Genomic DNA, 72,089 nt, shown 5'->3' on the forward strand with positions numbered 1-72,089 from the left:
GCTATTGTTTTCAATTCGCCTGCTTCCTCGACCCTGGATAGTGCGTCCGCTCCCCGGTTTAATTTACCCGGTTTCTAGGTGATGTCAAAATTGTATCCCAGGAGTTTGGCAGCCCAATTTTCCTGCCCTCCGGTAACAATTTTCTGATGCAAGAGTTCCTTCAAGTTCTTATGATCAGTGGAGACAAGAAATTTGCGACCCAAGAGGTATGGTCTCCAATGCTGGATCGCAAGTGCTACCACCATCAATTCTTTCTCATAAGCAGACTTTGTCATGTTCTTAGTTCCCAGGGCCTTACTGTAATATGCGATGGGGTGTTTGTCTTGTAAGAAAATGGCTCCAATTCCACTACCGGAAGCATCACACTCCAACACAAACTCTTTGTCAAAATTGGGTAAGGCCAACACAGGAGCTTCAGTCAACTTCCCTTTGAGAGTGTCAAAAGCGTATTGAGCTTCAGGGTTCCAGCGAAAAGCATCCTTCTTGGTCAAATCTGTGAGGGGTTTGGCTACCCTTCCATAATCGCGAATAAACTTCCGATAATAACCCGTTAACCCAAGAAATCCACGCACTCCTTTGAAGTTTTTTGGTGTGGGCCAATTGATCACACTTGTTATCTTGTTTGGATCCACCGCAACCTTCTAAAATGAAATGCCCCAAGTACTCTACTGTTCGTTGGGCAAAATTGCATTTCAAGTTTGTCGTCAAGCTATGTTGCTCTAGTTGCTGTAGCACTTTCTCCAATTGTTCAAGATGGGAATCCCAGTCACGACTATACACGAATACATCGTTCATGAGGCTCTGGAAAGTAGAGGGTGCGTTCATGAGGCCAAACGGCATCACCATGAACTCGTAGGGACCCTCGTGCGTTCGAAACGCCGTTTTGTGCACATCCTCAGGTTTCACAAGCACTTGGTGATAGCCCGATTTCAAATCGAGCTTGGAGAAATAGCGTGATCCATGTAACTCATCCAAGAGCTCTTCAATCACAGGTATCAGAAATTTATCAGGAACAATGACTTTGTTTAGTGCGCGATAATCGACACACATTCGCCAGGTATGGTCCTTCTTCTTGACCAAGATGACCGGGCTTGAGTAAGCGCTAGTACTATGTCTTGTAATGCCTGCAACAAGCATCTCCTTTACCTGCCTCTCAATCTCATTTTTGTGGAGATGAGGATAGCGGTAAGGACGGACATTCACGGGTCCTTGTCCCTCTTGGATGTTGATCCCATGTTCCCTTCCTCGGCTTGGTGGCAACCCCTGTTTCTCCTTGAACACTTCACTGAATCGTTGTAGGAGCTTGTCCAAGGCTTCCTTTTGTGACTGAGTAATACCCTGGGAATTCCCTTATTTGAGTCTGGATCCCTCAATAGCCCAGAACACTCCGGCGTCCCCTCCCCAAACTGGTTGCAAAATACTCTGTAAAGCTACCAATGAATTTGTTCCTGCTCCCAACCCTTGGAGTTTAACCCACTTCTGATTACTCCATAAACCCATACTCTGTGTACGCCAATTTGCAATGGTGTCACCCAATGTTTTGAGCCACTCGATGCCTAGGACAACATCGGGACCTCCCAAGTCAAACAATTGGGGGGAACAGCTAAGCTGGTAGTCTCCAATGTCCATAAAAATATTCTTGCAGCGGCCACGAACCTGAGTTTGGTACCCATCGCCTAATTTGACTGTCATCCTGGGAGTATCCTCAATCTCCCATCCCATGCGCTGGACTAATTGATGGTCGATGAAGTTATGAGTGGCGCCGCTATCGACCAGAATTAGCACTGGAACACCGACAATTTCCCCTCGGAGTCTCATCGTCTGTGGTTGCTCGCGGGAGCTACCACTGACGTTGTTAAAACTCATCAGACTCAGCTCTCCAACATTTTCATCTTCCTGTTCGTGTACCTCCATGGCCAACACATTTCCCTCCTCTGTTTCCTCATCATCGTCCTCGACTATCAAGACCCGCAATTGCCTATCAGGGCATTGATGCATTGGGTGGAATGGGGCCCCACACTTGAAGCACAAGCCTATTTGTTTTCTTTCCATAAGCTGAGGATAAGTTAAGTGATTGAACCCTCTATCACGCGGCCCAGGCCTTCTTGAGTCCAAAACTGTTTTTTGTTGCTCTCCCTTTGGGCCATTAAAACAGGTTTACTTGTGGGCCCATCGTCCTTATTCCCTTTTATCCAAACCCAATCAGTCCCACCCGGGCGACTCGACCCAACCGACCCGGGTTTGAAACCCGACCCACTGAAACGGTTACTCCGAGAGTAACCCGATCAACTCTCCTTCTCCCCCTTCACTTCCTTCTCTACTGCGCGAGCTAACACTAGCAGTTTTGCTCGATTCGCTCCTCCCATCGCGGCCAAGCTCCTAACCTTCCCACAGATCTCCTCCTTCAACTCGTGTAGGAAATAGCCCTGAGATTGTTTATATGGTAGTTTAGGAATTTGAGCGGTGAGATATTCGAACTCTGTGATATACTCCTCTACCGAGCCTCGTTGACGGAGCTCCGTCAATTTTTCATACACGTCGTCGTCGTCGTGTCCGCCATATCCTTCCAGAAGTGCCTCGCGTAGCTTCTCTCAAGTCAGCGCTTCCTCTAATTCGAGCAAGGCATTGTAGAAATGGATTGTCGACCCCTCCATACTCAGTTGGGCCAAGCTTACCTTTACCTCCGGCAAGATTTTCTGCACACGAAAATAAACCTCCGCTCGCAAGATCCACCCAGTTGGGTCTTTCCCATCGAAGAGCGGCAGCTCAACTTTCTTTACGGACTGACGAAACTCCGCCAGTGCGTCACCGTGCAGCAGGTGAGAGCATTGTGATCCTCCTTTCACCTCCGTCTGGGTATGAGTCTTCTCTCCTGATTGCTCTCCAGGGCTCTGGTTCATACTAGCATCTTCAGTGTGAATCGCTTTGCCCATAGATCGCTCCATCACCGCCGCTAGCGACGAATGCATCTCGACGAGCTCGTTCTCCAATGTGTCAATTTTAGCCTCCGTGTGAGTCCCCGTGTACTTGGAATTCTTAGGTGGCATTCACCTGTTCCGACGACAAGTGAATCCAGCAGGTCGGACCAATTTGTTGGGAACCCCCAACCACACACACAACAGAAAAGAGTAAACAGAGAAATGTAAAAGGAAATAGATTGCTTATTAATGAAAGTGGACAAAATACAGAGAGGGAATGGAACCCAGGTCTGACCAGAGCAGAGCTCCTATAGGAAGTTTATTGCTTCCTATTCATATCTCAATATAGTATAATCCAAGATACCTTTCTACCTCACCGATTCCTGCTTACATTCAGGGTTAATACAATCATATTCTCTCAATCATTCTCTTACCATTCTGTTAGGCAATTACTTAGGATTCCTTTTCTTACCCCTTCTAGAATAAGTCCTCCAAACCTTAGGCCCATGAGCCGCATGATGGATCAATACCTCACTTGGGCCTGCTTCTGATTGTTGAGTCCTATTAGTATATATCAGCAACTTATAGTCATCCGATGATCAAGGTATCACAACTTATAATGATGGTGAAAATGATCTTGGGGTTTGAGCAGTTTAGAAAATGAACGGTTACCGTTGTATGCTGAAGAGGTTATGACCTAAGCGAAACTATTCTTCGACTTGAAACATTTCATTAAGCGTAACAATCAATGGGAACCTGACGTTGTTTTAGTTGCAAATGCATTTTCTGACAAGAATTTATGAATTACGCTGGACAAAGAAGCCGAGCGGGATTGCAAGCTAAAACAACATAAACTGCTATTCATACTCTTAACAAGTAAGTTCCCTAGAGATGACACCCCAAATTGGGAACTCTTGTTTCGGTCGGCTCTTAAGCCATAAGGACCGACGACGTCACGACCGACCTAGGAGGGTTTGCTCTTAAGAAAACACCATAAGGACGAACCATCTTGGTCCCTCTAGCAAAGTGTTAGAGCGGTCTTACTAATGGCCAAGATGAAACACTTAAAGCATGACGGAACCAAGCCAAGGTACCATGCCCCCAGAATCTTCACTTAAGGAATTCATTACACCTTCAGAGACATTGAACACAAATATCGTTCGTATAAATATAGGTTCTATCGCTCACTGACTTGACCATCGAGTCTCTTTTGGACATACTCCCCCCGACGTCCAAGGCCAGCATCACCATACTCTAAGGTGAGTCATCGTTGAGCACCGCCATAGAACTCAAGGAGAATGAAGAGTCCATATTCACAAAAGAGCAAAATCAATTAAGGGCATGCACCACCACCGAAAACAAGAAGAACTTATCAATCCCATTTCTAGAAGAACAACATTTCAACATGATAGTGTCTAAGTGAAATTTCCATATGCGATCTTATAGAAATCATGACTACTCCGCATCTTTCATTGAAACTAAAAGCACTGATTGTCGAATTCATACAGGAAATAAGTGACTTCTTCTATACCTGAACAAAATAATCAATAGTTTTATCTAGCAAATAAAACATGGACTAAAAGGAGAAAATGAATGTCTTTTTCCTTTAAGGCTTAATTGCACTTTTGTCCTCCAATTAACGCGAATGTGTAATTGGAGTCCTAAAACTTTAGAAATAACATTCTTGATCCCAACGTTACACTTTGCCAACAGTTTTGGTTCTCATTTCATTTTTGTGCAAAAACTAACGGTTTTTGGACCACAGGTGTTATTTCCAAAATTATTGACAGCGTGTAACGTTGGGGACCAAAAATGTTATTTTTATAGTTTTGTCCAGTTTCACATTCACGTTAAGAGGCTAAAAGTGTAATTAAATTTTCATTTAATTAGCAAACTAAACAATAAATTAAAGAGAAGATTCTTTTTTCATTTTAACCATATAGACCATTGATGTATGGTGCACCTAGATTATTATCACACCTAAAAAGCTTAAAGTCATCCTAAAATTAAGGACTAACATAACTAAAACATGTAATGATAATACCTTCAAAGTTTATCTTCCGATGCATAAAATAAAATAAAATTAAAACCTTCAAGGTCAAAAGTGAACGGCCTATTGAGCTAATATAGCTTGCAATGATGGTAAACTACACCAGGTCTAAGGTGATGTAGATAAGGATCCTTGTATAGTTTGGAGACGATGGAGTAATGTTACTTACACACCTCTCTTTTGAGGTGGAAGATGTGAAATGATGAGAGAGATAGGAAAAAAAGGAAAAGTAAGATAGAGAAAGTATGAGATGTGATAGATGGTAAGAGAAGAGAGATAGAAACAAAAAGAGGTGAAAATGAAGTGTTTTAAAAATGAGGTGTGCATATATCATTATTCGGAGACGATGATATGATATTAATTACTTGGTAAAATGAACTAATGATTATCTCAACTTCAGCTGACACAGCCATTTGACAACACAACATCATAATGTTGATGTTGACAGACTAAGTTTTTGTGGCATAAAGATGTCCTTGTTAACATGATAATAGGAATTTTGACCAAAAAAAAAAAAACATGATAATAGGAATAAATATTGTGATGGTTTATCGCACTTTCCAGTACTAAATTATTATGTTTTATCATGTCTTGTCTGATAACTAATCAAAGTTTAACTGAAATTAGACATGCAGTGGCGGATCCAGAATCTGGGGTTAGGGGTTCAAATTTTTCAAATAAACACATTGGTAAAAATATAATTAAAAACAACTTTAATATATTAATACCTCAGAATTTTTACAATATGTTATATTCTGAAATCGTTGAACAACTTACACTAACACTAGCTATCATTTTCTCCCTCAATCGAGGGAAAACAGAATAAAGTTAAATCTTACATAAAGCTTGCAGAAAAATATAAAAATGACTTTCTCTTATCATTTTACTTACTAACGAAAATAACAGTAAAATAAGTAAAAACAGAGGAAACAGTATCTGTCACTTAAAATTTTGTATCTAAAATAATATATATTTAGCTAGTGGATTTACAATAATTGAAGTAAACGGTACACTTTGAATCAGCAAGAAAACGGTACACTGCTGAGGGGCCTTTGAGGATGAGGCCTGCTCGATTGGCTCTTTCAACAATTGAAGAGCAGATTGAAGATTTCTCAGCAGGTCTTCTTCTGTAGACGCTCCTGCAAGGGCCGCTGTGATGTGGGCCTTTTGATTTAGCAAGAGGCTGGTTTGCGGACTTGCATGTTTGAGATATTTCTGGTTGCTTTTGAACCATTGAATTACTTTATCCTTGTGAGCTTTGGAAGCGTCAAAAGCCTTCCACCACTTGATAAGGGCATGTTTGTTGAGAATTGGTTGGGGTTTGGTTTTAAGACCATACCTCCAAGAGAATACCCAAGAAAGGGAAAAGATTGTATAAAAGTTTAAACAATCAGGATAATTGTTAAACTCTTTGTTCCAATGTTTAAGGAAAAGATTGTATCCCTCCAGAACTTCAGGGGGAAAGATTTCAGTAGTTGGACCAAAGAAGCTCCACCAGGAATGGAACCAAATTGGAAAAGAATATTTGTTGGTCCATTTGAAGTAAATGAGCCAAGAATGCTTGAAATTTTTGTTTTGCAAGCCAAGGATTGTAAATTCCCAAGCTTTGATGTAATCCCAATAATTAAAACCTATAGGGTCAAAATTCTGGGAAAATTTTCTGTAGGTGTTTGGATTGGGTCCAAAGTCAGTGGGACGAAGGACACGGAGAATTTGGAGTGTGGAGTGGGTAATTAGGGAGTTGTCATTTTTATCCCTAAAATGCTTGATATCCACACTGTTTGTATCAACCAAGATAAACTCATAGAATCTCTGGGTTTTGTTTGGGTGGATTGGATCAAGATGACCAGGGAAAAGTTTAGTACCAATTTTATTGGCGAGGTTCCCTCCCGAATGGTCCCACCATTCTGGTTCAATTAAGGTTTGGAATTTGGAAACAGTTTTGGTCAAATATTCCAAATTTGGGTTAGATTGGGCAACTGGGCTAGATTGGGTAACAACCACGGGTTTTTTCCCATCATGAGTTGCTAAGCTTTTTGTTCTTTCAATAAAATATTGGAGGGATTGGAGATCTAGGTCATCATCTTTATCAGCGATGCTGGCCCAAGATTTATTAGGTAAATTGATGAGTCCCTGAGGAACATTATCCAGGCCTGCTTGTTTGAAGGCAAGGAGAGTTGGAATTGATAAAGCATAATCTGCTTTGGTTTGTTTTGGTTGGGGAGATTGGTTTTGAGCAGTGGGCTCAGATTTTTGGACAGTGGGTCCAGATTGATGGGCAGTGGGCCCAGATAAGATTAAAGAGTCAGAGATTATAATACCTTTGCTCTTTTCTTTGTTTCTTCCTCTTCCTCGGGAGGAGGAGGATCCTCCTCTGGAGGACATCTTATGATCTTCCCTGCAAATATTCACGAGTGAGGAAATCAGGGAGAGAATTGTTAGATCCTTTTATATATTCAATATCAAAGTAAAAAACACTTAAAATAGCTTGCCATCTGGCAAAGATATGTTTTGAAGCTAAGTTTTTGACATCTTTTTGTAAGATTTCTTTCGCAGATTTGCAGTCCACACGGACCAAGAATTTTTGATTAATCAAATCATATTGAAATTTTGAAATAGATAAAACGATAGCTAAAACTTCTTTTTTGACAGTAGAATAATTCTGCTGAGCAGGATTCCAATGTTTTGAAGTAAAAGCAATAATTTGTTCCTTGTTAAAAACCTTTTGTTTCAAAATACCACCAAAGCCAATATCAGAGGCATCAGTTTCAATAATTTTGAAAGCTTGAGGATTAGGGAGATAAAGACAAGGGAGATTCTTGACACGAAGTTTGATTTGTTTGACCACATTGGTATGAATATCGGACCAAGGTGGAGGATCCTTCTTGAGTCTATCATGAAGGGGTTTGATTATGGTACTGAGTTGAGGACAGAAGTCCGCAACATAATTGAGACAACCCAGGAATCTTTGTAGTTGGGTTTTGTCAATGATTTGATCAGGGAATTTATCAGTGAACTCGATGGCTCTATTGATAGGAATGATGGTTCCTTGGTGGATATTGTGACCAAGGAATCTGATTTTGGTTTGGAACAAACTGACCTTTGTCTTGGATACGGCCAAGCCATTCCTTTTGATTACAGAGATGAACGTATTGAGATGTTTGAAATGTTGATCTAAAGTTTGGGAAAAGATTAAAACATCGTCAATGTAGACAATAGTGAATTTGGAATAAGGATTGAAGATTTCGTTCATAATCCTTTGGAATTCAGATGGGGCGTTCTTTAGCCCAAAAGGCATAACGTTCCACTCATACTGCCCAAAAGGAACAGTAAAAGCAGTTTTATACCTATCCTTCTCTTGCAATTGGATTTGCCAGAATCCAGATTTCATGTCGAATTTTGAAAAGACCTTAGCATCATGCAGTCTGGCTAAGAGATCTTTCTTGTTGGGGATAGGATATCTAATCCAACAAAGGGCTTGATTGAGAGGTTTGTAGTTGATGACTAACCTAGGGGTTCCCCGTTCTATCTCAGCTTGCTTGTTGACATAGAAGGCTGCACAGGACCAAGGGCTCTTACTCCTGCGAATAAGTTTCTTTTCAAGAAGATCATTGATTTCCTTTTGGCAGAAATGAAGAAGTTCTTCATTCATTTGAATCGGCCTAGCCTTGGTTGGAATCTGTTTGTCTGAAAAATCTTTTTCATAAGGAAGTTCCACCATATGGCTCTTCCTTTCCCAAAAAGCGTTGGGTAGATCAGAACAGATGCTGGATTGAATATTTTCCAAAATATTCTCAATCCTTGATTTGACAGAAGGTTGTTGCAATTGAACCTCAATAGTTTTGTGAGAGATTTCTTCCTTGAGGAAGTTGATCTGCTTCTCCTTGTAGGATATGATATTCAAAGTTTTTTCTATGGGGGGTTCAGAGAATTTGAATAAAATTGGCTGTCCAAGGTGCTGGACAGTAATGCCATTTACGTCAGTATTATAGGGGAAGAGCTTCTTAATGAAAGGGGTTCCTATAATGATTTTTTGACTCAAATTCCTGACTAACAGAAAAGGAGTTTCAATTTCAAGACTACCATTTTTGATGATAGCTGAGGGGATTTTATACTTGATCTTTAGTCTAGATCCTTCAGCAGCGCTGAGCTTCTCAGTAGTTTTCTCAAAATATCTGGTGGGAATGAGTCCCTCCGAAATACAACTGGAATCTGCCCCTGTGTCAAAGAGGGCAGGGATTTCGAGAATAAAATCTCCTATGAGGATTTTGACATGGATGAAGAATTTCTGAATGGTGACCTGGTTAATATTTTCCAGAAAGTCTTCGCAATTGTTGTTAGGAGCAGGATTGGAATCAGGTACAGAAGAATCATCTTCCTCATAATTTCTAGTCAGTTTCTCCAAGATAAGCTGCTGACTATTTTGGATTTGTTTGAGACTTTTAACCTCAGTCTTAAGGGAATTGACTTCAGATTGAAGGTCTTGAATAGTGACGGGTTTGACCGTAGATTTCTCAAGACGCTTGAAAGTATCTCTAAGATTGAATTTATTGGTGGTTATAGGACTTTTGGGAGGCCTATCTTCAAGAGTAGATCTGAGGCGTTCCAAATAGATTTTCTTTTCCTCAGGATCAGGGATAGAATTAATGGCCCTGAAGAGTAGATCTTGTTCATTGGTCAAAGTGTTGATAGACAAGGTATTGACGGAAGATGATGATTGAGAATCATCATTCTGGATTTGATTTAGGTCTTCAGGGACCTCAGAATCCGAAGGATTAGATTCTTCTTCATCAGAAGTTTGAATAAGAAGATTGTTGATCTTGTCTTCAATCTCAGGTTCAAGATGAAGCTCAGAGATTCTCCTTTTGAGTCTGCAATACCTGCTAATATGGCCCGGCTTGCCGCAGTTGTAGCAGGTAACATCTTTTCCTTGAGAGGGTCTAGTCTCAGGAGGATTCTTAGGAATTTGCGAAGATTGGAGTTTTGATCTAGGCTTGGGTTTCCTATGATCATTCCTGCTAGATCTCTTTCTCCATTGTTGTTTTGGAGGAGGATCTTGCTTTCTGGGTTTAGGTTTCTTGGGACAACCCTGAATACCAAATTGTTCACAGAAAGTACCCAAATCCCTGCGATTCTGAGACTTTTCCTTAGTGAGTTGCTGTTGGATTTTGTCATCCTGACAGATCTTGAGAGCAACTCTTTGAATGATAGCTATGAGCTGCCCATAACTAAGGGTATGATATGGGATTTCTCCCCCCGGATTTTGGCTTCTAAGTTTCTCACGAACTTTGTCGCCAAAAGATTTAGGAAGACCGGCCAGGAATTTCTCTTTTCAGAAGGCTTGTTGGCTGTCTTCACGGGTGTAAACCCTGGTCAGGAAGGTATCCTTATACCACCTGAAATCACCCAAAGATTTGCACTTAAGATTGGACAAAAGATCACCAGATCTGTCCTTGATGAGGGAAGGATCTCCAACAAAATGTTGGGCTATGGTAAAGATTAAGGAGTTGACAGCATCAGAGATGAATTTGCCATCTTCCATGATAGGATTACCTTCTTCATCAGTCTTGACAGCAGTCAAGATCTGATCCTTTTCGTCTTGAGTGAGATAATTATCCCACCAACCTTTGAGCTGGCCACAGAAACCAGCAACCAATACTTCAACTATAAGAGATTCAGGACAATTGTTGGCGGTAACATAGGCAGTGGCTACCATAGTCATATTTTGGAGGATCTTGGTGATACCATACTCATTTTCACCATCAATGTTCCATTCATAGACATTGTTGGCACTGAAGCTTTTGAAGTTTGAAGACTCTTCTAAAAGAAGATCAGGAGCAGTAGCTCTAGGATAATAGAGCTTGGTTTCTTTTCTCCACTGATTCTTAGAATTGTGAATGACAGTGTTGATAGGAACACTTTTGACAGTTTGATCATCAGATTGAATATCAGAATCAGACTCAACCTTACCATCTTCAATATTGTTTAAAGAAGTAGAGGTATTACGAGTAGAAGTTCGGCGGATTAAAGTCTCTTTAGGAGGAGCAGGAGCCGAAACAGTAGGATCTGAAATAGTTTCAGAAGTTGGTTCCGGGGTTGGTGTTGGCGTTTCCGGGACAACTTGTTTGAGAAGCTGAAGTTGCTCAACCACCTTTTGGAGGAGCTCATTGTCAGATTCCTTTTTAGCCCGAAGAGTTTGAGCCGAGTGTCTGGAACGGCTACTGATTTGAAAAGGTTTGAAAAAAGGTTTCTCAAGTTGACATCCTTTAGGGATATCAGGATTAGAAGAGGAAGGTTCGATCTTGATCTTTTCTTTACCTTTCCTGGAAGAGGAATCCTGCGATTGGGATTCTCCAAGAATTTGAAGATACTTATTGGTATAGTTGGATTGTTCCATAAGGTCTTTGATGTCTTTACCAGTGACATCACCTTCTTCTTTCCTAGTCTTGAAGGGAGAAGCTAGGACAGGTGTAGATTGGGCTCCTTTAAGAAGAAAAGGAGTTTTAGGAGGTAGATTTGAAAGGGTTTCTTTTCCATCCTTATGCTGCCATTTAATCATGCCAACTTGGAAGGGGTAAGATTTCCTATTCTTATTGGCGTAATCTTGAAACCATTCAAAAAAGAAGATGTTTTGCTGGGTTCTCTCAAGGAACCCATAGAATTTTTCTTGGATCTTCTTTCTCTTTTCACCCTGATACTTTGCCAAGAACCATTTTCTTTGCTGAGTCCATTGGTCAGAGTAAAAGTCTGCTCGGATACCTTCTTTGTCAATGACAAATTCAGAAGTAATTGCTCCAATGAAATCAGAAGCCTCTCCAGGGGTTTCTAGAGAAGAATACGTTGGAGATAAGGTGGATTGATGATCTTCATTACTCTTGTCATAGGTAGTTTTGACAGGAGTAGTATTGACATATCCAGCTAAATGGATAGTAGATCCGTCATGAGAGAGGGAAGGTCGAGCACTAGACTCAGGCTGGTTCCTTCTAGTCATAGAAAAAGATCTTCTAGACATGGCGGATTGGAAATCATTTGAGGATGTCCTAATAGATCTAGGGATAGAGAAGGAATTTCTCCTATCAAAGATGAGATCTACTTGGCCAGATTGGTGTTGGATGATTTCACGAAACTCAGGAGTTTCAACAGGTTGGGCTGGAGTAGCCTTTTCCAAAGACCATTTTTCTGGAAGGGTGATATCACTCCATTGGATGGTTTTGGGAACAATAACGTTTGCCTTATCATAATCTGTAAGGAAAAGAGTTGTTTCTCCAGATTTCTCACAATTGGTTCGCAAGAAATAAGATTTGATAGAGTTCATTACCTTGTATTGAACCCTGTAGATCAAAGAGATTGGTATGGAATCTTCTTTCATATCAAGGCCGTGAAGCTTGATATTTAGGAAGAGAACGTCAAGGATGTTTTTGTCTTCCAGACTGACAGTTAGATCTAGAAAGCAATTGAAAAAGATTGGTCCATTACTCAGGCTGGTTTCAACCGTTCCTAAGAGGGAGTCATGGAATTGATTATGTCTAATATCCCTAAGACAAAGAAGAACAGAGATGTCCAGGCCTTATATATATATATATATATATATATATATATATATATATATATATGCACATGCATATGTATGTATGATTCATTAATATCTATCATTTTAGTCTCACTTTTGACATTCAATGATTATTTCTTAGACTTCAAGGGACTGCAATTGAACTTCTATTGTGCTATACTGAATTCATGCTCATTCGTTCTATTTATGTTATTGGTTGCCTACAAATGAAATTACCAAGTTTGACAAATCCCGAGAAACTTTGCGAAAAGAACCACTTTTGGTAACCGTTGAGTATTGCAAGAGGATGAGTCATTTGTCATAAAAATTAGCTATTTATTGACTATATAATAATATAAAAAAATATACAGAAAATACTGAATAATTTTGTTAACCAAGCAATTGGAATAGCCAAATAGGGATATTAAACCACGATGTTTCAAATCATGGTTATTCATGTAGTAAAAAAAATTCACTCCTTCAGTGGAGATTACATATGTCATAATGATGATTTCAATGCAGATTACTTCACCTATCCCAATCAGCATTTTGCAAAATTTGAGATCTTAGTTTAAATTGACCAACTGATGTGAGAAATCTAAACTGAAAACACCAGAAATATATATTATTATCATTGAACGTTTCCAATTCAGTAAAGATCAGATAAATGAATAAATCGATTGTCTTCAAGAAGTAAGTAATTAACTTGAAAAAGTTCTCACTTCTCAGTTTGGTGACACTTAGAGTAGCGAGAGAAAGAGGGTGAGTGACTGAGTGCACGTGTGTGTGAGTGTGTGTGAGAGTGTAAGAGGAGTAAGTGAGTGTAGGTCTCTGGTGCAAATAGATTGAAAACTTAGTCTACTAGTATAATTTAAAATTTTCAGGGAATTCAAAAAACATATCATATAGGGGTAAGTACAAAAAAAAATTGAAAAGAGGTTCATCTGAACTCACGAGATTTAGATGAACTATGACGCCCGGGGCCGACGAGGGCGGGGAGTGATCGCTGGTGCAGTGAGGCAAGGACAAGTAGCGGCTCCTGGCAGGCTTCTAGGCGGAGGGGCACATGAATGAACCGATCTCACACCCGAACAAGAGGTATTCCGAGACTGTATAGGGATGGACTATACAGTTGAGGAGAGCATAAAAGATTTGATTGGTACTACTCATATCAACAAGTTGCAACTTCTTTTCGGGAGCCAAACTCATAAGAACTCCATGGTTAAGTGTGCTAGCCTTGGAGCAATATTATGATGGGTGACCTCCTGGGAAGTTTTCCCAGGAAGCGCGCGAGTGAGGACAAAGCGCGCTGAAAAGACTCGTGTTGTTACCGTGAGGTCAGTCGTCAAGTCAGGATGTTACATGAACCCCTCACATTGAAGTGGCTCCGCCACTGTAGACATGTAAAGTTAGATAAAGTTAATTATATAATCTAACATAATTCAATTATTAGTACGCTCTCTAGTTTAATTCAACGCATTCTCCTGCATTAATCAGTAAAGGTAACAAATTCAGTCATAACCACAACTGCAATTAAGGGTGTTCATTGGATCGGGTGAAATTGAAGAAGCAAACCGAACTAATTAAATTAGATCATCTTTTTATTTGGTTTAAAATCAATTCAAACTGATGGGACCCAATGCAGATTGGTTAGGTTCACGGTTTGAAGAATTAAAAACCAAAAAATCGAAAAACCGAGCCAATGATTTATATTTATTAAAATAAATAGAAAGTAAGATAGGTATAAATACTTATGTTAAGTGAAACTGAAAATTCTAGTCGTGTTCTTTTTCTATATCCTTGGTCTCCCTTCAAAAGAACACAATTCACATTCTCCCTTTATCACGATTCTATAGTCCACCACCACGTCTCCACTAACATCGCGGTTCCACCACCATGCATGCTTCCACAACGTAGTTGCAATTTCACCACCACGCCTCCACATCGTTGTTTTAGCACTAGGAAGGCTTCCACATCGCAGTTGTCGTTTCACCACCACGCCTCCTCATTGCAATTCAACTGCCACACCTCCACATCGTCGTTGTTTCCTAATAACTGGTAAATCATAACCTTCATCTTCCACCCACATCATCGTTTGTTTTCATTGTTCCTGTTGTATCTACTCTCATAGTCTCACTTCATCGTGTGTTTTCATCTTTGTCAGTTCATGCTAATCTGGCTTCACTCATCATATAACATTGTTTGTTCCTCTTCCTCTATTTCACTAGTTTTGTGGTTTGACCTATTTCAGTTTGCATTATGTGATTTTGTTTGGTATGTTAGTTTGTTACTAAATTTGGGGCTTATTTGAAGTTGTCTTGAAAAAAATTGTTAAACCAATCCGAATCAAACCGTTCATCATTGATTTGGTTTGATTTCTAATTTTTTTTTTCTAACAATCAAATCCAACCGAACCAATGAATTTGGATTGGATCGGTTTCTAGTTGCACCTAAAGTCAGTTTAAATTAAATCGCGAACATCCTAGCTGCAATAAAATATGTTGTCATTCTGCAATGTATCACATGTATGTGGATTATTGTATCGGCACTGATTCATGTATACTGAAATATATGCGATACGTGCAACATCTATAGTTTGTGGCTGTATTAATTTAATTTCTTGTATAATGATATTGTGTGTTTGGGTCCATACGACGCAAACAGACCTTAATCTCTTAATCAATTAAAGGAGTTCTTTTTAATTTTTATCTGAAGTGGGTATTATTCTTTGTTTTCTCTAGAGCATACCCAAACAAAGTCATAGTTGTTTGAAACTACTTAAAATTTCATCATCCAAATCTGTCACCATCTCTTCTCCTTGTGCAGCTTTAATTACTTCAATTATTAGTAGAGCACAGAGATAGCTAAATTAACCATCGTGATAAAACAAATATGTCATGAGTTGCATTTCTTTGACAAGTTAGTTGAATAGGTATACTAGCTAGACTTTTTCTCTTATAATTAATCAAAATATATGATAGTTCAGTAGCCATAAAATAAGGCATATTTTTTGCGGTTTGTCAAGTTCGTGCAATATATACATGGAATAGAATTATAGAAAGCCCAAGGTCAATGGCAAAGTTGGTAAGTGATATGGATAATGTTCCAGACGTTAAACGACTCTGTACATAGGCACATGGAGAAAACTATTTAGGAGACCAGAACTTGGTACATATGCGTGTTTTGTCTGAAGCGAATATATAAAGAATATGATTAGTGGTCAAATTTACTCATGATTTTATAAGCGAGTTTGATTTTAGTTTTTCAGAAAAAAATGATATTAATGGTGGTAAAAACATTCAGTAATCATAAAATGACCGCCACTGTCCACCGAGATATTAAATTCAAACTCCCTTACAAAATCATGAACTAATTACACTATTAACCCTAAAGAATAATGGCATAAATAACCTTTTGATCCTTAAAATTGTAAAGGGAATCAAATTGAGTCCCTGAAAAATTTTCGCATCAAATTGAATCCCTAGAATATTTTTTTTAATCAAATTAAGTCATTTTACTCAATTTTGACCAGTCAACGGTCCAGTGGCAAGCCTAGTCAGCTAAGGATGACCACGTGAACTTTTTCACATCAATTTTAGTCCCTTGAAAAATGTTTTAATCAATTTAGTCCTTGTTCTTCCACCTTGAAAAATATTTTTTTGTTGCCTCCAATTTTCTAGGTTTTGGATGAACAAGATGAATATGATGAACATATAGTTTTTTTAGGATTTTGAATTTCTGGGTTTAAGGATTTGAGTTATGGAGGAATGGGAAGAAGGTGGAAGAGGAAGAATATGAAGGTGGAAGAACTGGGACTAAAATCGATTAAAATATTTTTCAAGGGACTAAAATTGATGTGAAAAAGTCTATGTGGTCATTCTCGGCTGACCGGTCAAAATTGAGCCAAAAGACTTAATTAGATTAAAAAAACAAATTTAAGATCCAATTTGATGCGAAAATTTTACAGAGATTAGGTTTGATTCCCTTTATAATTTCAAGGACCAAAAGAGTATTTAAGCCAAAGAATAATATTTCATTTACACTTAAATTGCTATTAGAGTGGGATCTACTTTTTGGGGAATATGAGTCGAAGCAATAACAAGAATATTTCTAGTGGAACATTTTTCACAATCCTTGGAGAGATGGTTCGCTAATAGACCGAGGGATAAGGAATTTGACTCATTCACATCCAGATCATGAATGTTTGGAATCCATATTATGCAAGGAGACATTGCTTTTATTCTACTAAGAAAAAGATAGGAAGAGAAAGAAATAAGTAATATAATAGTAAATGCAAAGAGAAATGACAAGAAAAAGTTAGTAAAAATGAAATGGAATAAATAGTGCGAATCTATCTATCTATCTATCTATCTATCTATCTATCTATCTATCTATCTATCTATCTATCTATCTATCTATCTATCTATCTATCTATCTATCTATCTATCTATCTATAATCTATAATCTATAATCTATCTATAATCTATCTATCTATATCTATAATCTATCTATCTATCTATCTATAATCTATATAAAGGAAAAGTTTTGCAGCTTGGAGGGTAATTTTGTTATTTAATAATCCATTGCACACCACTCTTAAATTAAACATGGGTATTTATGTAAAAGTGCTGTTTATTTCTCTTTGCTTCAATCAGAACCGTTCATTTCCTCTCCCAATGTTGTTGCCTTTTCCCCTTCTGTGGAAGTGTTTCAATGTTTGATTTCTATAACGTTTTTTTGGCATCCGTTTCAAGCTATGCGACTTCTCGAACACAATTATGTATGTGGTTGAGACTCAATTTGTGGGTGTGTGTTGCTGCTGGGTTTATGTTTTGTTTCTTCTAGATAAGGAGTGCTCCCCCAAGGGATTTTGGCTTCAGCATTGGCATCGTAGAAGGTTTTCGTTCCAGTATCAAATTTTTCCCTTCTCAAGTTTCAATCAAACTCAATGGGAGTTGAAGTCTAATAAGAGGTCGGTGATGCACAGATTTTTTCCCTCCTCAAGTTTCATCCCTGATTTTTGCCTAATTTTGATTGGATTTCCCTTATCATTCTCATTTTGTTGTAATAAACATCTGTTCCATGCACCAATCAAGTTTGAGGTCGGTGGTTGTGTGAAATAAACATGCATCTATGTATCATCTTTCTCTATTTTCTATTCCTTTTGTTTATTTGTGTTGTTTTTCAATGAATTAGCTTTTCAGTGTTTCCGTCACTCCTTCGAGATTTCAGTATCTTTCTTCTTCTACATCACACTTGCTCCTCTATCTCGGCGGCTGTCTTAAGGTTCGGCTATCTTCTTCTTTCTTCTACATTGTGTTAATTTATATACTAGAGTTCACTTATATAGATTTAAATCAATGTCAATGGCTAAGTTTTCCATGAAAGAAGTTTGTGCACTCTATCTAAACAAGATCACACACAAATGCATCTCTACAGCTAAGCTATAGCTTGAGTTTCAAAAGAAAGTTTCAGATATAAGACTATAATTCTATTTGACAAATGCAGCTACTAAACTATCATTTTATCTGATTCTGACATGATGCATTCTCTAATTTCTCTTCATACTTTACCATGAATACGAAGTAACAAAGAATCTGGAGCTTATAATGTCAAGGCACTTGAGCAAGAGATTAAAGCAAAATCCAGCGCTTGAAAACAGATGCTGCAAGAATATCGGATGATGCATTAGAAGACAAATGCGGTGCCCTTGAAAGCAAGGTATGATGATATTGACATTACATGTTTTGTTTGGCGTTTGCAAACTCAAAGTTGGCGTTTGCAAACTCAAACTGTCAATTTTAAAGAAGCTTTTTTTCTAATAGCTATTATAATAATCCTATTATATTATTTCTTCCTTGGTTTTTGTGTGAGTTGGAGTATCCTTGAATATATAGGTCCATCATTCTTGGTTAAGAAAATAAATCAAATTTTCTTGGGATTGTCAATGGAACAAGAAAGAAGTTGAATGAAATAAGAGAGTAGCTGCCCTTGAAAGAAAGGTATGGTCATATTGACATGCATGTTTGTTTGGCGTTTGCAAAGCCCCAAATCATGGTTTGGAAAAAGTGTGTTTCTTATAGCTTTTATATTTACAGCACCATTTCTTCTTTCCTTTGTGACGGTTGGATTATCCTTGAATAGACTAGGTTATATTTTCATCATTCTTGGTTAAGAGAATATATGTAAATTTTGTTCTCAGGTGGTGATTGGCGCAAGAAAGAAGCTGAATGAAAGAAGAGAGAATCTGCATTGCATCTTGAAGTTAAGAACCTCACAGAGGTATCCTTTATATTTTCTGTGAAGGATGCCTGACATTTGATTGTAGAAAATCTATAGTTTTCCAAAATTAGAACTAGATTCAACTCTGGTGATCCACTCCCTTCTTCGTTTCAATGATGAATATGATGATGTCCTAGCTGCATCCTACCTTTCGGTGAGTAACTCTACTAATGTTCTATCTGTTTCCTTTATTCGTGGTTGCCTTCGGCATTATCTATTGTCCTCTCCTTTCTGTTTTTTTTTTTTTTGTATTGTTTCCTATTCCCACAAAGTTGATTTTTTTTCAAATTTGTTGATGAATGGGTTTTGGATTCTCTGAATCAGGGTTTTGAGGGTCCAAGATTTAATCTTCAATTGTTTCATCAACATTGTGAAATTGTTTTATCCTTTGACATCAATTCTTTTTATTTCCTGTTGAACCTTGCCTTATGTCTGTTTCTCACTGGAGTAGATGGGTAGGATCAGCGGAGGAGTGTAACGGAACCTTCTCAGAATGGAAGATGATGCAGCAAAAGAGAGAGCTGTAGAAAGTATAGTTTGACCTGCAAGTTTGATGTTTGGTTTGATTTAAGTTGTCACTTTGAAGTTAGATCTGACTCTGAGTGATCTGACAATACCATTCAGAATAGAACTGTTAGACATACAAAGTGGTTCCCCCCACCTTATCACCAATCTCATTATCATCAGGAACTTCTTTCTGCCTTGGTACCAAGAGAATCAAGACATCTTTCTTAGAGCACAATAGAATTTTGTAGTTCAAACACTGTATTATCACTAGCATTATGTGAAATTTCCATAGTACTATATTGTCATTAAGATAACATGATTCTTTACCGACTAATTTCTTAGTAGAATAATTATGACTCATGAGCCATTCCTTCATTCCTTCATCTGTTTCTTCTCTTCTATGGCCTGAGAAATAATCAAGGGATGGCTTGGAAAAGAACGGCAAATTGATTTGATTCTTATTCTGCTGCTATACTTCATTAGACTCATCCCATAAACTCAACAACAACTCACGTAGGAACCATGCAAAACTTATAGAAAGGTAAGTGTATGCAATATGCTTATTGAATCTGATAACTTTCTAAAGCATGACTTAGAACTTACCTTTGGCAGATTTTTCTTTTACTTTTTCTTCCAATTTGTTTCTTCTCACTTCTTTCTTTTCCATGTTTGTGATTGAAGAAAAGGGCAATTTGAGGCTTTCGTGCATGCATGGAAGTGCCAGATTTGTTTAATTGGTTGTTTTTATGAAGAAATTAAAGGTCATCGAAAGAGTGCAGAGGAACAGCCATACACGGGTTGTGCTTCTCTCAAGTCTTTTCCTTTAATTTTCTTTGGATCTGCTTATCTCATTGGGTTAATTTTCATTAGTGATCTATCAAATTGGTTCGTACTTTTTGTTTGTTCTCACTTCAGGAGTTCTATATTTTCCAACCTTCTTGCTTGGACATGTATATTGGATCTGCAAATAATTTTTGAAAATATCTTACACGGGTAATTCCATGACATGTTTTATGTTTACAGTTTAATGCCAACAGGCATCTAATCTTTTTTGGTTGTTACGTTTTCCAACATTATAATTAATTTATTTTTCTTTTTTTTGTTTGATGGTATTTAAAATTTATGGCTGGGAGTTACTCCCTCCGGTCATTTTTATAAGAAACACTTTGGCAAAATTTCTTGGTCCTTTTTATAAGAAACACTCTTATTAAATTAAGTCAAATAATTCATTCCAATGCAAATATACCTATTCCCCATGCAAAAATTTGGATGGAAAGTGCAAGCACCCAATAGCTATTGTCAACATTTATGATCATTAGTATGATTATTCTTGTGAAAAGTAAAAGACATCATTGAAATTAAGCATATTATAAAAAATATTAGTTTCCTTGGTTTGTGTGATTTTGTCAAAATTTTCTTATAAAAAGGACAGGAGGGAGTATAAGCGAGGAATCGGTAGCAGGAACAATTGTTAAAAGAGCATACCCGCATAGCATCACTGATGACTAAAAAGCAGGTCTTGGAAGAGAAACATTGCATCCGGATGATCATTGAGAAAACTATTGAGGATCTTATTGGGAGTGGAAAACTGATTCCATGCCATGCCTTTTTTATATTTTTGCATTTAAGTATCTATCTATAATATATAAAGGAGAAGTTTTTCAGTCTGGAGGCAACTTCGTTATTCAATAATTTATTGAACACTATTCTCAAATTAAGTATGGATATTTGTGTAAAGTGTTGTTTATTTCTCTTAGGTTCAATCACGGTTGTTCATTTCATCTTCATTGTAAAAGTAATCACAGTCGTTTATTCCATCTCCATTGTAAAAGTTGATTGGTTTTTGTGTCATTTTTAGGTTGGTTTAAAATTTAATCTTTAGGGTTAATAAAATTTTGACCTTCTAATTAATATTTTAAAAAATTTCTATGATTATAATGATACGTAATCAATATGAAATTTTTGACATATTTTAATAACATATTTTTAATTATTATATAGAATAAAAAAGAAATCTTACCATTCTACTTCATTTAATTTTTGAATTAAAGAACATAAAATTAAAAAAAAATCAACAATAACAATAAATGCAGGTATCACGCCAAAAATAATTTCCAGGAACTAAAATGAACTTTCATGTTAAGCATAGTAATTTTATTTTATAGCTTCTATTTAATAATAAGCACATATAAATGGAATTGTAAAAGTGGAAAAGTTTTTGTCCCACAGATTAAATACTTTATTTGCATGTGCTTAGCATACATGTTACTTCAACAACATACATGTTACTTTAACTCCCTGTAATGAACTATTCAATACTAGATATTAAAAAAATCATCAATCAAGCATTTAGGAAAACAAGTACAAAAGCTAAAATGTAGTATATCTGATTTACCCCAAAAAACCAAAATATAAAAAAAAAAAACATACAGATGATCTAATATATCTTAAATAAATTTAGGTCTTTTAATACATAAATTATCTTTTTAAATACACACAAATTTAAAAAAAAAACACACAAAACAAAAATGAATATCCCCCGTGCATCGCACGGGTCAAAGTACTAGTAAATCATAAATGAAAATAATGGAGAAAATGTGGCAATCCTTACTGAATTCCTGAATAATGGAGAAATTATACTTCCAGTTTCTTTTTATTCAAATGGGTAAATCTAGTAAATTGGCAACAATCCTGACTTATTTTTTTCCATTTTCACGAAACTTTGAAAAGAATGGCCCAACATATGCCGGTCAGACGCCTAAAGGAAAGTAGAATAAAACTCTCAATTCTATAACTGATTTTTCATACAGCTTGGATAAATAATAATAACACACATATATTTGTTTCTCTTTTATAGGATAAAGGGGAGAATAAATTATTGAAAAAAAAATATAATCACTACAACAAACAGTGCATTTTACGGCGGTTGCAGAAGTCCTTTTGCGGCGGTTTTAACCGCCGCTAAATGCATCTTGCGGCGGTTTCCAAACCGCCTGGTTTACCGCCGTCGCTACGCTTTCTGCGGCGGTTAGTTACAACCGCTGGAATAACCGCCGCAAAACACTCATTTGAATTTTTCGGCGGTTGGAACCGCCGCTGGTAACGAGTTCAAGGTAAAAAAAATAGTATCACTCTGCGGCGGTTTCAACCGCTGCAAATATTAAATTTAAATAAAAAGTGAAAATTTTCACATCTCCTGTAAGTTGTTTGGATTTTGATCAAATAGTAAGTTAAAGACAAATGTACACCTCACAAAAATATGTTAATTACAAATCAACTAAAGTTTCAGGATAATGCATACTTCAAAAGAAAGACAACCATATAAGTAAACTTGGTGGTAAGGCTGGATATCCAAGTCAGTTAATTACAAATCAACTAAAGTTTCAGGATAATGAATACTTCAAAAAAAAGACAACCATATAAGTAAACTTGGTGGTAAGGCTGGATATCCAAGTCAGTCTAATACACAATCTCTTCAAATTTAGAGCAGACAATCTAAAATGGTGAAGGGGTGAAGAAACCAGATGAAGATCGAAGACTGGCATGAATTCAAATGATATCATATCCCTTCATTCTACTATGTATGGAAAGTTCTAGAAAATAAAAGAACAAAGACAAAAATAAGGAAGCCTTACCCCAACTTTCACTTAACAAGGTGGTCTTACAACTTCATTTGATATAACTCTTGAAGCCACCTTTCAAATTATTGAAGATGATGCTCTCACCTACAGAATAAAGAAAACAAACAACAATAATTTCCAGTTTTTTCTTCATGCACTGAGAAAGAGTATGAAGAATAAGTGCTTGAATAGGTGCTTTTGCCATTTTATTAGTTTTACACCATCATTCAATCACATCCCTTCATTTTATTAGTTCACAATTAATTTTGAATTTAATAATATCAAAAATAGAAAATGGAAGGTTGTGATTGAATGATGGTGTAAAACTTTTTACACCGTCGGTGCATAAAAATTAATCTCTTATCAAAAACCTCATCTCCTGAATATTTTGTACTCCCTCCGGTCCTATTTATAAGCAACAAAAAAAAAATTCACATAGTTTAAGAAATGTAGTTAAACTAGATAAAATGCATTAAATTTGTCTTAAATTAAAATGAACTTCCAAAATTACCCTTTGTTATTAGTGTTGGAAAGTGGAAAAGGGAGAGAATAATTAATGAGACACATTTTACAAGTTAGAATTAATAAGGGCATCATTGGAAAAAATTAATCAATATAGCTCAAACTTTCATTTGGTTCTTATAAAAAGGACCAAGATTTTTCTTCTCTTTCATGCTTATAAATAGGACCGGAGGGAGTAATATTTTATTCTTCCCTTTGCACCACAACTCGACACGTGTCCCTTTAGGATTATTATATTCAGATTTATTCCTCTATCCTTCATTCTCCCTCTTCTCCCACTATCTCCATTAATTTTATCTCCGCCGTTATCTCGGCCTAATCATAGAATTATTCTCCATTCCTTTTCTCTCTCTTTTTCCTCCCTTTTCTCATATTTAATTTCCACCATTAGTCCCGTCAAAAAAAAATTCCACCATTACCAGTATTTATTTAATCCCTTACTATTAATCACATATAAGAATTCCTCCACTAGATTAGCCGGTTGTAAATGTTATTCATTCCCTTACCATTTCAAAAAAAAATAGTTTTTTTTAACGTAAAAAAAAGTTATCAATTCTGTTATATTATTTAATTCTGTTTTGAATATTAAATTTCCTTTTCAAAGTTATATTATCCTCTTAAAGAAAGTTATTTTATTCTCTTAAAATATATCATCCCTTCTCCAATTTAAATTTGAAAAACCTTAAATCTGGATCCAAACTTTTTTTTTTTTTCACATTTCAAATTTATCTCTTCCCAAATTCTCTCTCATTTAATTAGATCCAATCTCGATTTTTAAGGCTCTCTCTCTCACACTCAGTTAATTTTCCACTACTGCTCATTAATCCCCTCTCTATCTTAATGTTTGTTTCTCTCTCTATTTCAACGTTGCTATTAATTTTTCCTTCATCTCCCCTATTTCTCATCTGATTCCAACTCCAATTACTGCAAATTGTCTCTTCAATTTTCCTCCATTAAATTAAAAATCAATTACCGCTTATATGGCCAATAGATGTTCATCTTTTACATTAGAAACCATTCCAATTTCTGTTGCTGTGTTCCAATACCTCTAAATTCAATTGCTCCTTTTTGAGTTTGTTTTGCAGCCCCCTAACAAATCTTTCGAGGTATCTGACTCCAATCTCTCTCTTTCTCTCTCTCTCTCTCATCCTTCTTTCCGAAAACCAACCTCCTCATCGCCCCTTCTCGGGACAACCAGGTTCGAGGCTGGGAGGTTGCTCGCAATGGACTCAATGTTGCCACTGCCCCCAAAGCTTCCATCACTCATGATCAACCGGTAAGCTCCTTCAGTTTCAATGTTTCATCCTCAATCTCGCAATCAATATCTACATCATTCTTAATCAACCACAATCAGCTTTAATCACATACTAATTTTAGAAAATTATGGATATAAGCTCAAAATTAGCCCTTTTCCTCACAATCAACCGCCCACCTCTCCCAGTCACTGCAAATACTTCCTCAACAAGCTCTTCCAATCACACACTTGGTGTTCTACAGCTGCTACTTTTCAAATTTTGAATTTGAAAAAACTCAAATTTCTTAATTCATATCTTCCTCTTCAATTTCATTTGGGTTATAATTTTGTGTTTTTATTTCTATTTTGTGTTCTAATCCGAATAGGTTCTAAAGAAAGATCGATTTAGACGGCCATGTTCACCTTCCACTGTGCGCAGCTACACTTGCCCTTGCATTTCGGTGAGTCTCTTCACTGGTAGATCCATTTTAAATTTTTATCTCCCTCTTTCATTTTGATTGTAGCATTCTGACTACGTACCTGTCTCTTCATCTCAATAATTTTGTTTATTAAAAAGTCCTATGTTTAATGCAGGTAACATTGTGTAGATATTTGATGCATTGATTTGAATGATGTAGTAGAAGCTTGATGATACATGGTTATTTTTATCCTATATTCAGGTGGGTGCCTATTATTTTATATTGCTCAGGTAATGAAAACTGGGAAAGAGTCCTTGCAATAAATCAGTTCAAAAATCGATGTGATATGCTGAAGTGCTTTAAACTAAAATCTGCTTCTGCTGTTTTGCAATTTCAGTGTTAGCGGCTTCTGATGTTTCATTTTTTGGGCTCTTTTAGCTTGCCAGATTAAAATCTTTTATTTTGAAATTTCAATTCTTTTTTTTTTTTTTCGAAAGTAAAATAATATTAATGAGGAAATAGTCAAGAGATGTACAAACCCTCCTCACAAGGGCACAAAAAATCAATGAGACCATCACTAACCCGACCAAAGCCAAAAAAAACCTCACCAAAAGAGGAAAGGAAGCCCAAAGAACCTCTCAAAAACCTCCCAAAACCCCCCTAAGACAAAACAACACCCAAAAAACAAACCTTCCCTACTCAAACCCTAAGAAGACCTTCTCGCCATGATTTGAGAAGCAATCTGGGAGAGGGCAACCGAATCTGAGCAATCATACTCCATGCCCAGCCGCTTCCCCATCAACAAGGCACTACGTGCTCTGGTCAAGACTCCATAAGGATTCGACAGCTCTGCCGGTAGCACCAACAGCTCACCCCCTGTTGACTCCGACCCAACTCCTTCCATTGACCCAATCCCATACGAGCTAACAGTCTGGCTAGACTTCTTTCCACCTCCTCTCCCAGAGTTCTTGGGCCTTCCCCGAGGCCTGGGCGTTTTGACATGAACCTGAGGAAGCGGGGTCTCGACAGGCAGGGCAGCAGGCAGGGCAGCGAGCCCCTCCCCCAACCCAGGATCACTTAAAACACCAGGGGAGGCGGATTGGGGAGCACCAGCAAAACAAGCAGACAGATGCGAGGCAACAAAGGAACTACCAGCACAAGAAATCTCAGGGAAAAGGACCAAAGGAGGGAGACAGAGGGGCAAAGAAACCTCTCTAGAAAGACCAGCTATCATCAAAGATTCACCCTCAGAAGTGGGAAACGTACGCTGAACCGCCTCAATCCAGCTCCCAGCCAAACCCCCTTCCAGTTCCACCCGTCCTTCTTCTCTGATCCTGTTATCACCCCAGACTTCGAAATTGGGACGCGGGAACCTCGCCACCGTCACAGAGAGGGATGAATCACCCAAACGAACCCCATTGAGAAGAGAAATCGCTTGGTGATACTGAACACAATCCGAAATGCCATCAACGAATAGCGTGAAGATCGATCTGGCAGAGCCATCACCCCCCTTCCACTGCGTCGTAACATCGTTGCCGTTCGCCTTCCGCATAGTGATGTCGTCGCTCCACAAATCAGCATCGCGATGGGCACTCCTTGTCTTCCCCTGCCTTGCTTCTTCATCAGCGCTTTCAGCTTCTCTGCCAACAGCAACTCCTTCCTGGTGACCAATAGAGTCGTCGTTGGTTCTGGAAGGAACCCGAGCCTCTAAGCCTGTTTTTCTACAGAAAACTTCAATTTTGAATAGATCGAGGAAATAATTGAGAAAACTGAAGTATGTGGGTGCTGGGTTAGTATTTTATTGCAAGATATTTGGATTATAATGTGCTTGCTGCAGTTCAATATTATTAGTGATCCTATCTTTTCTGTTTACTTCCAACCTTTCCTGTTCTGAAAACCCATGAAGGTACTTACAAAAAAGTTGTTATCCATTGTGTGGTTGGAAGGAAATGATCATTTTTCAAGTTGTTATCCACAGAGTTTATTATTTAACCTCTATTGAAAATTCTTTCTTTTGTTGCTTCTCTCACTTCGAGGGTCCTTTTTCAATTTTATCTTTTTCTTATTACTATATGTTTATTTTTCATTCTCTTGGATTTGATGTTTACCGGATCCATTTTGCTATTTTTTGAGTTTTTGGTTAGGATTGATGAAACGCACCGTTTCACTTAACAGGGAAAAAAAAAAGGTGGTGCAATATTTTTAAAGAAAGAAAATGGGTTGAAAACCCACTGTTTTCTTTCTAATGTCACCCGAGAGCTCTCCCCCCCTCCCTTCTATCTTCGTTCCAATCTTCCTCTCTCTCAAAATCCTTATCCCTCAATTAATACCTTCATCTTCACCATTTTTATTTCATGCACCAGTTCAACAGTAGAAAAGAGAAAGAAACACTAATACCCGTTGTAGCTTGAGCTTTGAAATTGGGTGGTTAGAAGGTTACACATATTTTGGGTTGGGTTATTTAGAGCTCTTTGAGGTAAACTCTACAACCCAAAGATTTAAGAAATCTGTTTTTATGGCATGAATTAGTAGTGGGTACTGTCATGGTATAGTAGGAAATCAAGAGTTTGATTTTTTTCATGAGTTCTCTAAAACCCTAAGTCTCATAAATTGGGGTTTTTTATCTAATCTCTTTGCTACCCATTATTGATGCTCAGATTCACAAGGAGGCGTTTCTGTTGGTCCTACGGAAGGTGCAGAAAGGGTTTGAGCTTGCTCTTCATAGTTGTGAGTGCATAGTTTATAAAGTGGCAAGTTTTTATATTTAATTTTCATGGGAGAAACACAAAACTATATTTTCAGTTCAAGCTCTTTATATATTATATCTTACGTCCATGAGTTTTAGACCATGTTTTGAAGTACATGAACTAATTGGTGCCTAAACTCAGTTTTGTTGTTGTTGCTGCAAACCTTTGGCTTTTGATCACTTGTGATGTTTTTTTTTTACTCTATACGTTGTGATATTTAAGCTTTAAGTTTCTTTTTAAGGATTTTAGAAGATTCAAGAACGTGATGTGATGACTATGTGAGAGTTTAGAAATTAAACTCATGAGAAGGAAAAATGAAGCTTAATGAGATTTGAAATGTTAGTACATAATATATATATTTTTGGTATTTGAGCTGAACCTAAAACTATATTCTATCAAATCTTATGTTTGAAAATTATGTGATGAGTTATATTTTGGAAAGCCGTTCGTCGCAGCGAAGAGATAATGCGACATATTTACCGTTCGTCGCAACGAAGAGATAATGCGACATATTTACCGTTCGTCGCAACGAAGAGATAATGCGACCTATGCACTTTATATCATAGTATAATACCGTTTGTCACAACGAAGAGATAATGTGACTATGCAAATTCGTGCTTTTTAGTAGCGTACCGTTTGTCGCAACGAAGAGACAATGCGGCCTATATGCATATAGTTGGTGGAGGTGATTGTTGTTGAATGATGAAGGTTGAAGTTGCTTCCCAATTTTTGTTATTCCGTTATTGAATTTAAAGCTTGTGTGAAAGAGTATGGAGCTTTCAGAGATTTATAAAAAAAAGTCCAAGAGGATATTGATTTAAAGTTTCTTATGTATATATATGATATACCAAAGATCTGGTTTTAATGATCGTGCCTTAAGTGCTTCTCTTTTCCGCGCACTTTATTTATTATGCCTCACTACGTCTTTGTGACTTACCCCCTTATTATTTCCATTTTTTTAGATTCACAAGCAGTTGAGTAGCAGATTTCTGGGCTTTGCTGTTGTTTTGGTATGCCTCCATTGTGCGGTGGCTAGTATATTCTTTTTGGTCGACTCCAGTATGATGCAGCCATAGGGATAGAGTCGTTTACTTACTTTGAGTTGTAATTATTAAACTCACTATGTTAGCACTTTGTTGGGTTTGTACTCTTAAAACCCTATGATCGAAGCTATTTTGTTACGATGTAAAATCTGGTTGTTGGATATCTAGATGTATGTTATGACAGGTATTTATCATATTGATGATGATGATGTTGAAAATACAAAGGAAACTCTGTCGAAATTTTAGTAGAACTTGATTCTATAATTTGTGTCCATAGAGTGATTTTATCTCTAGGCTTGCCAGGCTAACTGAGGGTTTGGTTGCTGCTAGCCTGTGCGCCGGTCACGTACTAGAGTGGGTCGTGACAATTGATATTTTTATTATCTGAAATCATTGGAGGGATACAATTACGGGTAAATTTCAAGAATTTCATCTTATCAATCAATCAATACATATATTAAAAGAGCAAGGGTTATGAGAACCCAATGCTGAGGTGTCATCACCTGGTGCATTTTGCTTTTACATTCAATTTCAGAGTTAGTGGAATCTACATATATTAGAAACTAAGTGAGGCCTATTGACCTTAATTTACCATGTTTTTGGCTTCATTTGGTTCTCCGGAACCGTTTGTCTTGGAAATTAAGTGAGGTTCCAGACTAATGTCTTTTTTTCTTTTTTACTTATGTTCTACCAAGGATCATTTGGAATAATACTCTTATTATCCCTTCTTTATGATTGAAGAAAGATTTAGGCGCAGTTTATTGTTATTGAAATTTCTCATCTGCATTGTAGGATTTCCTTTAGATTGATCTGAAGGTGTGAAAAACGACTAGAAGGGGGGGGGTTGAATAGAGTTTTGAATATAAAACTTTCCCCTTAAGATTTAAAGTAAATCTTTTCGGTTTCTCTGAGATAGAAGGTGCAGCGGATAAAGATAGAGAGAAGAGAGAAGCACACAAGTATTTTATCCTGGTTCACTTGATAAATCCCTCAAGCTAATCCAGTCCACCCGTTAAGGTGATTTCTTCCTTCTTAGAATGAAGGCAATCCACTAATCAGATAATTGTTACAACTGCACTTGAAATGTAAGACCCAAGTTTTAAGCTTAGAATAAGTGGAAGAGAATTCCATTTACGATTAGGTTTGACGTATCGTGAAGGGAAAACCTGAACAAGAGTTTATCGAATGGAATAAATTTATGAAGGAGAAAGTTCAGGAAAAGTCAAAGGATTGTATCGAAGTCGATTTAAGTTATAGCACGACTAATATTCGTTTTAAAACCTAGGACAAGAACCTTAGGAAATCAAACTGTGTTCCACCCTTGGAACACTGTAGGAATTTAGTCCAAAAATCTTCAGAGAAATGTTAGAACTTCTCTTTTTCCATATATCACAATCGTTTCGAGGCGAAACTCTAGAATCTACGAACGTCCGATTCCAATCATCGGAAGTTTGCCGAAACCAAAACCCTGGTATTTCAAAACCCTAGAATCAACCGACAATGAAGACTTTTTCTATTCAGAGCTTCAAATGAAGATTCTACACGCGTACACCCATTTCTCTCGATGATTTCAATCTTTCTTCAGAAGGAAGTTTTCTATTCCGACATCCGATGCAAAAAGCAACTTATCGGGTAAAATAGTTTTACACCGACTTTGCATTAGTTACCAAAAATACAAGGAAACCTTTTCTTAGTTTTGGATTTATGTCGCCAAAACCTATCTTAGAATTCATGGAGAATGAAGCCGGAAAAATCAGATTCGCGAAACTTTCATTTTCCCGCGTTTTGCCAACCTCAATATATAGCATTAAAAACAAGCCTCGAAAACCAAAAATCATACCGATATTTCTTTGAAGAATTAGAAGATTCAGCGGGGAGAATATCGTGTCTAGAATACCTTGGAATCAGTAGGAAGAATCGGAAATCACTCTCATATTTTTATCTTAACTCTATGAGCTAAATCCTCCGATATCTAAACAAATCTGTACCGGTTTACAAAATATCTTCTCAAAAATATCTTCACAAAATATCTTCTCAAAATATCTTTGATAAATATCTATCCATCCTTATCCAATCTTTACAAAATATCTTCCATTTCATTCCCTATATATATATGTTGAAGCTTGAAACAAAAACCTCACAAAACACAAAAACTCACCCATTTTCTCTCTTGAAGCCGCGAGTTTGCTAGGAGGAGGAGGAGAAGAGATTTTGTTAATTTCTTGCTGGATCGTCGATTAAACAGTTGCTACTTCAAGGTTTCGAGGTATAGTCGCTTTTCCTTACCTCTGATCGTCTTTTTCCATAGCTTTTCTCTATGTCCTTCTGTGCTCATAGTTTTGAGGTTTTTGCAAAACTATCTTGAATACTTCATTTTTGATTCTAAACATCTTCCTTACGTGCCCAAGAGCACTTCTGTCGGATTAGTTTTTCCGTTATGTCGCCGGAACTCCGCCGGAATCAATTTCTGCTTAAAATACCCATTTTTAAGCAAAGTCTCAACCTTTGGGCTGAAAACTATCGCCTTAGCTTAGTGCTAGTAGGATTAGTTGTCATAATCGTCGTTAGTATCAACCCCATCTAATTTGTTTTTCGAAACTCTGATTTTGAAATTCTGAGCTGAAAATAATGACCAAAATACCGCTGCGACAGTTTTCGATTCGATATTTTTTCTGAGAGTTTCCTTGGCCTAGATATCGCCTAAGAATACCTAGGAATCGATTTAGATCGAAGAAAAAGTTCGGAAACCCTATTTTACATAGTGGCCGAAACCTATTGCTTAGAGTACCGTGTCCAAAAATAATTTTTGGGTCTCTATGACCTGAGCCATTGCGTAGCTCTTCCGATTGTCGAAATTTTGGCGCTGGTTTCGTGTCATTCCGAGTTCTGTAGCTCGAGTTATGCTCGTTTTAGCGAACGAGGTTATGTCGTCTATTCATGCTTAAAAATTGTACTCTGAAGCTTCTTAAGCTTTGTCTAACGCTAGTTAGTGTTATATTGACCGAATTGACTTGTTTTGATTGACCTTCGCTTCGTTTGCTCAAAGATTCGTTTGGAGGAACACTTAGAGCAGGAAAAGAGGATTGTGAAGGAGCCTTGCTTGAACACACTGGACGAGTTCGAGGTTAGGGCAACTTACTTGCTAGCTAATGCTTTGTAGGCGTCGATAAATTCGACTTGAATTATTGTTTATGCATATGAATTGTCTGGATTGAAAATGTTTTCTGAAGGCTTCGGCCGACATGGGAGATTAGGATTTATCGCATTGATATGTTGATAATTGACTCGCATGCTTAATTGTTAAATGGTTAACTATAGGCTATGTGATTATTTGTTCACATGATATTTGGATTATATTGATTATATTGTGTCTTTCTATTACGCACTTGAATTGCTGACTATATTGAATATACCGTGCAATTGTGAGAATGAGTGAGGAACGTCAAGATAGTGGATAACGGGTAGTTATGCCAGACTCCTGACGAGTTTTTGGATAAAGTTTGATGGGACGGACCGAGGTTCGTACCCTATTATTGTTTTATGGATCGAGACCTTCTCAAAGGAAAATTGAGTTTGAAAATGATATTGGAAAAACCCCATTTGAATTCACGTAAGAACTTGGGTTGTTCTGTCTAAGGCAAGAAGGGCTTTTAATGAGGCATTGTGCCCGGCCAGCTTACTTGGGAACTTCTCGGGCCATTTCTTGGGTGATGATGGACCTTTTGTTTTGAGACCTTCTCCAGTGAATCATTGGAATTATGGGATCTTTGAAACTAATAGGATTAGAGACGAAACTTAAACAATTTCATAATGAACCTCCATAATGTATTAAACAACCTCAAAACCCTTAATATAATGATAAAAGACTCAGACGGAAGTTTCGGGCTTGAACATTGAGTTTTGAAAATGAGAAGTGTCGTCGGATCCAGGTTTCTGGGGAAACCATTGTGCGCTGGCACTTTGCTCGATGAGCAAGTTTTATTGGTTGGCCAATCCAAGGGATAAGCCGGGGAACTAGTCGGTTCTGAGTATGTTGATACTCTTTTGCTCGTTGAGCTGTTTGTTTGGCCATTGAGATGGTGAGCCATGGTAAGTTGAAAGGTCACTGAGTGCGAGATGCATTCTTTTGCTCGTGGAGCAGTTTGGTTGGCCATCGAGACGGTGAGCCAAAGTGACTAGGAAAGTTACCAAGTGTGATTAGCACTTCTTTGTTTACCTTAGGGTATTGTAGAGACAATGTACTCTAGCTAGATACGCGTGCCTTGGTGAGGACGATTCGTTGTTTGGCTAACCATATTGCATTCATGCATACATTTCTTGGAAAGTGTGCTGCTTTCCGAAGGACGATCTCAGATCGGACTTCATTGGAGCGAGATGCTTCACAGGAGTGTGCAGCTTCATAGGAGCGAGATGCTTCACAGGAGTGTGCTACTTCACAGGAGTGTGCTACTTCACAGGAGTGTGCAGCTTCATAGGAGCGAGATGCTTCACAGGAGTGTGCTGCTTCACAGGAGCGTGCAGCTTCATAGGAGCGAGATGCTTCACAGGAGTGTGCTGCTTCACAGGAGCGAGATGCTTCATAAAAACGAGATGCTTTAGCGGAGCGAGATGCTTCGGGTCATCGTGAGGGTGACATTTTATCCGGATCATATTTTGAGCATGACATAGCATTTGCATACCATGCATTTAACTATATTCGTTGATATATTGCTTATCGAGTTTTCGAGATATAACTTATTGAACTGTTGAGATATTGAATATTGAATTTAGAAATCTGATAACATGTTATGTATATACCTTAGGGTAGACGATACAGAACTTATATGGATATATACAACCTATATATATATACCCCTTTATTCATCACATGTTGCTTGTATTATCTATTATATTCCGTGAGTTGACCCTAGCGCCTTGGCTTTGTGTGTATGGTTGTGTTTGGGCGGTCGGCCTGCTGCCAGACGTCCAACCGCTGATTCAAGATGGTTCGTCGTTCGGGGAGGATCCTGAGCACAATGACTGCTACTGAGCCTTCGACGTGGACCCGGACTTCATGCATGATCGGATGAGGGTCGATGTTAGGAGTGTATTATATGGGGGGATTGTTTTCACAACTCTGATTGTCATTTCCCATTTGGGGCTGACTTATCTTCTTGAAAACTGTATTCATAAAACTCATGGCTCTGACCAAGGGATGAACTTATTCGCCTGCGGGCACTATCTCCAATCACTTTATGTTTATTATCTTTGGGTTGAGTCTTCATTATGTTAAGTCTTATATTTGAAAAGAAAACGAAAAAAAAATATTTACGCATTTTCCGCACTATTGATTTAAAGTCACTAAAGTGGCACCACCGAAATCGGGGTGTTACATGAAACCTAAGGGTGACTAACAATACACTGACTTAGCTCACACTAAGATTCACTCTCTTAGTCTTCTCTAGGATCCGATCAACCTTGATCTCCTAAAGGAATCACCACTAAGATTCACTCTCTTAGTCTTCTTAAGGATACTGACCTACCCGGTCCCTTAAGGAAAATCAAACAACTGTTTGAGGTTGGTGTTTACAAAGGTTTGCTTCTAAATAAGCTGAGTGTAAACCAAATAAGAACAGATGAAGAAAGTAGAGGCTTGAATCTTTTCTTGTATTGCAGCTCTTGGTTTCTCTCTCTTAGCTTTCTTCTTTTCTTCAGCCTTTTATAGTCCAAGGTGCAAAGGATATTTCTGTTGAGAGAATATGACCGTTGGAGGGCATTTCTGGAACTTCCAGAACCTGCTGTGGCTGAACCTTGGTAGGTAGGCTTGTCAGAATAGTACACTGCTCTTGTACTTCTTGATAGAGACATTTGCCTTTAACCAATGACATCTGATCAGTGTTATGCTTCGTGTTGGAACTTGTGAAGCTTGGTGATCAGAGTCAGAGGGATGCTTGGATCCTCTAACCTTCGTAACTTCTGCTTCTGGACCTTCAGAGCTTCTGGACCTTCAGAGCCTCTGGTCCCTCAGAGCTTCTGGTCTTCAGATCTTCTGATCCTCAGATCTTCTGATCCTCTGATCTTCTGATCCTCAGATCCTCTGATCCTCTGATCCTCTGATCTTCAGATCCTCTGATCCTCAGATCCTCTTATCTTCAGATCTTCTGATCTTCAGATCCTCTGATCTTCAGATCTTCAGATCCTCTGATCCTCAGATCCTCTGATCTTCAGATCTTCTGATCTTCAGAACTTCTGACGAATATATCTTCTGGTGTCAGAATCAGAACCTGTTTGTCAAAACACTCAAGACAAACATTAGAGTATCATAGTTGTTCATCCACAAATAAATACTTGTTATCATCAAAACATAGAGTTGTACCACATGACCAAATCTTGATCTTACAATCTCCCCCTTTTTGATGATGACAAAACCATGTATTTTGATGAACAACTCTAAACAAATAAACTGAATACACTCAGAGTATAAGGTATCAGAGTTAAAACTTATCCTGATGTGTATAGTTTATCTTGCTCCTTCTGAATCCAAGACTCGTGCTTGATTCTGAGCTAAGCTCCCCCTGAATCTAATACTTAATATCAACGTTAGTAATATCTAGATTCTGAGCTAAATAATATAGGAGTTGTCAAGATACTATAAGTTCTCCCCCTTTTTGTCATAAGCAAAAAGAATGAAGGGGAAAAAAAAATAGTAAGAGCATAAGACGAAATACTCCCCCTCAGAAGGAATACCAAGGGATACTTGGCTGCTGATTAGTATATCTTCTTATGAGAGCAGAAGTGTCAAAGTCCAGAGGTTCTGGTGACATCTCCATTCGGGAAAAATTTCCATCTTCAGATGCTTCAGAATGAGAAGCTATGAACCTACTCTTCTTCTGATGACGCAAGTCAGAAGTTGTAGTAGCATCTTCTGATGTTGTTGCTTCTGGTTTGACAAGTTTTGAGTCTTTGTTTCTATCTGAAACAGTCATGCTCATCTCTACAAGCTTTTTCAGCTAGCTTTGACTTGACCAAATCTTACTCTACTGATGCCTCCAAGATTAACTTCACCTTCAGGTTCAAGTTTTGGATCTTGGGACATATGCCTTTCTCCCGTCATGTGTTGCCTGCATCCACTGTCCAGGTTCCATGGTTGGAGTTTCGATGGACCTATTGAAGATATCTGCAACATATATAATCTTATCCCTAGGTACCCACTTTCTGGGTCCTTTCTTGTTAGTTAGCCCAGAAGTTCTGACAACTTTGGGTCATTCAACAGGATAATATAAAGGAATTTGAGCATGATATTTTGACATTGAGAAAGTTCCTTTCTTAAGAGATGATGGAGCAACTTCAGAAGGTTTAGAATGACCAATGTCATATATTCCATTTCTGCTTACGCCATAGATCATTGAAGCCATTAAGCTTCTGTCTACGCTTTTAGCCAGGAATCTTTGAAAAGACTTTTCATACTTAGACTCATTTCTACAATCAGAGGCATCACAAGCAACAATTTCTTCTAACTTAGCAATCTGGTTCTTAAGCACAGAGTTAGAATTTACCAAAGCATGATTATCATTTTTCAAATCCGAAATAATTTTCTCATGTTCAGAAGGAGTCTTAGTAGCAGCAGATAAGTCCTTTTTCAACTTTTTATGCTTAGACAATAAAGAGTTATACTTATCCATGATATCAGACAAAGCATGTTTCAGTTCAGAGGTTGAGAAAGAAGCGAATACCTCATTTTCATCGTATGAGTTAGGATCTCCTTCTGATTCTGAGTCAGAGTCAACAGCTCCCTTTGACTCTGCTTCTTTGTCTTTGACAATAGCCATGAGTCCTTGGACTTCACCATCAGAGTCAACATCCTCTGACTCTGATTCATCAAATGTCACCATCAGACTTTTCTTTGGTTTGAAATGCTTCTTTGACTTTTTGTCCTTTGATGAGCCTTTGTATTTGCTCTGCCTGTGCTTCCAGATGCAGTTGAGCTTTCTGGATATCAGAGTCAGCTCATTTTCATCAGAATATTCTGATGCTTCTTTAGATTCTTCTGCTCCAGCTTGGAGAGCTTTTGACTTCTCAGATTTAGCCTTCTCAGAGCGCTTCAGCTCATGACATTTCAGTATGCTGGTGAGTTCTTCTAAACTCATATGCTCAACATCTCTTGTGAGCTCTATTGAAGTCACCAAGGGCATCCAGCTTTCAGGAAGACATCTGATGACCCTTATGACATGATCTTTAGTTGTGTAGCTCTTGTTGAGAGGTCGTATTCCAGCTACGAGCAACTGAAATCTGGAAAACATATCCTCAATGGATTCGTTAGGTTCCATGATGAAGGATTCATATTTCTGGATCAAGGACAGCGCCTTTGATTCTTTCACCTTCTTGTTTCCTTCATGTGTCATCTTTAAGGAATCAAGGATACACTTAGCGGAATCACGATCAGTAATTTTCTCATATTCTTCATATGAAATGGCACTTTGCAGAATAGATCTTGATCTGTGATGATCTCTGAACTCCTTCTTTTGATCTTCACTCATCTTCTTCCTTGGGATCTTTACACCATGTTCATCGACAGGAGGGGTGTAGCCATCAACAACAAAGTCCCAGAGATCAGGATCAAAGCCAAGAAAGAAGCTTTTGATTCTGTCTTTCCAGAAATCAAATCTCTGACCATCAAAGATAGGTGGTCTTGCACTGTATTGATATTTGCTTGTAGTAGTGGTGGAATTCATGAGTTTTTCACACTGGCCCGGATCTACTGAACACTGTTAAGTGTGGTAATCAGAACTTGCGCTCTGATACCAATTGAAGGTGTGAAAAACGACTAGAAGGGGGGGGGGTTGAATAGAGTTTTGAATATAAAACTTTCCCCTTAAGATTTAAAGTAAATCTTTTCGGTTTCTCTGAGATAGAAGGTGCAGCGGATAAAGATAGAGAGAAGAGAGAAGCACACAAGTATTTTATCCTGGTTCACTTGATAAATCCCTCAAGCTAATCCAGTCCACCCGTTAAGGTGATTTCTTCCTTCTTAGAATGAAGGCAATCCACTAATCAGATAATTGTTACAACTGCACTTGAAACCTACAAGTGACTAACAATACACTGACTTAGCTCACACTAAGATTCACTCTCTTAGTCTTCTCTAGGATCCGATCAACCTTGATCTCCTAAAGGAATCACCACTAAGATTCACTCTCTTAGTCTTCTTAAGGATACTGACCTACCCGGTCCCTTAAGGAAAATCAAACAACTGTTTGAGGTTGGTGTTTACAAAGGTTTGCTTCTAAATAAGCTGAGTGTAAACCAAATAAGAACAGATGAAGAAAGTAGAGGCTTGAATCTTTTCTTGTATTGCAGCTCTTGGTTTCTCTCTCTTAGCTTTCTTCTTTTCTTCAGCCTGTTATAGTCCAAGGTGCAAAGGATATTTCTGTTGAGAGAATATGACCGTTGGAGGGCATTTCTGGAACTTCCAGAACCTGCTGTGGCTGAACCTTGGTAGGTAGGCTTATCAGAATAGTACACTGCTCTTGTACTTCTTGATAGAGACATTTGCCTTTAACCAATGACATCTGATCAGAGTTATGCTTCGTGTTGGAACTTGTAAAGCTTGGTGATCAGAGTCAGAGGGATGCTTGGATCCTCTAACCTTCGTAACTTCTGCTTCTGGACCTTCAGAGCTTCTGGACCTTCAGAGCCTCTGGTCCCTCAGAGCTTCTGGTCTTCAGATCTTCTGATCCTCAGATCTTCTAATCTTCTGATCCTCTGATCCTCAGATCCTCTGATCCTCTGATCCTCTGATCTTCAGATCCTCTGATCCTCAGATCCTCTTATCTTCAGATCTTCTGATCTTCAGATCCTCTGATCTTCAGATCTTCTGATCTTCAGATCCTCTGATCCTCAGATCCTCTGATCTTCAGATCTTCTGATCTTCAGAACTTCTGACGAATATATCTTCTGGTGTCAGAATCAGAACCTGTTTGTCAAAACACTCAAGACAAACATTAGAGTATCATAGTTGTTCATCCACAAATAAATACTTGTTATCATCAAAACATAGAGTTGTACCACATGACCAAATCTTGATCTTACATGATCATCTACAAGAAGTTAGCTGTTAATTTTCTTCTCTTCTGCATTCATATTTTGTTATTGAAATCCTTCATATGTATTGCAGTATTTTTTTTGGATTGATCATGTGCAGGAAGTAAGTTGTTCAATTTATTACACTAATCTTGATTTTCTGTGACTTTGAATGCAGAGACTGCGGGAAGCAGTTCTATTTGGGTAAGTGACAACTTAATTTAGATGACATTGTTCTTTTTAAATGTGTTGCCCTTCAAATTCAATTTCTACACTAATCTTGATTTTCTGTGACTTTCCAGATATATATGTTTCACTTAATAGTTTGTTATATATACCTTGGAAATTTTTCAATTAGTAATTGATATTCAAATATTCAAATACTTTTTAAAAAGAAAAAAAAAATTATTTGAGATAGTAGTTATTTTCTCCTTCATTCCAATCCTTTATGATGTCTTTATTTTTTGACTTTTTTTCACGTGTTAAATTAACCAGACCCCCAATCTGAACACTTCTCTCTCCCCAACGTAAGCTGCACTCAGACATTAAACACAACTCTATTCCCATCATCCCTTTCCCCTAACCAACTCCATCACGCGTGATGCTTCTCCCTAAATATGGCGATTTTTTATCCTGTGGATGTTTACTCGAGGTGGCCATTTATTATTATTCCAGCTGCCCCTCAACCTTACCCGAGGTGAGTTTTCGGAACTCTAAATCCCTAATTGATTTCATTGAACCCTAATTCGAATTTGGGGGTGCTACCATCCTCTCTCTAATTCCCCTATTTAAGGACCATCTATGTTGTTGAATCTATCATCCTCTGCCTCTTATTTCCTCATATATGTTTTGCGTTATTTCTCCATGGCTATGAAGGTTGATGATGTTTTAGCTGTGAACCCTTCAAAGGACTCTGAATTCGTTAATTTTGTTTTTAGTTGGAATTATTGGTTATTGATTTTTATTTATTTAGCAACCTTTTACTTCAGATATTTTTGGGATTCTTACTAGATCCAGTGGCGAGCAATAATTTGAAAATGATGGAGAACTACAAAAGCAAATTACAATCGAGCTTTATCAGTAGGGGTGAGGAGGCATTCATACTTTTTTAAACTTATTGATTTTTTACTCATTATGCATTACGTATTAAATTTATATACTGTTTTAACATGTTTTGTGCATATCAGGGAGACCTAGCATTCAAAATGTGTATGGAGCTACAAAGATCCTGTTTAATCCTGATGTTGAGGAGGCAGCTCCACTTCGTGAAAGGTGATTTATTGTTGAAAGTGTTGGTTCTCATTTGTTGTCCAGTATAACTACTGAAATTGTCATATTTTCCTTGCAGGATTTTTTTGAACTGAATGACCCTGCATCCCAGGTCTTGAGTTAGCTACAAGACTCTTGCAAAGTTCCCGTTGCCGAAGATTTCTTGAACCTTACCGAAGGGAAGACAATTGAGCAGATAAAAGATTTATCAGAGGTATTTTTTTGTACATTAAAGTTAATTGTATTATTTTTATTAATTCTGAATATGCTGACATTATTTTTCCTAAACTGTTTCTATTTAATTGTTTCATGTCTCTCTATACACAACAAAATAACTGTATCATTATCATGTCTCTTTATATTGTAGAAAAAGAGTGTTGGTGATGACTCTGCTGGAGCTTCCCAAGATTCTGAAACTGGTAAAGAGGCTGAATTGAATATCTCTGTTGAATGCCAGATTTCCCCTCACTCCCAGCGTCCATCACCCCCTGATGCTGAAGTTGTTGGAAACTCAGTTGCTGGCAAGAAACCTCTGAATCTCTGATAGTTGTGGAAAATGAGAAGATCTGAAGATTGTTTTTTTGTTGTGCTGGCTGTTAGTTATTTGTCAGTGTTGTGTTTTCCAGTTTTCAGTTTCATTTCAATCTTCCTATTATTAGTTTGTTTTGTGATGGCAAATTATTTTATTTAGGTCCCTGTTTTGTTGTCTTATCGTATGATCGAAAATGAATTGAATTGAACAAGTTATTTTGTTGTCATATTTTGAGTCTCAAATTCCATTTTACTCTGTTTACATTATAATTTATTGTTACTCCCGACTTAATTGTGTTTTAATTTTCCAATTTCTAATTATATGATAATGAATGAATTTGGTTTTTGGAAAAAAACTTAAATCATAACCTTTATACTTCCACAAAATACGCATGTTTAACTAAAAATAATAGAAGAATGGACTTATTGAAATTTAATCTCTATACCTTATGAACGCCTCTTTTTTCTTATTATGAGTTATGTTCCATGTATATGGTATTCATCCTCTGTATATGTTCCACTTTGGATTTTATCAATCTAATAAAGATAAAAACAAAACCTCTCATGTATGTCCCTTTACATTTTTTCGTTTTTATCCTTGGAAAATTTAATAATAATTCGAGAGGAAAGGTTTCTCCCTCTAATGGAAATGCAGATGAAGCAAGGTCATCTAATGTGGCTTTATGTGAACTTGGAGCATTAACCAGTGATTCTGATGATGCCGAATCAGGTTATCTAACATACATCAATTTTATTTTAAGAGAAAGTTGTTTAAAATGAATTCTTTTGATATTGTTATTTTTATATACATCTAGCATACTGTTTTAATTAATATGATAGCTCATGGGGATTCAAATGAGGATTATGTGGATTATACACAAGAAGTGATTCCTGAAATTCCAACAAACATTCTTGCTTTGCTTCAAATAGCTGAAAATATAGGTATCATCCTAATCTTTTTTCATAAACCTAAATTATATAGATGTTATTAACCATATTCCATCCAGCTCTATTCAAGTGGGCGATGGCACGGTTAAGCCAATCGATGAGGATGATTCTATTATAGAAATTCCCTCTGATTTGTTGGAAAGGGAGTCTGATAATCATTTACTTGAATTAGTCAATTTTGCATATCCCAATGTTGTTGATATTTGGAAAACCATGCATATTTTGAACAAAGAGCCCTCCTTGCTCCCACACTTGAAAGTGTTGAAGAGGTTAATAACTTCATGATGTCAATGATCCCTGGGGAGGAAACAGAATATTTGAGTTACGACACTCCATGCAGGTCAGATGAAGACTCTGAAATAGATGCATAATGGTTCACTTCAGAATTCCTAAATGATGTTAAGTGCTCTGGTATTCCCAAACACATAATTGTTTTGAAAGCTGGTGTTCCTATCATGCTGATTCAGAACATTGATCAGTCTGCTGGAATGTGTAATGGAACTAGATTGATAGTGACTGCTTTGACACCTTATATCATTGTTGCAACAACTCTTTTCGGTTCTAAAACAGGTAAACCGGTTTATATTCCTAGACTTAGCTTAACTCCTTTTGACACTGACCTTCCTTTCAAATTCTCAAGGAGACAGTTCCCTATTACTGTTTGTTTTGCTATGACTATAAATAAGAGCCAATGCCAATAGTTATCGCATGTTGGATTATACCTTCCTAGGCCGGTGTTCACGCACGGCTAGCTATATGTAGCTTTGTCGAGAGTAAAATCTAGAAAATGGTTGAAGATACTTATAGTCGATGACAAAGGAGTAGTATCTAATTGCACTCGGAATGTCGTTTATGAAGAAGTATTCCAGAACATATGAATGGTTAGATTATCTATCTTTGATTTCATACTTCTTTGTATCATGCACATTGTAAGTAGCCGTGATGTATATTTGAATGTCTTATTTAAACTATTTTCCAAGTTTTTGCAGATTCAATAAACTAAGAATGAGGATGGGTCAACGAGCAACAAGTGGAATGCATAAGGATCCTATTTTTCTTTTTAGTGCTTCTATAAATTTATGTAACCTTTCCCCTTTGCTGGATTAAATTGTGTTTTCATTGTTGTGCAAACGAATCAAATTTAATTTCAATTGTTATCTATGGTTTTATGGCAGTTAATCGATTCAATTTCATGTAAAAAAATTAACGTAAAAAATTTAGAAAAATCTTTCGCCGTGTAGCGCACGGGTAAAAACACTAGTCTATTTATATATATATTGAAGCAGTATGAGATGGACATTACAGTTGACCATTAAATTTTTGGTTAATTTTTATCGAGATGCCTAATGAATTAAAAAATCAAACAATATGGTTTCGGTTTCCTATATTAAACAACAACCAGAATTTAAATAGTCATAAAAAATTGCTCTCATTCTCTCACGCGTTTTCAATTCCCTAAACTTTTTTATGTGCAAGATTTATCGTTGGATATATATAGGAGTAACAGCCAAAATGTATTCTTACCTTCATTCAATGTACTTTTTTAAATTATTTATTTCAAAATTAATGTTCTAACCAACTGATTGTTTCTGATGAATACCCGTTTCTTCTCCCTATTCCTATTCGGTTTCTTAAATTAAACAACAATTTAAAGCCTCATAAAAAATTGCTCTTAATGAATGTAGTTAGCATTAAATAGGCATGCAAATTCCAATAGAATGTAAGTTTCTATTTGATTTTTATAGGGAAATATCAGCAGTCTTTTATTTATGAACAAACTTATAGCTTCTGTTAAACAACTTAATTTTCTCCTTAATTTTTTAAAGAGTAAAATACACTTACCCCCCTCAAGGTTTGCTAGAAAAACACTCCACCCCATTCTTATTCAAAATATACACTCCACCCCACTCATTTTATCAAGTTAACCTCATTCAAAAAGATGCTAACGGAATATTCCATTCAAATCAAAATTATTTAATGTAAACTTATTTTTCCTTTTTTTTTCTGGTTATTTTTTTTTTCAGAAAAAAACGTCACTTTCTAATATTTGACCAAACAAATATTCTCAATGCTTACATACTGTTGGAGCTGGTATATTAAGTAACCATTTTATAAAATAATTCAAGAATAAATATGTATGAAATAGTTTTAAATTAAAACTTATGGTAAAAGTACGTTAAACTTCCACTCCATAAAAGAATATAAAGTTATATTATTATTTTAATTAATTAATTAATTTGGATAATATGATCGCGTTGGTTATAACATGTTAAATGTTAAAGTATATATTACTTTTAATAATTGAAAATGAGGGATGTTATTGATATATGATAAGAGAATTTTATTAAATAATATCCATACATTACTCAATGAATTCATAAGCAACATTTTTTTATAAATCTAGGAAAAAGAAATTTAATTAGTATTTATTTGGTGAAATTTTAATTAGTATGAAATTAATTTCGAAATATTTTTATATAATTCACTATTTATAAAAATCTTTATAAACTGGGTATTACTAGTAATTGTGATGTTATATTCTTTTTTGTTGAAACTAACGTTTTTTTTTAAATGGAACTGACGTTAAACGATTTTTATTTGAAAGTGAGGTTTTTTTTTGAAAAAAGTAAAATAAAAAATAACCAGAAAAAAAAAGAAATGGAAAAATAAGTTTACATTAAATAGTTTTGATTTGAATGGAATATTCCGTTAGCATCTTTTGGATGGAGTTAACATGATAAAATGAGTGGAGTGGAGTGTATATTTTGAATAAGAATGGGGTGGAGTGTTTTTCTAGCAAACCTTGAGGGGGGTAAGTGTATTTTACTCTTTTTTAAATGTTCAACCAGGTCTAAACGTTTTTTTTTTCTTTACATAACCTTATTCCATATTTTCTTCCCTGTCGCAAGTAGTCCCTTTTATTGATTTTTTTTTTCACATTGGAAATATAATTTGTACCTGCTAGAAATGATTCATGGACCTTCCTCTACCCATTTTATATGTCCCCCAACTCCTACCATTTGAGCTATCTTACAGAGTTTATTGATTGTTTAAAATATATTACTGGCATTAATAAAAATTTAAGAATAAATTAAATAATTTAATGAATATATATATGCAATTATAACTAATGTTAAGAAAAAATATGTTACACAAGAAAAAAATCTTATAAATATCTAAATTAATATGATTAGATTAAAATTAGTTCTTAAAAAATATAAAACAAGAACTAATATTTACAAAAATTACTTTAGTGTTTATATTTATTATTTTTAATAATTTAAGAGTAAATATATATAAAAGTATGGAAATTTGATATTCGTTGTGGTTTTGTTTTATTTGTTTTATTTTTTTGATAGGCAAATGTTAGTTGTTAGAAATGTTAGTAAATTAATCTCTCCTCCAGATTCGGACTGAGACCTTTCACCCTTTATCCCACCAAACCCTTATGTCCCTAGCACTTACCACTTGAGCTATCATTCGGTGACGGTTTTGTTTTATTGAATCGGCAAATAATGATTTTGGTATATCAATTTTGTTTTGAATCTTTGTATTGGTACATGCCTAAATAATAAGAGCAAACTCCACCATGCACCGGTAAGAACATTTTACATGAAAACACTTTCATGTTAAAACTAATTTCGGGTTAATTATATATATGTATTTGTTTCAACTTTGTAAGTCCCCAACTTAATAGTTCTAAATATATGTATTTATATGTCATCATGAAGAGAAAAAGTTTGATGCACATTTTTTACACTGTTAACCAATCAGATTTCGTGATTGTGAGAAAGATGAATTTTCTATTTAATTAAACTGACTAAGATGACAAATATTTGAAATCCGATAGTATAAACTTTTTTAAATAAAGTTTCACTGCTTTATAATATAAATATATAAATATATGTTATAAGTGTGTTACATAACAACATAGTCTACTTTCACTTTTATACAAATTATAAGGTAAAATCTGTCATGGGGAGAAATGTTTTGTACATGAAAATAACTTTAATTTTAAAACTAATAGTAAGATTTTTTTTTAAAATTTAATTTCAGAATTTAATATTTATAAAATTTTGATTGCCTTCTGGGTATTCTTCATCCGCTGCATCAAAATTTGTTTTTTATTTTTTTTGGTGTATCTTTCCCTTTTTTTTTTTTTTGCTTCCCCTTTAAGATTGCCCAAGATTCAGAAAGTTTTGTTCTTTTTGTCATTGATTTTACTTTGTTATATTCATACATGTTTTTTCTTTTCATGTGGAAGAATTTCAAGGGGTTTTGATGAGCTGAAATGAAATTATGTATTGGGAGCTAGATGTTCTGGCTAGATTTAAGTATATTCTTTTCCATGTTTTGTTCTGGTTTGGATACCCATTGCAGTACAATGCATAATCAGTTTCTTAATTGTCATGATTGGAGCTTTAGATGAGTAATAGTTTTGCCAATTCATTTGCTTTGTTCTCATATATCATTAATATTAGGGTTAAAAACTATAATCGTCCCTGAACTTTGAGCGAGTTTTGAAAACCGTCCCTCGCCGGAAAATTATCCGAAAACCGTCCTCATACTTTTAAAAACAAATTTGACCCGTCCCTCCGGCCACCATAGGTCCGGCCGGAGCTTACGTGGCCGTCCACGTCATTAATGAGAGTCCGACGTGTATTTTTTTTAAAATAATAAATATTTCTAAAAAAAACATCATCATTTATTTCAAAATAAACATCTTCATCCTGAATTTTAAAATAAAAAAACTTCTTCATCATCTTCCATTGAAACTTTGTGACTGTAGATTCCATGGCAAAATAAGAATAAGCTTCAGGGAATTTTCAATGGCAAAATAAGATTCCATGGCAAAATAAAAATAAGAATAAGCTTCAATTGCTGGGCATACCAAAAATCCTGACGAAAGTATTCAAGGAATACAATAATAGTTAATATGTCTTTATCATTATGTTAGGCGTTGGCACCATATTTGTGCAAAACTTCAAACACGCAGAGCCCAGAAATTTAAGCAAATCTGATAACAATCAAGTCTTAAACAACTTGAAGAAACAAATTCAGAAATCATCATCTTCTTCATTATTATCTTTAACATCCAGAACCCACCACAAACCCTAAAACCCAGAGCCCAGGAAAGAATACACAGGCTCCAAAATTGAACCACCACTGCAACATATTCAACATCGAACCCAGAACCACCACCCACAAAACCCAAAACACAAATCGAAACTCAGAAAGCGCAAATTGAAACACATCAAGCCCAGAAAACCCTAGAAGAAGAAGAAGAAGAAGAAGAAGAAGAAGAAGAAGAAGAAGAAGGTAGTCTCCCACCGTCGTTGTTCAGATCTGAAACGAAACTCGGCAGCTCCTCCACTGTTGTTCACATCTGAAGTCAAATCTCCCTTTTTCTCTTCAAACCCAGCCAAATCCCCCTCTTTCTCTTCAAACCCAGCAAACGCCCCTTCTTTCTAGGTCGCGTTTTGAGGTTTGTTGATGGTTGGAGGTGGAGGCGCGGTCTGGGCTAGGGTTGGGGGTGGCGGTGCGGTGTGGTTGCGGCGGCGGCGCTATGTGGTTGCGACGGTGGTGCGATGTGTTAGGGTTGGGGGTGGTGGCGTGTTTTGGGATGTTGGAGGAAATGAAGACATGAAGAAGATGATGATATTGTTGTTAGATGAAATGAGATGAAGATGAAGAAATAAGAAAGAACATAAACGATAAAGGAGAGAGATGATAATGAAGATATGAAGAAACTAGGTTTAAGGTTAATTTGGGAATTTAGAGTTAATTTAGAATAAATGAGGTAATTCAGATAATTAGGAAATATTTATTATTTTAAAAAAATACACGTCGGACTCTCATTAATGACGTGGACGGCCACGTAAGCTCCGGCCGGACCTATGGTGACCGGAGGGACGGGTCAAATTTGTTTTTAAAAGTCTGAGGACGGTTTTCAGATAATTTTCCGGCGAGGGACGGTTTTCAAAACTCGCTCAAAGTTCAGGGACAGTTATAGTTTTTAACCCTTAATATTAAACCTTACAATATGTGGGGAGCCATGAACAACTGTTGTTCTTTGTAACTTACTGCAAGTGGAATATGAGAATTTCGCTACCCATAGAACAAATGAAAAGATGAATTTGCTTGCAGAGTTATGGCACTCCTTTGTTAATGTTTCCAATTTCCATATTGCTTCCTATAGACCCCCAAAAAAAATCTCATAAAATTTTGGGAAAACTAACCCCCGTCGTTGTGACTGAATTTTCAGTGGCTACCCATGCATAATTGTTAAATAGAGTTATTCAAATCTAACATTCTAAAGATTTGCTGATGTATAAAATTTTCAAAACTGATGTGCCATGTCTTGCAAGTGCTGTGTATTCTTCTATTTTGTCTGCTTTAAAGAGATGCTCTTACACATTATGATTTTATCTAAGGTGTTATTAATTCAACAGGGATTTTGATTTTTGGGTATTGCTTGAAGCCTTGAACAGCCAAATGTATTATTAGAATTTTTGTGCTACAATTTAACGAAGTAGATTTTCTTTCTATTCTAGCTACCATGGCTATTGAAATGGGTTCTAGAATATTGGAGATTTCACTTCAGTGGGAATTGAACAACATTCAATGCAGGCTAAAGGTTAAGGAGTTAATGCTTAAGGTAGATTACTAGGAACACAATTGAAACACATTACATGGGGACTATGTCTTTATTGTCTGTATAAAAAAAAATTGATTTTAAGTTTTTATTAGTCATTTCTTATATGTTTCTTCATGTGTGTTGTTTTTCTTTATCAATGCAATGACATTTGCAACATTAACAGGGCAAGGTATAATGGAATCGCCATGTGATATGAAGTATGGCAAGTTTAATTTAATTTTTAGTGGCTAAACATATTGGTCATGGTTAAAATTAAAGCACTTTCAATTATAGCTTTGACAATACAAGTTGGGATGTCATAAGAAGATGCATTGTCAAATATCATTGCACAATCCATTTTGGGGATATGAACGGATTACTTGGCTTTGAAGGAGCTTCTAGCGTGTGTGGTTATTCTATGTAAAAGATACCATTGATGCATTTTAATGTAATTTTATCCAATATTAGTCTTAAAAGCTTTTTATTGAAGTCATTAAATAATTTTTTAGTAGTATCAATTTATATAATAACTTTTCTATTTTCTCTAATCTTTAATTTGTTTTAATAATAAAAATATATAAAATAAAGGTTTTATGCATAATTGAAATATATGGTTTAGGTGAAACGACATGCCAGCTTTTATTCCTTTTACCCTAAAGGTTATATATGGTTTATGCTGAACGACATGCCAGTTTTTCTATCACACATTGTCATGACAGATGATGAAAAATTCTACTGTCACTAGACAGTTTTATCATTTTTCAAATATGATCAATCATAGAAGAAATTAAAATTTTCAAAAAAAATAATATTATACCGGGTTTAGAAATATAAGTTATGGCAATCACCCATTAATTATTGGAATGCCAAGCACAAATGTCATGGCTTCTTATTCCACTTTTCAAGGATTCAACATAATTATCTTTGCAGTGCTCCCATGAACTACACCCTCCGGTCACTATTATAAGCAAAAGTTAGCTTTTTAGGTTCATTCAATAAATGATGTATGTAGTCATTAAAATGGTCACATACATCATTTATTAAATGAACCTACAAAACTAACTTTTGCTTATAATAGTGACCGGAGGGCGTATGCTTTAGAATTGAAAGCATTTTTTTTTGAAATTTCAAAAATGAATTCCCACTGTTCAAAACATCAATCCTTACGCGGTCCTAATCCTTATTTACTCTTTCAATTATTACGCGGTCCTAATCCTTATTTACTCTTTCAATTATTTTAATTTTATTCTTTCATAGTTTCAAATCAGTTTGAAAATTATGGCTCCAATGTTATTCTGGGCATGTTGTCGGCCTATTGCTAGCAAGCTCTTCTAAGATAGTCTTCAAGAAATTACATTCTTTTGTTCTTTCATGTTTTTTTTTTTTTTTTATAAGCCATGAATAATATATTGAATGGAAGTACAAGGGGTACTTCAACCCAATACAAAAGAGAGGTTCAGAAGATAAGAAAAAGAATAATGTAAAATTACAAATAAAAAGAGAGAATATAGAATAATGATGTCAATCCCATCTTCTAATAAGACCCCGCAATCTTGAAGAATAGACTAAAAGGATAATGCCTCATTAAAACCTTCCAAGGAAAAACCCCTTAGGGATAAAAACCATGGAATGAAAAAGAGTACAAAATCACAAAAGACTATTGGTGGCCTCCAAGATTCCCAACAGTATATTAAAAAATCAATCCTATGTCAAGAGCATCATTTTCCATTCCAAGCTGTCTGAGATAAATAGCTTCCAATTCATCACGATTAAACCAGCAAAGCAAAATAGCAGATCCAAGGCTAAAAAGTCACACCCAACGAGAAAGCAGTAGGAACTACAACATTTCAATGCAAACCCAAGGATTTTCAATCCATTCAAACATAGATACTCCAAAGGAGGAATTTGTGGCCTTCAACCAAAGCCAAACCTTAAATTTAATCCAGTCCACTACCTTCTCTAAATCAATCGACTCCCCTCTAAATATCACTGCATTCCTCGTCTTCCAAATAGCAGAAACAGTGGCAATCCAGATCAGAGACATAGCTTTTCTTCCCTTACCCCCCACACCACAAAATTCATGTTGAGCAAATAGAGGGCCAACACTATCAGGTAATGCTAATGAGATGCCCAACCACCCCGTACACCCTCATCCAAATCTTCCAAGACACATTACAAGATACAAACAGGTGATTTGTGGACTCCTCACATGTTGAACATAGAGAGCAAGTTGAGTTAGAACTCACAGGAAGTGCATTACGCCTTGCTAATTCAGTTTTGACCTGGACCCTATTACATAGAACCCGCCATGCGAAAGCAAGAGAATTTGATGGTGCCTTCGCAGCCCAAAGCTTGCTAAATATCCCAATCTCTTCTTCCAATGAATTACCCTCTCCTTGTAATAAATCATAAGATGAACTAACAGTATAAGCTCCAGAACCATCCTTAATCCAAGCCCAATGATCGCGACTATTGGTTGAAGGAGAAAAACATGAAACTATTCCCAGCAGCTCATTCACTTTCTCTAATTCCCTCTGCAACAGCGGTCTTCGCCAATTGAGGTTCCATGGCCAAACCCCATTCCTCCACACCCCCATATCACTAATCTTAGCATCTTGGTGAGAAGAGAGCAAATATAGTCTAGGAAACAGGTCTTTAAAGACTCCCACTCCCATCCAATTCTCCCCCCAGAAAGAGAATTCACGACCATCCCCCACCCTTCTGCTCAAGGCTTCATCAAACCACCCATCAGCACCAATACCAAAACAAATTGAATTAAGGTCCCTCCACCAACATGAATCAGAAGGCCTAATAGTACCTTTGTATTTAACCTACAAAATACGACACCAAAGACTTTCCTTTTCACACATCATTCTCCAACGCCATTTCCCCATGAGAGCCAAATTAGACAATCTCCAATCTTTCACTCCCAAACCCCCTTCATTCTTTGGTTTGCAAATTTTATCCCATCGTAACCAAGCAATCTTCCTCACCTCCTCACAACCGCCCCAAAGAAAATTTCGCATCAAGCTATTACATTTTTCCAATACGCCAGAAGGCATTTTAAAAAAAGATAAATAGTAAAGGGGTATAGCAGATAGTACAGACCTGATTAAACAAATTCTACCACCAAACGTAAGAGTCTTCCGCTTCCATTTAGTCAATCTTTTCCGAACCTTGGCAATAAAAGGATCCCAAAAAGATAGATGCCTTGGGTGACCTCCGATTGGAAGACCTAGATAAATAAAGGGGAGATATAGTACAAGGGCATAGGTCGCTAATCTATACTATTAACTAGAGAGGACTGCAAGTTTTTTTTTGTTGACAACTGCAAGTTGTTGTTGAAGGGTGTAAAGTGAAAAATTTCAGTTACTTTTAGAGGAATTGTTGCAAGTGAAGGTTATGAAAATTAAGGGAAATAATGTGTTTGATGTGTAGAAGATGTTGTGTAGTGTGCATTTTATAGGGGTTGTTTGTTTGATATTTAGTTATGATAAATTAATATGTTGTGTTAGTCTCTTTCTCCTGCTCCCTGACTTTCTTTACCGTATTGCTATCTCATGTGTTCTTTTTCAAAACCCGGCCCCTTATACTTTAGTAAATTCTGTAAGATCAAGATTTGGTCATGTGGTACAACTCTATGTTTTGATGATAACAAGTATTTATTTGTGGATGAACAATTATGGTACTCTAACGTTTGTCTTGAGTGTTTTGACAAACAGGTTCTGATTCTGATATCAGAAGATATATTCATCAGAAGATCTGAGGATCAGAAGTTCTGAAGATCAGAAGATCTGAGGATCAGAAGATCTGAAGGTCCAGAAGCTCTGAAGGACTAGAGGCTCTGAAGGTCCAGAGGCTCTGAAGGTCCAGAAGCTAAGAAGTGAAGACTCTGAAGTCCAAGAGTAAGCTGACTCTAAAGACCAAGTACTTTCTACTCTGAGGTCCAGAAGCAGAAGTTACGAAGGTCAGAGGATCCAAGCTTCCCTCTGACTCTGATCACCAAGCTTCACAAATTCCAACATGAAGCGTCGTCAGATCAGAAGTCAATGGTTAAAGGCAAATGTCACTATCAAGAAGTACAAGAGCAGTGTACTATTCTGACAAGCCTACCTACCAAGGTTCAGCCACAACAGGTTCTGGAAGTTCCAGAAATGCCCTCCAACGGTCACATTTTCTCAACAGAAATATCCTTTGCACCTTGGACTATTTAAGGCCGAAGAAGAGAAGAAAGATAGGAGAGAGAAACCAAGAGCTTCAATACAAGAAAAGATTCAAGCCTCCACTTTCTTCATATGTTCTTATTTAGTTTACACTTAGCTTATTCAGAAGCAAACCTTTGTAAACACCAACCTCAAACATTTGTTTGTTTTTCCTTAACGGACCGGGTAGGTCAGTATCCTTAAGAAGACTAGGATCTGTGTATCTTAGTGGTGATTCCTTAAGGGACCAGTTAGGTCAGTATCCTTGAGAAGACTAAGAGAGTGAATCTTAGTGTTTACTAGTTCATTGTATTGTTAGTCACTGAGCAGGTTGCTAGTGCAGTTGTAACAAACTCTGAATAGTGGATTGCCTTCATTCTAAGAAGGAAGAAATCACCTTAACGGGTGGACTGGATTAGCTTGAGGGATTTATCAAGTGAACCAGGATAAAATACTTGTGTGCTTCTCTCTTCTCTCAATCTTTATCCACAACACCATCTATCTCAGATAAACCGAAAAGATTTACTTTAAATCTTAAGGGGAAAGTTTTTATATTCAAAACTCTATTCAAAACCCCTTCTAGTCGTTTTTCACACCTTCAAATTCATCAGTAAAGTAATTTAAAAAAACTATAAAGAGTAAAAACATGTTGTATGGGTATTAAATTTCTTACCATGATTATAAGTAACTTGGGATACAAAGTTAAATGATAAAAATACAAAGCACGGGAATGAACATTTTACAATCGAGCATATTAAGATTTTTATTCTTAGAAGAAATTCTTACTTGAAATATTTTGAATGAAAATACTTTCACACGAAAAATAATATTCAAATAAATTTTAGGCTTAATCCTCAAATTAGTCCCTGTCTTTGTCTCGCCGTCTGAGGTAGGTCCCTGACCGGAAAAATTTGTGCAAAAGGTCCTCGTGAATGAAAAACATATGGAGCCAGTCCTCGCCGGAGCCCGGAGCTTCGACGCGTGATGAAATGGCACGCTGACTGGTTTAATGAAGCTTACATGGATTTTAAAAATAAATAAAAAATAAAAAATAAATTACACATAAGAAATTTTAATTTAATTAACAAAAATAAAATCAATTCACAAAATTAACCCTAATTAATTAACAAAAACAAATTCTTCCCCCTCTCAATTAACCCCAAATCTAAATCCCCTGTTCTTCAACATCAGAAGTAGAACCCAGAAACACAACTCAGAAAAACAAGCCAAAGAGGGACAAACCCAGAAGCTGAGAAGGAGTGGTCGTGGCCAAGAAACACAATAGCAGATCACCTCTCACCCTCTTCTCCTTCTCCTTCTCTCATAATTTTACTTTCCATTCTTTTCCCTTCTTTTCTCTAGTGTTCAGTAGCAGTAGAACCACGCACAGGAAGAACAAGAAGTGGCAGCAACGGAGCAGCAGAATTAACCAGAAATTAGGAAAGGGAAACAAAAACTCAGATTGACCCAGATTGAGGAAAACCCCAAATCGACATGCAAACCACACACAGGAAGAACAAGAGATGGCAGCAATGGAGCAACATAATTGGGGTTCATCTTCTCCTTTTCTTCCTGCTTTTCTTTTATAAGCAAAATTGAAATTAATGTGGGTACTAGGTGTACCCAAAACCATGTACAAATATAAAGATCAATGTACAGGACCAACAAAGAATAACACTAAAACTCCTAATTAAGTCTACTGCTAAAGAATTACAAGCCACCTCCTTCCTAACTGTGAAAACTGCTATGACAGCAAGCAGGAAACCCCATTGGACAGTGCCTCAACACGCCAATTATAGGCTTTGACTACAGGGCAAAAGCACACCATGATCCAAACCTGTGAACAATGGCTTGTAGCCAAAATCTTTCACTACATAAGCTGCTTCTCTGGCAAAACACAGAGAGATATCAAGATTAAATCACGTGAACAATACAACGCTCCACCAGTCCAACAAAATCACAAGCTTTCCAAACACAGCCTTGGATTTGAAATCCATTCGTAAGTGGACGAATGAAAGTTTGTGTTGCGAGCCTTTAACCAGTTCCTTTTCTTCCTGCTTCTGCATCTCTTCTCTTCTCCTCTCTCGTTGTTCTTCTGCTTCTGCCTGCCTTCTCCTTTTCTCTGCCGACAGACGAACAAGTGATGGTAGCCATGGAGCTCCACGAGAAGATATCACCATTGGTAGCGTCGGTGGTTCTCAGGAAGGAAGAAAGGAGGCGACGAGGGCGCGCGATCTCGACTTGAAAGAGAGGAGTGGCGGCGCGGTTTCACGGGAGAGAGGAGAGACAATGGTGGCGTTGGTGGCTTCAGATCGGAAAGACGACGACGACGGCGATGCGATTCAAAGGAAGAGGTGATGGTTGCAGCGCCATTTCAAGTCAGAAAGAGGAATGGTGGGTTCGATAGTGGTTTGGAGAAGTAATAGAGGAGGTGGTTGTGGTAATGGTGGTGGCCGCCGGCTATGAGAGAGGGGAGGAGTGGTGGTGGTGGCTGGCGGCTATTGGTGGGTTAATGGTGAGCATTGGAGAATGGAGATGGCTGCTAGGTTTTATGAATTGGGGGAATTGGTTTAATTTGGGAGAATTAGGATTAGTTTAGGGGGAATTAATATTGTTAATTAGATTAGGATTAAAATTAGTAATAGGTTTTAATTTTGTTAATTATCTGATGTGTATTTTTTTTTAATTCCACGTCAACCTCATTAATCTAGTCAGCGTGCCACTTTATCACTCGCCGGAGCCCGGAGCTTCGGCGAGACTGGCTCCATACGTTTTTCATTCACGAGGACCTTTTGCACAAATTTTTCCGGTCAGGGACCTACCTTAGACGGTGACACAAAGACAGGGACTAATATGAGGTTTAAGCCTAAATTTTAAGAAGTTTTATCTGGTTTATAATATAGTTTCATGTTAAATTTGTACAACATAATAATAAAGGTCAACTTCATTTTTAAAGCAATTTAAAAAAAATTATAAAGAGTGAAAATTGGCAAATATTGATTTTTTTTGTACATCGGAAAATAGGCAAATATTGATTTTTTTTGTACATCGGAAAATAGGCAAATATTGATTTTTTTTGTACATCGGAAAATAGGCAAATATTGATTTTAGTATGTCATTTTTTTAATGCACTGTTAATAATTATCAAATAATTTAAGTGCACTGTTAATAATTTTCTAATAAATTTATGAGCAATTATATATCTGTGTATTTTGGTTTCACTTTATGAGTCCCGAATCTAATAGATTGAAATATATGTATTTACATCTTCAAGGAAAAAATCATTTATACGTCTCATGTGCATAATTTATGTTTTTTTAATATTTAAATCTTTATTATGATTGCTCTTTCAATTTTAGTATCTTATATTATTTATAATTAAAATATTTGTTGGAACATGTTGCCATGCATTTTGTCAAAACAACCTCTTTATAGTTTTGGAATTCTTTTTCCAAAACATATCTAATAATTCATGGAGAATGACGCCGGAAAAATCAGATTCGCGAAACTTTCATTTTCCCGCGAATTTCCACCTTCTATATATAGCAAAGAAAGGAAGAAAAAACCAAAAAAACTACCCATTTCCCCACCCAAACCCGCGGCCACAAAGAGGAAGAAGGAGGAGAAGATTTTCTTCATCGTTTGCTTGATCGTCGATCAATCAGTTGCTGCTTCAAGGCTTCGAGGTATAGTCGCTAATCCTTACCTCTGATCGCTTTTTCCATAGCTTTTCTGTAGAGTTTTCTGAGCTGATAGTTTATGGGTTTTTGCAAAACTATCCTGAATCTTTCATTTCTGATTCTAAACCTCTTCTATATGTGCCCAAGATCACTTCTGCCGGGTTAGATTTTCCGTTGTGTCGCCGGAATTCCGCCGGAATCAATTTGAACCTAAAATACCCATTTTTGGAGTTTTTGGTGTAAAGCTTCAACCTTTAGGCTGAAAACTATCGCCTTAGCTTAGTGCTAGTAGGATTAGTTGTCATAAACGTCGTTGGTGACGTCCCTGCAAAATTTTATTTTTGGGATTTCAGTTTTGAAAATCCTAAGTTAAAAATCATGACCAAAATACCCCTGCGACAGTCTTTGATCCGATAATTTTTCCGAGTTCAGAATACCCTTAGTTACGGCTAATGATAGCATAGGAACCAAGTTTGATCGAAGAAAAATCGAGCCCCATAATTACCTAAAGTGGCCGAGCCCTATTAAGGGGGAGGAGGAAAATTTCCTTTTCCGAAAACTTGTCTTTCGCGCTAGATTATCGTACCTTAGAGTATAGATTACTTCGTGTAACCTAAGTAAGTATCGATAGCTTAGTTCTCGATAGATTCTGATAGTATTTCTGTGATTTTGCTTTAAAGGAACTTTTGAGGAATTTCCTGAGGAGCAACGCTTTGCTTGTGAGGAAGAGTTAGAAGATAATCCTGGAGAATCTGCAGGTGAGGGCTTCTCACTGAATCTCTAGTTAATGCCTAGGGTCGATGTTTCGACATTGTTTACTGTTTATGCACTGGATTGTGTGTGATTGGAAAATGTTTTCTGAGGCTTCGGCTGACAATGTAGATGATTCATCTACTGAATGTTTTTGAGATTGACTTACATGCTATGTGCTATGTGGGTAATCTAGGATGTGTGGTGCATGCTTTATATGCTAAGTGCTAAGTGTTTATGATGCGATTTATTGATATATGACATGTTGTTGATTGTGATGATTTAAATATGCTCTGTACTGGAATCTGAGATTCTGAATGGTGAGAATAGCGGGCAGGTCATGCCGATTTTATTTTGAGAGTTTTGAGAAAGTTTGATAGGACGAACGAGGTTCGGGCCTTAATTTTGTTTAGTGGATCGAGACATCCTCTGGAAGCGACTTGGGATTGGGAGATCCTGCAAATGTATAAGACTTGCGATAAGACAAAAGGGAATCTATTTTATAAAGAAAATTCATAAGACCTTAAATAACCTCAAAATCTTTAAGTAATGATAACAACCTCGAAGGAAGGCATTGGAAGTCAAATCATAGTTTTGGAAAAGCGAGGAGTGTCGTCGGATCCAAGTGTTGAGGAGTTTGGTAAGTTCTGAGTATGTTGGTACTCCTTCGCTCGTTGAGCAGTTTGTTAGCTATCCAGGGGATGAGCCGAGAAGCTTCACTGAGGCGTGAGACCTTGTGAATGCGGGATACTCCACTGAGGCGTGAGACCTTGTGGAAAGCATGGAACTCCACTGAGGCGTGAGACCTTGTGAGAGCATGAAACTTCACTGAAGCGTGAGACTTCGTGAGAGTATTGATGACCCGAAGAGTCATCGTGAGTGGTTGCACTCATTTTATGATTATTGTATTTTGTCGCAGAATCGACTTTACCTTAGGGTAAGCTTTTAGAGACATTAATTTAGCTAGAACACGTGGCGACGTGTCGAGTGAGGTCGGAGACGTTGTTTGGCTAATCACTGCATTGCATGCACTCATTAAGTGGTTTAAACACGGCGAGATACCGGACCACGGCGGATTCCAAAATTGGTTATAAGACCAGGATTTCCGCGTAAGAGCGCTGCTAGGTGACTCTTAGTAGCAGACCGAAATGGCAGGCCTTCGGGTTTTATGCTGATCTGGCTACATGATGATGTTGGAGTAAGAGGCATCACGGGCCGAAATGGCACCACCGTGGCTGGTGAAGGGCTGATCCGATGATGTCCATCCGTTCCGGATTGCATATTGGTTGACTGGGTTAACCTGCATATCATTTCATGCAACATGCATACTGACATAGTTGATGAGTGTGTTTGGTACTTGTTAACTCTATTTGAGGCATGTTAACTGTGATTTACTGTCGTTTATGTTCATTGAGAAATATGCAACCCTAGGATGTTATCCCTAGTTATAAGCCTAAGTGGCTATTATCTTATTTATATCTATTGGTGCTATTATTTACATAATTCTTTGGAGTTGACCCTCGCGTCTTCTGTGTGTGCTTTGGCGAACAAACGCCCTTTGTCAGATGTCTTTGGCGGGCTGATTCATGATGGTTCATCCTTCGGGAGGAACTAGGGTTGAGATGCGGGAACTGGAGCGTATCGCGGTAGCGAGAGGAGGACGGATGGTGTACATTGACTAGGTCGTTCTGGATTCAGATTCGGGCGACGATCATGCTAGCATGTAGGTTTTAGTGCTGGTGTGAGCTCCTCGAGATGGGATTAGTGTAGGAGTAGAGTCTTAGCTCTGAACATCATTTGTTTTCTTTGGGGACAGGGTAGTTTCCCACCTATAGCTTTTGTGTGGTTCTTTACGAGAATCACAGAGAGTTGGTTGGACTTAGGAGGTCTTGCTTCAGGCCGATGGGCCAGCTTATTCTCAGTTTTGAGGGATGGTGTTGCGGACACTTGACCTTTCTTGTGGATTGTACCTTTTGCCTTCGGGCGTTACACTTTTCTTTCCGTCACTGGAGGTTTACTCGTGACGAGGTTACTACTACAGCGGGGGCTGTTTATATATTGTATATTAGTTCTGATCATTGTTATTGTTGGGTTTTATTTAATTCAGTCTTGTCTTAGTTATTATCAAAAAAAAAATATATTCACGTTTTTCCGCATTAAGTTTATTTTGGTTACTAAAGTGACGCCACCGAAATCGGGGTGTTACATTCTTGCTTCTGGACATCAGAGTTTCCACTATTCAGCTTCTGGATCTTCAGAGTCTTCTACACCATCAGAACATCTGAACCTTCAGTGTTTCTTGGTTGTCAGAACTTCTGGATCTTCAGAACTTCTTGCTTTATGCACAGTGCTTCTGATTTGTGTGAGACTGAATCAAGATCAGAGCCTGTAATTAGCACACTCAGAAAAACACGTTAGAGTACCACAATTGTTCATATCAAAAGGTTAACTTGTAATCATCAAAACATAGAGTTGTACTACTAGATCAAAACTTGATCTTACAATCTCCCCCTTTTTGATGATGACAAAACTAAGATTTTTGATGAACAATTCTTAAATATTAAACTAAATTCACTCAGATTTTAGGGATATAGAAAAAGACTTATCCTGATGTGAATAGTTTATCTTGCTCGTTCTGAATTCAAGTTACAGCTTGATTCTGAGCTTAGCTCCCCCTGAATCTAATACTTGATGAAAACGTTAGAAAAGTCTAGATTCTGAGCTAAATAATATAAGAGTTCAGAGTGAAAAACTTATGACATAGATGAAATAGAATAATCAGAGCGCATAAGTAATCAGAGTCAACGGACAAGGTATCAGAGTCAAACTAAAATCACTTCAGAAGAAGTGAAATGTATTCCTTGTATTTGCCCAGTGACACATCTATGGTCATAAAGGTGGAACTCTTAAATTCTCCAAAAGAAAAAGTAATTCACACTAACACATCTTACACATCAAAAACTGGGTTGTACTCCCCCTTTTTGTCATAAGCAAAAAGCTTGGGGTGTGAAAAACTTAGCTTGAAGTACAAGGTACTCCCCCTTAGAGAAGGTCTAAGTTTTAAGAAAATTAAAACGATGCATGAATCAGAGGTAGGCGAATTAAAGAGAAGAGTTATTGCACAAGAAGAACGTTTACCACCGGCCAAGGGAGTAAAGAGAAGGGTCAGTTACCAAGAACTTAACCTCGAGAAACTGTAGGAGCATTAACTTTCAGAGAGAAAGTGAAGCCTATATAAAGCGATGGAGAAAAAGGGTAAGCTTCACAACTCGATCGATTTAAAACAAATGGCATCATACATGGTTGCACTTGAAGAGCTCAGAAGGAAGGACTTTGAGGAGGACTTGTTCCTGAACATCAGACATCTAGAGAGTACAATAACCATATCCGAGCTGACAAGGACACTACTGGAAGAGGAACTTCGTCCAGAGCTGAAGAACGACTTGAAGGAATTTCTTGCCTTCGTGGAAGAAGTTCAAGAGCTCAGCCAGTTAGAGCTGAGGCTACTGGAAGAGAAAGACACGATAGAAGGAAAGCTCAAGACAACAGAAGAGGTTCGGGAGAGGAACGAGCTGATTGTCAATCTCAACAACATCCAGTATTCACTGGATCGTCTGGAGAAGGAGAGGTCAGAGCAGCGCCAAGAGTGCAGAAGAATGAGGAAGGATCCTCCATTCTAGACTTTAGGAAAAGGGAAAAAGAATGTATGATGTAAACATAAACAGATTATGAATAAAAATATTTTGCAAACATAATGTGACAGAGTATATATATATATAGAAATTGCAGAGATAATCACAAATGAACAAAGCAGAATAACTAAGATAGCAAAAAAATAAAATAAACGAAAGTTAAAATAAAACAAAGTTAAGAGGGAAAACACGAAGAGATCCTAAGACTAGGGTTTATCAGTGCGACGCAGAAGTTTCATCATCATTTGCTTCATGTCTATAAGCATAGACTCATGAGTGTCAAGACGCTGTTCCATGATGTCGAGTCTGGACGAGCTTGACTGAGTAGAACTGGAAGGAACATTCTGAGCAGCTTGATGAGCTGGAATGGAAGCAGAAGCAGCAGGAGAAAACACTAATGGTGCAAGTGCTTGGCATCTAAGGGCATCAGCCTCAGCTTCAAGTCGTTCTGCCTCTAATCTGGCTTGTTCAGCCTGAGCTGCGGCTTGACGTGCAGCTTCTTCTGCTTGTTCTTTCTTTCTTCTGGCCTCTTCAATAGCTGCAAGAAGCTTATGTCTTTGTTCTTGTTCATGAAGAGCCACTCTTCTTGCAAACCTTTGCTTTGCAGCCTGGATCCTCTGATCCCTTTCAGCAATGAGAAGACTCATCATAGCAGGAACCTGAGCAACTAACCAAGTACTCAGATTATCCCATTCCTCAGCAACAGAGTCAGGACTCTCACTTAGATCAGTATGCCCTTTGACGTTGCGAATCATCAGTGAGGCTTCATAATTAAACACACTGATGCACTCAGACAGGGAGGTTGGTCTTAGGTGAGTGTAGGGAATAATGGATAGGTTGGTTTCAGGAGAGGTTGGATGGTTGCTGCTGTTTGCCTCAGAGACACCTTGAGGAGAACCAATGTTAAACAGTTGAGCATTTGGTTCAGAGGTTCCAAGTTGAGGTTCAGAGGTTTCAACCAGAGGATGTGGTGATCTAACCGAGGAGTGGTTAGACACAGATTGTTCTGGTTCTGGTTGAACTGGCTCTTGTTGCACAGGGTCAGGTTGAGCCTGTTGAGCCAAAGGATCTGCCTCATGTAAGGGATTGGCCAAGATAGGTTCATCTGGGTCAACTAGACGTTCAGGTTTAGGGCTAGGATATCTCCTAGGGCTAGGACAAGTGAGGTAATATTCTTCTAAGGTAGACACCTTTTCTTTCCTAACTTCCATAAATTTACGAACGGATTCAGAGTTGTTGGAAGGTGAGGAATCAGCAACATTGATTGGGAATGATACAGGAGTAAAGGCTGTGGAAGAGTCTGTATTAGTGGTTCTGGCAGCCAGACGTTCTGATGCTCTGGGGACAGAGTGATCAGAAGTTCTGGGTTCAGGTTCTGTTTGGTTGGGCTCTGGTTGTTCAGGAATGATGGGTTCAGAAGTTAATGGGTTATATTGGATGGTGATGGGTGAGGTTTGATCAGAGGGTCCGGTAGGTTGGTTTTGAAGCATATTCCAAAGAGGTGCTTCATTTGGTGAAGGTTGGAAAAATGAGGACCTTGGGGAATTGGGTGGTGAAGTGGTTTGTGTGGCTGGTTGAGACTCTGGGATAGGAGTGAGTGGGTTGGAAGATCGTTTGAGCATGGCAGAGATAGGGAGTGCATCAAATGTATCTAAATCATCATCAGAAGCAACAGCAGACTTACTTGATGATCGTGCTGAAGACCGAGTCACCCTGACAGGAGTCTCAATCCTTCTGATCACTTGAGCAGCAGGTTCCACACATGTGGGCTTCACCACGAGTCTTACTTGTTTCTTCTTCTTCTTGTGAGGAGAAGGACCATCGTTATTGTCACCATTATCACCATCATCTGGCTTGGTGGTTTCTTCATGTTTCCTCTTAGGCTGGTCAGCCTTCTTCTTCTTCTTCTGAGATCCATCAGATTCCTCAGAGGATTCTTCTAAGACCATCTTCCTCTGAACTTTCTTCTTGGGAAGAGAGTCAAACTCTGGAGCGGGGGGCAATCTTCTGAAGAATTCATCTAAATCAATCTCATATCCTTGATTCTTCAGATCATCAACGAAACACCGAATTGCTTCAGGATTGTCAGCCTGGGTCCACAGAGGGTAGTCATTCAGAGGCACTCTTCTCTTCCTGATTTCAGAGGATGTATCTTCATGAGTTGGGGCAATCTTCGTCTTGACCAAACCCATCTTCTTCAGAGAGTTAGCAGTGAAGACATCACTGACTATGGTGGTCAGATCCTCTATGCATCCAGCATTGACCATATCTTGCACAAGGTTGCTCTCAATGAAGAGATCTGACAGCAATCTCCCAAAGGGAATATATTTGATGGCGGACTTGATGGAGGCAGTGGTTCTTGACTTCCTGATACATTCCTTCAGGTAAGAGAACAGGAAGAAGGGAAGGCAGATCTTCTTCTTGTCTTGGATGAAGAACAGCATCGCCTTCTGGCAGAAGTTGATGTAATTGGGAGAACTGCCCTTTGGCCTCTGGTTGATACAGTGCAGCAGAATCTTGTGCCAGATTCTGAGCTTGGGATGCAGATCCACCACCTTGTAATCAGTCTTGCCCGGTTTGTATGTGGTGTACAGAGCCTTGTTGGTGTCATCTCTCGTTTTGGGTTTCAGCTTCGATTCAGTGAGTTGAAATCGATACCCATGTGCAGTGTCTGCACCTAGCAGATTCACGAATGACTTCTCCGTGATTATTATTCTTCTTCCAGCGATGTAGGAAACCACCTGAGTATCATCGCAGTCGGCGTGCTTCCAGAATTCCTTGACCAATTTGTCATACACCGGTCCTCGAAGCCTGTTGAAGTAATTTTCCCAGCCTTGAACACGGACTTCAGGACGAAGATCATACCCATTTGTAGCAAGATTTTCGAGGTCGAATCTCCATTTCGGCCAGTATTTGAAGTTCTTCAGGAGCGTACACACAGTGAATGGCACAGCCCCGTTCTGCGATAGGAATCATCTGCTCTTGAGCTTGACCTTGATCAGGAGCTTCAGGACCCAATTGGCCTGTAGCTTGACCTACTACCATGTGAGGAAAACTTGTTGCTTCAGCGGCTTCATATCTGGTTTGTCTCACCATTTTGAGCGGTTGAAGGTTTTGGGTAGAAGATGAAGATGATGAATATATAGAGAGAGAGAGATCGAGGGTGAGAGGTTTTGAAAAACTGAAGAGAGAGAATGTAAAACCTTAAGTGTAGGAGAACGTGTGTGCATAGTGGGTTTTTAAAAGTAACCGTTGTTGATCAAAAAGCAGGTTAAAATCAACGGTTAAAAATTAAAGACATCATAGTAACAGTAAGTACACATATCACACGCAGGAGAGAAGCACATCTACACATATTATGACAGACTGTCACACGGGCACAAGGAACTATGCATCAGAGAAACTGACACACGTTTACTGTCTCAGCTTCAGAGTCAGCACCAATGGGTACATAAACTCTGATTGAGTTACCTTCTGGACTAGACATCTTCTGATCAAGAAGTATCATAGTCAGAGGTTCTGATCCATCTTCATGCTGGACAAAAGTCCATATTCAGATTTTTCAGAATAAAATTAAATCTATCCTCTGCCAATGGCTTTGTAAAGATATCTGCCCATTGATGGTCAGTATCAACAAACTTTAGAAGAAGTACACCCTTCTGTACATAATCTCTAATAAAGTGATACTTTACCTCAATGTGCTTTGCCCTTGAATGCAAGATAGGATTCTTACTCAATGAAATTGCAGCAGTGTTATCACAATAGATTGGGATATTGCTCTCAAGGATCTGATAGTCCTCCAGCTGATGTTTCATCCAGAGCATCTGAGTGCTGCATATTGCTGCTGAGATATATTCTGCCTCTGCAGTTGATAGTGCAATGGTTGATTGCCTCTTGCTTGCCCATGAGACTAGGTTGCTTCCCAGAAATTAGACAATTTCCAAAAGTGCTTTTTCTCTCCGTTCTATCTCCAGCATAATCAGCATCACAATAACCTGAAAGCTTATACTCTGATGTTTTCTTATACATCAAGCCAAGGTTAGTGGTGCCTTTCAGATACCTTAGGATCCTCTTAACAACAGTTAAGTGGGTTTCCCTTGGATCTGATTGGAAACGAGCACATAAATGAACACTAAACAATATATCTGGCCTAGATGCAGTTAAGTATAGAAGTGAACCTATCATACCACGATAGAGCTTCTGACACACTTTACCACTTGCATCTTCTTTCTCCAGAATGCATGTAGGATGCATTGGAGTCTTGGCCACTGTAGATTCCAGCATATTGAACTTCTTCAGAAGTTCTTTAGTGTACTTGCTCTGATGGATATATGTTCCTTCTGGTATTTGATCAACTTGTATTCCCAGAAAGTACTTTAGTTCTCCCATCATACTCATCTCAAATTCAGCCTGCATCATCTCAGAAAATTCTTTGCATAGAGATTGATTAGCAGAACCAAATATAATATCATCAACATAGATTTGCACAATTAAGATATCATCTTTATAAGTTTTGTAAAAGAGAGTTGTATCTACTTTACCCCTTACAAACTCATTCTCCAGAAGGAATGAGCTGAGTCTCTCATACCATGCTCTGGGAGCTTGCTTCAGACCATAGAGTGATTTCTTCAATTTGAACACATGGTCTGGATTCTTCTCATCTTCAAAACCTGGGGGTTGATGAACGTAGACTTCCTCTGAAATATAACCATTTAGGAAGGAACTTTTCACATCCATCTGATGAAGAACTATGTTGTGATTCACCGAGAAAGAGATCAACAGTCTGATTGCTTATAGTCTTGCTACTGGAGCAAATGTTTCTGTGTAGTCTATTCCTTCCTGGTGGCTGTAGCCTTGAGCAACTAGCCTTGCCTTGTTTCTGACTACATCTCCTTTCTCATTCAACTTGTTTCTGAACACCCATTTCGTTCCAATTACATGGACACTCTCAGGCTTCTTCACTAAGCTCCAAACATCGTTCTTGGAGAATTGATTCAATTCTTCTTCCATGGCCAGAATCCAATCCTTGTCCTAAAGAGCTTCATCTATGGACTTGGGTTCAATTAAGGACACCAATCCTTTCAGACTAAGCAGGGTCTCTTCAGAGGGTCTGAAGGCTGATCTGGTTCTGACTGGTTCGTCTTTGTTGCCCAGAATGAATTCCTTAGGATGAGCTGCAGTGATTCTGCTCTTCTTCAGAGTTTGTGAATCCGAGGGACCAGCTTCTTCTTCTGGTTCATCTTCCTCTGGCTCAACTTCCTCTGGAGCTTTGCCTTTGTCAGAAACATTTATACTTAAATCTGCAAATTTCTCAACTAGCTTTGACTGGTCAGAGTCAAGCTTATCGTCAAATCTAACATGAATAGACTCTTCAATAGTCTTAGCATCAGTATTATAGAATCTAAAACCTTTAGATCTCTCAGAGTAACCAAGTAATAGAAATTTAGAAGACTTAGCATCAAATTTATGCAATCTATCCTTAGTATTAAGAACATAACAAACACAACCAAAAGGATGAAAGTAAGAAATGTTGGGTTTTATGTTCTTCCACAATTCATAGGGAGTCTTATTCAGAATTGGTCTCACAGAGATTCTGTTATGAATGTAACATGCTGTATTTACTTGGAGCATGGTTCTAGCCATCTCCTGAAGAGTTCTGTTCTTCCTCTCAACAACACCGTTCTGTTGAGGAGTTCTGGGACAAGAGAAATCATGTGCAATTCCATAGGAATCAAACAGACTCTCAAACTTGTCATTCTCAAACTCTCCACCATGGTCACTTCTGACACGTACAATCCTACAAGCCTTCTCGTTTTGCACTTGGGCTATGAAGGTAGAGAACACAGCATGAGACTCATCCTTGCGGGTTAGAAACTTTACCCATGTCCAGCGGCTATAGTCATCAACGATAGCCATCCCATATCTCTTGCCACCTATAGACTCAGTTTTCACTGGTCCAAAAAGGTCGATATGCAGAAGTTCCAACGGCCTTGAGGTTGAGACAACATTCTTTGCCTTGAAAGGGACTTTTGTGAATTTGCCTTTCTGACATGCTTCACAAAGAGCGTCTGAAGCGAACTTCAGATTGGGTAAGCCCCTTACAAGGTTTAGCTTGCTCAGCTGAGAAATCTTTCTCATACTGGCATGCCCTAACCGTCTATGCCATACCCACTGCTCTTCATTAACAGACAGAAGGCACTTCACATTCTGAGCCTCCAACTCAGATAATCTGATCTTATAAATGTTGTTCTTCCTCTTGCTGTTAAACAGAACAGAGCCATCGATCTGACTTACAGCCCGGCAGGACTTTTGATTGAATATAACATCATAACCCTTGTCAGCTAATTGACTTATAGACAATAAGTTATGCGTTAAGCCGTCTACCAATAACACATTATCAATGCATGGACTACTATCTACACAAATGGTACCAGTACAAACAATTTTACCCTTTTCATTTTCTCCAAAGCCAACTTCGCCTCCAGGCTTAAGTTTTAGCTCTTGGAACATACGCCTTTCTCCCGTCATGTGACGCGAGCATCCACTGTCCAGATACCATGATTGGTGTTTCAGTGGAGCTATCAAGGATATCTGCAACATAGATAATCTTGTCCTTAGGTACCCACTTTCTGGGTCCTCTCTTGTTAGTTACCCCAGAGGTTCTGATCACCTTGGGTTTCTCAACATGATAATTTAAAGGAATTTTTGTATGATATTTAGACATGGAGAAAGATCCCTTTTTGAGAGGGGGTTTTGCAGCTTCAGCAGGTAAAGGATCAGGCAATATGGTACCAGAGGGAACAAAGCATTCATACAAGGATTTAGCTTTAGACACATAGGGCTCATTTCTAATTGGTTTAGAATAGCCAATGCCATGCATTCCATTTCTGCTTACGCCATAGATCATTGAAGCCATTAAGCTTCTATCTACGCTCTTAGCCAGGAATCTTTGAAAAGACTTTTCATAATTAGATTCATTTCTACAATCAGAGGCATCACAAGCAACTATTTCTTCTAACTTAACAATCTGGTTCTTAAGCACAGAGTTAGAATTGATCAAAGCATGATTATCAATTTTCAAATCAGAAATAATTTTCTCATGTTCAGAAGGGGTTTTAGAAACAGCAGATAAGTTTTTTTCCAGCTTCTTATGCTTAGATAATAAAGAGTTATACTTATCCATGATGTCAGACAAAGCATGTTTCAGTTCAGAGGTTGAGAAAGAAGCGAATACCTCATTTTCATCGTCTGATTTGGAATCTCCTTCTGATTCTGAGTCAGAGTCAACAGCTTCCTTTGACTCAGCTCCTTTGTCTTTGACAATGGCCATGAGTCCTTGGACTTCACCATCAGAGTCAACATCCTCTGACTCTGATTCATCAAATGTCACCATCAGACTCTTCTTTGTCTTGAAGTGCTTCTTTGGCTTCTTGTCCTTCTTCAACTTAGGACAATCACTTTTGTAGTGCCCTGATTCTTTGCACTCAAAGCATGTGACTACCTTAAGTGAGGACTTCTTCTGGCCTGAGGATTCAGACTTTCCTTTTGCCTTTCCAGAGCCTTTGTACTTGCTCTGCCTGTGCTTCCAGATGCGGTTGAGTCTCTTGGAGATCAGAGTCAGCTCATCTTCATCAGAATCTTCTGATGCTTCTTCAGATTCTTCTGCTTCAGCTTGGAGAGCCTTTGACTTTTCAGCCTTAGCCTTCTCAGATTTGGATTTCAAGGCTATGGACTTTTTCCTCAGATCTTGCATCTCAGAGCGCTTCAGCTCATGGCATTTCAAAATGCTGATGAGTTCTTCTAAACTCATATTCTCGACATCTCTCGTGAGCTCTATTGAAGTCACTAAAGGCATCCAGCTTTCAGGAAGACTCCTGAGAACCCTTATGACATGATCTTTTGTTGTGTAGCTCTTGTTGAGAGGTCTTATGCCAGCTACAAGCAACTGAAATCTGGAGAACATTTCTTCAATGGACTCATTTGGCTCCATGATGAAGGATTCATATTTTTGGATCAAAGACAATGCCTTTGATTCTTTGACTTTCTTGTTTCCTTCATGAGACATCTTCAGAGATTCAAAAATGCCTTTTGCAAACTCACGATCTGTAATCTTCTGGTACTCCTCATAAGAAATAGCACTTAGAAGAATTGCTCTTGCTTTGTGATGTTGCGAGTACAGCTTCTTTTGATCTGCAGTCATCTCTGACCTTGGGATCTTCTTGCCATCTGCATCAACTGGACGCTCGTAGCCATCCACAATAATATCCCAGAGATCTGCATCGAAACCCAGAAAGAAACTTTCCAGTCTATCTTTCCAATATTCGAACCTTTGACCGTCGAACATGGGAGGCTTTGCATTGTAACCATCTCTTTGAGTTTCACTAGTGGTGGCAGCCATTGTTTTTCACACCGGCCCGGATCACTGAACACTATTAGGTGTGGTAATCAGAACTTGCGCTCTGATACCAATTGAAGGTATGAAAAACGGTAGAAAGGGGGGGTTTGAATAACGTTTTCAAGATAAAGCTTCCACCTTAAAGATTTTGACAAATCTTTCGAGACCTTAAGTGCTAAAGATAAGAGATAGATAGGCACACAAGGATTTTATTCTGGTTCACTTGATAAATCACTCAAGCTAATCCAGTCCACCCGTTAAGGTGATTTCTTCCTTCTTAGAATGAAGGCAATCCACTAATCAGGTAAGAGTTACAACTGCACTTGAAACCTACAAGTGACTAACAATTACACTGACTTAGCTCACACTAAGATTCACTCTCTTAGTCTTCTCTAGGATCCGATCAACCTTGATCTCCTAAAGGAACTAAACAAACTGTTTAACAAAGAATGTTTACAAGAGATTTGCTTATGAAAAGCTAATAGTAAACACAATGAATTTCAGATGAAAGAATGCTTGAAGGTTTTTGAATATGGCTTATGCTTGTGTGAATTATTCCAACCGCATCTTTCAATCTTCAGTCTCTATTTATACTCCAAGGATTAGGGTTTGAACGCTGCATGGAAAAGCTACCGTTGGAGGGCAGTTCTGGAAATTCCAGCTTCTGCTGTGTCTGAGACTGTTAGGTAGGTCGTCAGGATAGTACTGTTGTTTTTGTACTTTGAAAGTGACTTGACCTTTAAACCTGGGAGACTTCTGATCAGGGGAATGCTTCATGTTGGAACTTGTGAAGCCGGTTGATCAGAGTCAGAGGGAAAGCACAGATCCTCTGGCCGTTGTATCTTCTGATTCTGAACTCAGAGGGAAGTACATGGTCATCAGAGTTTCTTGCTTCTAGACATCAGAGTTTCCACTATTCAGCTTCTGGATCTTCAGAGTCTTCTACACCATCAGAACATCTGAACCTTCAGTGTTTCTTGGTTGTCAGAACTTCTGGATCTTCAGAACTTCTGGTGGCTGAGTCCATATCAGAGCTTGTATGACTTCAGATCTTCTGAAGCATTTCTACTGTTCATAGTGAACATAGATGTTGCGAAAGCGTTTCTTGGGTCACTCTTTATGCACAGTGCTTCTGATTTGTGTGAGACTGAATCAAGATCAGAGCCTGTAATTAGCACACTCAGAAAAACACGTTAGAGTACCACAATTGTTCATATCAAAAGGTTAACTTGTAATCATCAAAACAAAGAGTTGTACTACTAGATCAAAACTTGATCTTACAGAAGGGTTTTATTTGTTGGGTTGTTATTTGTTGAAACAATCTTTGTTAAAAGATTGGTTTCTATCTTTTCTTGTGCAATAAGAAACCGAATCTATCAATATTGCGTTTTGAATTGCAGTTACTGCAATCTGTTTCTTCAGCCCGTGCCAACTCTAAAGCCCATGCTACCGCTGCTGAAGTCGATAAAAGGATGAAGACCTAAAACATGAAGATGACCGAAGCTGATAGAGAGAGATCGAGTGTTTTAGGATTTGTTATTGTGCTTTGTCCTTTGTTAATTGTGAATCCTCTTTGCTCACTGATTCTATAAAGCAAAGAGAGGTTCTGTGTTGTTTGATTGCATTCAAGCTCTGATTGTTCATTGTGTTCACCAATCACTGTGGCAGTGATTGAGAGGAAGTGAGAGGGGCTCTCATACTTAAGTTGAGATTCTAAGTAGAAATACACTGGGTAGATTAGGAAGTGAACTATGAACTGAGTTGTTCATGAGTGTCTGTAATTCCTGAATCTTGAGATAGTGGATTTCCTTTCTTTGGGTGAAAACCCTCCAGACGTAGGTGAAAGTTTTTCACTGAACTAGGTTAACAATTACTGTGTGTTATTGTTTCTGGTGTTAAGTTTTGTTTTACTGTTAAGTGGTTGTCGAACCACTTGTCCCAGCATCGTGCAGGACAATTATATCAGAGGGAACCTGAATTACAATTGGCATCAGAGCAGGCACCCTGTTCTGGTTGGGTGAGCTCCAGGGAGTTTTATTCAAGTTCTCATGGATAACAAGGAGGGATGATCAGTCAATAGGCCACCCATTCTGGATGGTACTAACTATGACTACTGGAAGGTTCGCATGATAGCCTTTCTCAAATCAATTGACAACAAGACTTGGAAAGCTATTGTCAAGGGTTGGAAGCACCCCACTAAGGCTGAGGTTGAAGGCACCTCTACTACTGTTGTGGAAAAACCTGAAGAAGAATGGACCAGTGTTGAAGATGAAGATGCTCTTGGAAATTCAAAGGCTCTAAATGCTATCTTTAATGAAGTTGACAAGAATATGTTTAGGCTGATCAATATGTGTACTGTGGCTAAGGATGCTTGGGAAATTCTGAAAACTTCACATGAAGGAACTACTCGAGTAAAGATGTCAAGGCTCTAAATGCTATCTTTGATGATGACTCAAGAAGAGACTATTTCAGAATTCCACATGCGTGTCCGTGACTTGTCTAATGCTTCATTTGCTTTGGGTGAACCTATGTCAGATGAGAAGCTTGTAAGGAAGATCTTGAGATCTCTTCCTCAGAAGTTTGCTATGAAAGTCATTGTAATTGAGGAGGCTCAAGACATTGAGAACATGAAGGTTGATGAACTTATTGGCTCTTTGCAGACATTTGAGTTGAAACTGAGTGGAAAATCTGAGAAGAAGAATAAGAGTATTGCTTTTGTGTCAAACACTGATGAAGGTGATGATGAAGACTGTGAGGGTGAAAATCTTTCTGAGGCTCTGGCCATGCTAGCAAAAAAATTCAACAGAGCATTGAGAAAGATTGACAAAAGAACCAGGCCTAATGTCCAGGACATGAAGTTCGACAACAAACCTAAGTTTTCTAATTCACAGAGGAAGACCAAAGAAGAAGAAAGATCTGGTCAGAATAAAGGAGTACAATGTCATGAATGTGAAGGATATGGCCATATCAGGTATGAATGTGCCACCTATCTAAAGAAGCAGAAGAAAGGTATGATGATAACTTGGTCAGATGAA

General features: G+C 37.7%; 1 protein-coding gene and 3 long non-coding RNA genes across 5 annotated transcripts; all 4 read left to right on the forward strand.

The window, feature by feature from the left end:
- The first annotated feature begins 17,189 nt into the window (after positions 1-17,189).
- LOC130738221 (uncharacterized) lies at positions 17,190-20,186 on the forward strand. Of its 2 annotated transcripts, none has more exons than XR_009019268.1 (7): positions 17,190-17,489; positions 17,714-17,803; positions 18,104-18,238; positions 18,415-18,519; positions 18,720-18,953; positions 19,124-19,847; positions 19,988-20,186. It is a non-coding gene; the product is annotated as an uncharacterized LOC130738221 (long non-coding RNA). The 2 variants fall into 2 exon arrangements; XR_009019267.1 differs by having other exon boundaries at positions 17,194-17,489; positions 19,251-19,847.
- A 7,128-nt stretch (positions 20,187-27,314) lies between these two features.
- Positions 27,315-28,964, forward strand: LOC130738222 (uncharacterized). Its single transcript, XR_009019269.1, has 3 exons — positions 27,315-27,577; positions 27,759-27,828; positions 28,811-28,964. It is a non-coding gene; the product is annotated as an uncharacterized LOC130738222 (long non-coding RNA).
- Positions 28,965-40,142: 11,178 nt separating this feature from the next.
- On the forward strand, positions 40,143-40,880 carry LOC130735439 (uncharacterized). Its single transcript, XR_009018452.1, has 3 exons — positions 40,143-40,222; positions 40,299-40,433; positions 40,587-40,880. It is a non-coding gene; the product is annotated as an uncharacterized LOC130735439 (long non-coding RNA).
- A 434-nt stretch (positions 40,881-41,314) lies between these two features.
- LOC130736568 (uncharacterized) lies at positions 41,315-42,399 on the forward strand. Its single transcript, XM_057588382.1, has 3 exons — positions 41,315-41,480; positions 41,591-41,692; positions 42,083-42,399. Exons 1-3 carry the CDS (start codon positions 41,315-41,317, stop codon positions 42,397-42,399), a joined length of 585 nt encoding a protein of 194 aa, XP_057444365.1.
- The last annotated feature ends 29,690 nt before the right edge of the window (positions 42,400-72,089 follow it).

The sequence above is a fragment of the Lotus japonicus genome, chromosome 2 (assembly GCF_012489685.1).
Source record: "Lotus japonicus ecotype B-129 chromosome 2, LjGifu_v1.2".
NCBI lineage: Eukaryota > Viridiplantae > Streptophyta > Magnoliopsida > Fabales > Fabaceae > Lotus > Lotus japonicus.

Bases quoted from the DNA above. Each gene is read 5' to 3' on its own strand.
- LOC130736568 (XM_057588382.1), top strand. From the start codon at position 41,315: ATGTATGTCCCTTTACATTTTTTCGTTTTTATCCTTGGAAAATTTAAT. The intron at 41,481-41,590 runs GTTATCTAACAT...TTAATATGATAG, and splicing joins TTCTGATGATGCCGAATCAG to CTCATGGGGATTCAAATGAG. The intron at 41,693-42,082 runs GTATCATCCTAA...GGTTCACTTCAG, and splicing joins TCAAATAGCTGAAAATATAG to AATTCCTAAATGATGTTAAG.